Here is a 71,874-nt window from a genome sequence, read left to right as displayed (position 1 = left end):
TGACATCATTCGTGGAGAAAATCCAAAAGGACTCCAGCTGGAAAATGTACAAGGTCTTGGCTGGTAGGTCTACTCAGGTAACCAGAAGCAATTGGAGCCGGGAGTAGGGCCCACACCAGCAGAGTCTAGAAAACAGATTGCCTGGGAAGGGTCAAAAAGGGGTTTTCTTGTTAAAGAAAGAAATAGTTCTCCAAGCAAGGTGCCCACCAGTTGATTCAAAGCCTTGAAGCATTTGTTTAATTTGTTGAAGATCTAAGAAGTATTTGATTGTTTATTGAAGACTTAAGCAATAATAAAGGACTTTGTTAAACCTTTCAAGCTTCTAAAGACTCTGTATAGGAAAATCCTTAGGGCCTCTCAGTCGAGGCACCCCGGCTTTCCGCTGGGCACAAAGAGCACGTCCTGTTCAAAAGCCAACTGCTATAGGCCCAGCGCGTGACAGCACAGTGTCTATGCCAGAGTTTTTAAGGTTGGCTTTGAGCCTGTCTTTAAATTTCTTTTCCTGCCCGCCATCATTTTGTTTTCCGTTCTTGAGTTCGGAGTAGAGCAACTGTTTTGGGAGACGGAGGTTGGGCATCCGGACAACATGCCACCTTCTTCCATCACTGCCACCTTCTTCTGGCAGGGCTAACATGGTTATAGCAGTTGCCAGGAAAGCAAAAATTCAGCAGATGCTGCTCCTTTCAGTATCGAGAACCTATATTTATGAAAATATTTGCCTGATGTATATCTGCTACTCTAGCAGGTACTAATGTAAGTATCTCCCTTTGATAATATTGGAGAAATGGAGTAACGATGGAGTATCTCTGTTAAGCTGGTTACAAACTCATTCTCTTCCCGTCCTACTTTGCGGTATTAACCTTCTGATTTGCATGTTTCAGTTTGTGGTCACTGACTCAATCAAAATCAGCGTCGGTTGTCTCAATCTTATCTAGTCAATCTATTCTTAACGTCAGGCCAAGTGAACCACAGATTCATTGCGGGAACAATCGGTGCAAACATTCCCTGGGGAATCCTGCACACTTTAACACGAGAGCGTGAAGCTTTGCAGGAGACAGGTCAGAGTGCCAGATTTCCATTGTCTCTGGTGTGATGTAGTGAAGTACTGACCCTTGGTCCAGCGCAACATTTGATCACGTCTTAATGTGTGTCTTTGCCCTCAAATTGCCTGTTGACTTATGGTAACCTCATTAAGTTAATAAGGTTTCCTTAGACAAAGAATCCTCAGAAGAGTTGCCCGGTCCTTCCTCTAAAATATAGCCTACAGCAACTGGCATTCATTAGTGGTCTCCCATCCAAATGCAAACCACAACTGACTCTGCTTAGTTTCCAAGACCAGACAATATATAAGTCGTTTATGCCCAATTCCCTGATATAAAACCCAAATAGGCAACCTTGTCACCATCTCTCGGCTAAACCTCTCCCCACGGAGGCTATAAAATGAAAGGAAAGTAAAAATAAAATTCACTGTCCTTGGAGAAAGGGGTAAGAAAAAATCATTTAAAGGAAAAAGGATAATTAGTACAAAGACTGAATGCACTGTGTGACCTAATGATTTGTGGTAGCAGCTGTGAATGCAGAAGTAGCAAATGCTAAACCCAGCTTGAGAGAGTTTGATCCATAGCACTCTCAGGAAAACGTCGCACATAAACTTGAGCTTAATGAAGGGGATGGGAGGAGGGGAATGGGCAACTTTGCAGCCATGTGGAATCCATTTATTTCATAGTGCCTAAATTGTAGCTTATGCTGCCAAAAAAGAGATGGGCAAATAGAATTATATGGGAACCATTCCCATCCGAATATATAACTAGAATTTCAGAAGCTATAAAAATGTTGAGTAGTGTTGATGTTTGTACTGGAAATAACAAATTCACTGTTGTTTGCAAGGCTGTATATTATTCATTGCTTTGATTCAGCATTTGGGCATAGAAACCCACAGGGTGACATTGGGCAGTCACAGACTTTCAGTCCCAGAACCTTTGTGATAGATTCACCTTAGTGTCACCAAAGGTCAGAACAACGATTTTGCTGGGACACCTCAGCAAGCAAGAGTCCAAAAGTGGCAGGCTAAAAATCCAGAACCTTAATCAATGGCTGATAAGGTAAAGGTAAAGGTAGTCCCCTGACATTAAGTCCAGTCATGTCTGACTCTGGGGTGTGGTGCTCATCTCCATTTCTAAGCCGAAGAGCCAGCGTTGTCCGTAGACACCTCCAAGGTCATGTGGCCGGCATGACTGCATGGAGCGCCGTTACCTTCCCGCCGAAGCGGTACCTATTGATCTACCCACATTTGCATGTTTTTGAACTGCTAGGTTGGCAGAAGCTAGGGCTGACAGCGGAAGCTCACGCCGCTCCCCGGAATTGAACCTGCGACCTTTTGATCAACAATCTCAGCAGTTCAGTGCTTTAACCCACTGCGCCACCAGGGGCTCCTCAATAGCTGATACCAAATGAAAAATTCTGTTCTAGGCACACAGAAAACTGGGTGACTTGGAAGGCGCTGAACAGACTGCGCTCTGGCACCACGAGATGCAGAGCCAACCTTCAGAAATGGGGCTACAAAGTGGAATCCATGACATGCGAGTGTGGAGAAGAGCAAACTACAGACCATCTGCTGTGATGCAACCTGAGCCCTGCTACATGCACAATGGAGGACCTTCTTGCGGCAACACCAGAGGCACTCCAAGTGGCCAGCTCCTGGTCAAAGGACATTTAATAGAATACCAAGTTTGCAAACTTTGTGTTTTGTTTGCTTGCTTGTTTTTTTTTTTTTTAATGCAATACTAAGGCAGAAAGGTACAGCTATAGAAAAGGTAAAAAGCACAGCTGTAGTTTTACTAAAGCTGTCGGGGTTTGCATGTAGAAAGAGAACGGATGGACTTGACCATATATGGGAGACAAAGACAGACTAAAGATGAGTTTTTTTTTTGTGAAAGGGTGAAAAATCGGTCATGAGACTTGCCAACTTTGCAAAAAGGAAGTAGCCAAGGCTAAAGTTAGAACTTGCCAAGATCAGCAGATGTTTTCAGCTGTATTTTGCATGTCAGCATCTTGAGATGTTTCCAAGAAGGGGCTTGCTTATTGCGAAGCGAAACTTAAAAATATATGAGCTAATTGCTTAATATTAATTATAATATTGACAGCTTTCTTAACCAATGATTTAATCTTCGGGGCGGCTCTTAAAGCCGAACCCCTTTTTGATGTATAAAAGAACACTACCTTTGATGCTCGGGGGCTTTTCCAGAGACGCCATGTTGTGTCGAAAAGCCACTAGCAGCTGCTATAAATAAACTTTGATATTCTTGTTGAACCCTGTTGGCCGTCTTTCCTGACTCATCTGCGTCCGCAATTTGAACTGATACGGAGCATTTTGGCTGAGCCTTTGAGCAATTGCTCAGGGAAAGAAAAAGCCTGCTTCATTTTTGGAGGTTCCACCGAGATTTGATTCAGACGGGCCGGAGTCGGGGGAGACGGATCTTGTTGGCAAGACGATTTTTGATCAGCATCAGGGGCGCGAGAGGCGATTGCCGTTAGCCGAGACAAAGGGGGCCCCCGACTACTAATAGCCGGCTGCGACACTCCCCTCTTCTGTCGGTGCTGCTGATCAAGGTAAATCGCAACTCTTCGGGTTCTCAAGAAATCAACTGGGAGTGGAGGAGTGATAAGAAGGATCCAAAAGGAGGAAAGTCCGGGGGACGAAGGTTGTTCCAACGTCTACAGAGGCCCGGCAAGTATAAGTGGTCAAGTAAGACACTAGGTAACACACACCAGCGCTGGGGGAAGGGGGACCACTAAGTATCCCGTGGGGTAGTGGGAGGACGGGGCAAACCTTGCAGTTCCTAAAACGTGCCGTCGAGTGTCCGGGCGTCTAGGTCAAGGTTTGCTCCCCACTAGAGGCCATGGGTGGGAGGAACTCAAAGACAGTGTCTCCGCTTCAGTGTATGCTAGACAACTTTGACAAGTTTGTAGCTGCATCGAGTCAGGGAGATCCAGGAGATTTTAAGGACTACAGATTAAGGAATCTGTGCACAGGAGAATGGCCCACCTTTCCTTTTGGGTGGCCTGCAGAGGGGTCGTGGGACCTAAAGAAGATTAGGCAGGTAGAAAAATTTTGTGCTAACCATCATCCGGATCAATATATTTATATTGATGCCTGGGACAACGTGGTGACCCAAAATCCTGATTGGGTCCGGAAGTGTAAAAAGTGCAGTGTATGATGATAAGGAAGAAGGAAAGGAAAGTCAAGGTTAAGGTCCTTGCCCAGGAAGAAGAGCCGGCGGAAGAACATAGTTACCGGGGGCAGCGATATGCAATTCCCAATGCGCCCCCCGCTAACAGTGGCTATGGGCACTAAAAGAGAGAATGTACAGAGAAGGTGTCAGGAGAAGAAGGAGGCGAAGGACGAGGTCAAGACAGAGGCAGAGAAAGAGATAGAGGATGTGGAAGAGGCAGTGGAGGCTATACTCCACACCAGAAGAGGGAAGCAGTAGTGGCTGCAATAGCAGAAGAAGAATGGGAGGATGCGGAGGAAGAGGAATGAACCGACCAGGCTCTCGTTTTGCTGGACCCCGGGGAGCCGATGGTCACTATAGAAGTAGGGGACCAGCAAGTTGACTTTTTAGTGGACACTGGGGCAGAACGATCAGTGGTGAACAAACTTATTAGTCCTACCAGCGCAGAAGTCACCAAAGTGGTGGGGCTGTCAGGAAAAATTCAGAAATGCCCTTTTCTACAGGAACGGACATGTAATCTGGCAGGCCATAATGTGAGTCATAAATTATTATATCACCCTGATTGCCCAGTGTCATTATTAGGAAGAGACATTTTGTCAAAATTAAGAACACAAATCCAATTTTTAGACAATGGCCAAATAGAATTGACAATACCCATGGAAGAGGAATGGAGGCTCGGGCTCCCAGACTTGGAAAAACCGTTCGACTTGTTCGTGTCTGAAAAAGAAGGAGTGGCTATAGGGGTGCTTACCCAGACATTAGGATCATGGCAGAGACCAGTGGCTTATCTGTCAAAACAGTTAGACACGGTAGCACAGGGAATGCCGCCCTGTCTTCGTGCAGTGGCAGCAGCAGTAGATTTGATAAAAGAAGCAAGTAAATTGACCATAGGACAGCCACTGGCCGTCAAAGTACCACACCATGTAAAGGCGCTGTTAGACACCAAGGGACCGCGCTGGCTCACAAATGAGAGACTGACAAAATATGAGGGGGTGTTGTGTGATAACCCGATGGTGACCCTAGAAACTTGTGCCACCTTAAATCCGGCCACCTTGTTGCCTGCCCCAGGAGAGGAAACAGTCCACCAGTGCATTCAGGTGATGGAACAGGTATATTCCAGCCGACCTGACTTAAAGGACGTACCAATGTCCAAGGCAGACATGACCCTGTTCACGGATGGCAGTAGCTTCATGGAGAACGGTGAGAGGCGTGCAGGATATGCGGTGGTACAGGGGGGGGGAGAGATTCTGGAAGCAGAGTCGCTCCCCCCGGGAACCTCCGCTCAACGGGCTGAATTGATAGCCCTCACCAGAGCACTGCAGTTGGCAAAGGGAAAACGGGTCAATGTCTACACGGATTCAAAGTACGCCTTTACTACGCTCCATGCCCATGGAGCTTTGTACAAGGAGCGGGGACTCCTTACGTCGGCTGGAAAGGGCGTTAAAAATGCAGCTGAGATTGTGGCCCTCCTGGAGGCGGTATGGGACCCGGACAAAGTGGCTGTAATGCATTGCAAAGGACACCAAAGGGGAGAAGACCCAGTGATACAGGGTAATAGACTAGCTGATTTGGCCGCAAGAGAGGCAGCTAAGCACCCCCACAATAAGCAGCACCTGTTGGCTGTGACGGTAATAAGAGATCCCCCGTTAGAAAAGTTTACATACACAAAAGAAGAGGAGAATTGGGCTTTGGGGGAAAAAGGAGAATGGAAGGGAGAGGTCATTGTGATGCCAGATAACCGCGTTTATGTCCCTAAGGATATGGCGTGGCACATAGTCCGACATATGCACTCCAACACACACCTGGGTAAGACAGCCTTAGCTAAGCTGCTAGAACGGCAAATGTACATTGATGGACTCCATAGCCTGACAGCAGCAGCAGCACACAGATGCTGGACATGCGCCAAAAATAATCCTCGAGAAGGACCCTTAAAGCCACCAGGAATTCAACACATAGACAACGTCCCATTCGAGGCAATTTTGACTGATTTTACTGAGATGCCCCCGCAAAAGGGCTACAAATATTTGCTTGTTTTTGTGGACACCTACACCGGGTGGGTAGAGGCATACCCAACCCGAACTGAAAAGGCAGTAGAAGTTTCAAGAGCACTTTTGAAGGACATAATCCCCAGATTTGGAATACCATTAGAAATAGGGTCTGACAACGGTCCAGCTTATGTACACAAGGTGATTCAAGGACTGTGTCAAATATTGGGCACAAAATGGAAATTGCATTGCGCTTATAGGCCCCAGTCCTCAGCTAAAGTTGAGAGAATGAATCGGACTCTAAAGACTGCTATGTCAAAAATCTGTCAAGAGACAGGGCTGGGTTGGACTGTAATACTGCCCATGGTACTATTGAGAGTAAGGTGTATCCCTCACAAAAGAACAGGTCTGACCCCCTATGAGAGACTATATGGCAGACCACCATTAAATTTGAGGTCGATACTAGACAAAGGGGGAGACCAACATGTGATTGGAGATAAACAAACCATTCAACAAGTGCAAGCCCTGGCTGGACAGATAAAACAAATTGCACAATATACTTCAGAGTTAAATCCACCCTATCCTACCACACCTTTGCATTGTTTCTCGCCAGGTGACGAGGTGCTTGTGAAAGAGTGGAAGATTGACCCACTAGGACCTAAGTGGAGAGGGCCCTATACTGTGCTGATATCAACCCCTACTGCCATTAAAGTGAAGGAAGTTAAACCTTGGATACATTACACCCGTGCCAAGCTGGCACCCCCCATGTGGGAGATAAAAAAGGCAGATCAGAGTGACCTGAGACTCAAGATCGTCCGGCAACTCCCTGAGGGGTCAACAAGGCCATGAAGCTGACCTCTTCGGGAACAACAGATCGTCGCAGGTCAAGTATGACGCAGTGTGGCCCAACGAAAGCCCTATCTTGGAAGTGGTGGATAGAGATTATAATGGGGAGGAGGGAAAGATGCCCTAGAAAACCAATAGGAGTTCAAACGGTTTTTGGATATATGATGCTTATAAACATGATCACTATGATACAGGGAAATTGGCTAAAAGAGCATGCTAGATTCATGTTTGATCAGCATGGAAAAGATGTGGCACTCCTATATGAACATCCAGAGAAAATAGGTGACTTCTCTTTCCTCCCTACCCTAATAGCTGACCCCCAGGTGGTGCTCGGGGGGTTACAAGGAACTATTCAAAATCCCACCATATTTTCTCAGGTCCCCGATGGATTAAAACACATTAAATTTAGACGAATAAGATATACTGCCACCACGAGAGGAATGTGTTTTTGTTGTGCAAACAAGGGTACATGGAATCAAAAATGGAAAGGCTGGGAGCACAGAAAAGCCTTCCTAACAAGGTTGACAAATTACACTCACTGTCAGGACAAGTTTTATTTGTATGGAACCTATAACTCTACATATGTTAACAAACAAAATCTGGCCGACACGGACTGGAAGGAACTGTACCCTGAGTACCCACTGTTTGAGTCAAATTACACATCCCTGAGAAATGGAGGCAGTATTTGTTCAGGATGGCATATTAGAGATCCCAATATGTGGTTTTTCTTTGATAAATGGGCAACCAATTTTCATCCAGGAAGAAACCAGTGTGTTGGGGTAGGATACCTGACATTCCCTGTACGAGTCCTTAAACACCCTAGGAGGCTTCAGAGATCTTTGAAAGCCATAGCACCCCTAGGACCTGAGTGCTCAGACGAAGTGATTATAGACTCACAACTGTCCGAAACTGGAGGCTCAAGGATAGGAGGAGGATTAATAACAGGGCTCCTAACCCTCGGGTCCTATCCTGGAATAATGGCCCAAGAAAACAGAAAGAGTATCATGGGACTCACATGTAGATTAGAGAAAAGCATAAATGCCACAGGAAAAATAGTTAGACAATTACAATCAGAAATTGAAGAACTAAGCCAAATGGCAATGCAACACAAGCTAGCCCTAGATTATTTGTTGGCAACAAAAGGAGGATTTTGTTCTATAATAAAGGGCCAGTGCGTGGTCCAATTTCATAATCTGAACCAAACAATTGAAGATGATTTGGAAAAATTGCAAGAGTTAATAAATCATAACGTAAAGGAAGATGGATGGCAACCTTTCTCGTGGTTAACATCTCTGCTTCCTTCAGCATCATGGCTTAGAGAAATAATACTTGTGATTATGCTATGCGGTTTTGTCTTTTTGTTGCTAATGTGCTGTTTTCCAATTTTGCTTCAAGTTTGCCAGAGATATATGCATCAGACAGCTTCGGTAGAAAAGATAGCTCTCATTAAAAGGCATAATTGGAGAGATCCGTAATATCTAACCCTTGCTGATTTGCTCTCGCTTTTGTAAACCGCTTCGCAAAACAAAAACATGAGGGAATAAGGCAGAAAGGTACAGCTATAGAAAAGGTAAAAAGCACAGCTGTAGTTTTACTAAAGCTGTCGGGGTTTGCATGTAGAAAGAGAACGGATGGACTTGACCATATATGGGAGACAAAGACAGACTAAAGATGAGTTTTTTTTTTGTGAAAGGGTGAAAAATCGGTCATGAGACTTGCCAACTTTGCAAAAAGGAAGTAGCCAAGGCTAAAGTTAGAACTTGCCAAGATCAGCAGATGTTTTCAGCTGTATTTTGCATGTCAGCATCTTGAGATGTTTCCAAGAAGGGGCTTGCTTATTGCGAAGCGAAACTTAAAAATATATGAGCTAATTGCTTAATATTAATTATAATATTGACAGCTTTCTTAACCAATGATTTAATCTTCGGGGCGGCTCTTAAAGCCGAACCCCTTTTTGATGTATAAAAGAACACTACCTTTGATGCTCGGGGGCTTTTCCAGAGACGCCATGTTGTGTCGAAAAGCCACTAGCAGCTGCTATAAATAAACTTTGATATTCTTGTTGAACCCTGTTGGCCGTCTTTCCTGACTCATCTGCGTCCGCAATTTGAACTGATACGGAGCATTTTGGCTGAGCCTTTGAGCAATTGCTCAGGGAAAGAAAAAGCCTGCTTCAATACAACTGTTTGGTTCACTCCTGACACGATAAATAAAAATATCTTATCAAGCATCATTGTCTTTTCTAACATCACCCATTTCTGGGTTCCTGTGAGTTTTTTTGGGATGTATGGCCATGTTCCAGAAACGTTTTGCCTGCATCTGAAAGCCTTCGACAACGCATCTCCCATTTCTTAACGATGTGTCCAAAGTCTCAGCTGAGTCATCTTGTCTAGGGAGAATTCAGATTGATTCTTGGATCTTAATCCATTGGTCATTTTGAGATTTCCGGAGAACTTATCCGATGCCACATTTCTTGAGTGGAATGTCATATTTCTCCTGCTGCTGCTTTGAGTCAACAAAGGTTTAAAGATTTGTAGTTTTCCAAATTCATTTAAATAAGGAAAGGGAAAGCGGAAGAACTAAAATAGCTGGATTCTGAACTCGGAGCTGAACTCTATTCCTCTCAGCATAGATATGACTTGAACCTTCTTCAGCTTGTGTCAAAACAGGAGTTCCTTTGGACATGTGCAGATGGCCTTTTCCTCCCAATAACTTTTTTTTGTTGTGTCAGGAGCGACCTGAGAAACTGCAAGTCGCTCCTGTTGTGAGATAATTGGCCATCTGCAAGGACGTTGCCCAGGGGACGCCCGGATGATTTGATGTTTTATCATCCTTGTGGGAGGCTTCTCTCATGTCCCCGCACGAGGAGCTGGAGCTGATAGAGGGAGCTCATCCGCCTCTCCCCGGATTTGAACCTGAGACCTGTCGGTCTTCAGTCCTCCCGGCACAGGGGTTTAACCCACTGCGCCACGGGGGCTCCACATCTGAATCCTCCCAACAACTGGGGTGAGAGGATTCAGATATGTGGTTTTGTGGCAGATAACCTGGAGTCCTTTTTTCCCCATCTTGTGCTCTTGAGTCTAGAAAAACAAAGGTGCCTACTTGTAAGGAATTCTTATTTATTACACAGCACCATATTAGTATTATGTATTACTATATTGCACTATACCACTATACTGTAATATTATTAGTAATATTACATGTAATATCAAAATATAATTCTTATATTTTATTATTATTATTACTATTTTGTATATTGTAACGGCGCTCCATGCAGGCATGCCGGCCACATGACCTTGGAGGTGTCTATGAACAACGCCGGCTCTTCGGCTTAGAAATGGAGATGAGCCCCACACCCAAGTCGGACACGACTAGACTTCAAGTCAGGGGGAAACCTTTACCTATATTGTATTACATTATATTATCAATATTATATGTTTATATTAATATATTACTGATGTGCTGTGGTAATGATATGTTGTTCATTTGTGAGGTCACAAAGAGTCGGAAATGACTGAATATTATATTACCACCACAGCACATCAGTAATATATTAATACTATAATATGCTATATTAATATAATGAACCTTAAAGTAGCATTTGTAGCATTTGCTTCTAGGCCTTTCGTCTAAGATCAACTGCAGTGTGTAGATATAATCTACCATCACAGTCCCCTTCCGCAGCTGAATAGAACCCCACATTGAACTGGATTATATGGCAGTGTGGACTCAGCTAACCCAGTTCGAAGCAAATATTGTGGACTAGCCGTCCCCTGCCACGCGTTGCTGTGGCCCACATGGGGATTCTGTGTGGGAGGTTTGGCCCAATTCTATGGTTGGTGGGGTTCAGAATGCTCTGTGATTGTAGGTGAACTATAAATCCCAGCAACTACAACTCCCAAATGTCAAGATTCTATTTTCCCCAAACTCCAGTATTCACATTTGGGCATATCGAGTATTCTTGTAAAGTTTGGTCCAGATGCATAATTGTTTGAGTCTACAGTGATCTCTGGATGTAGGTGAACTACAACTCCAAAACCAAAGGATGCTGCCCATTAAACCCTTCCAGCATTTTCTGTTGGTCATGGGAGAACTGTGTGCCAAGTTTGGTTGAATTCCATCATTGGTGGGGTTCAGAATGCTCTTTGATTGTAGGTGAACTATAAATCCCAGCAACTACAACTCCCAAATGACAAAATAATTTTTTTTTGAGCGAAGGACATACATTGGGTTGTTAGGTGTGTGCTGTCCAAATTTGGTGCCAATTCCCCCAGTGGTTTTTGAGTTCTGTTAATCCCACAAACGAACATTACATTTTTATTTATATAGATTATCTGCCTTGAAATTCTGCATTATATGTCTGTGTGGAAGAGTTAGAACTGATAGATACAAGATGAGCCCAAAGCTAGCCTGATTGCGCATGCGCGATCCATTCCCATTTTATTGCTCTTTGTCAGGTTTGCTACTGTTGCGCCAAATAAGTCCCTGGCAGCCATATTTCGGGCCACTACTCTTATTAAAAACCGTTCTGTGTTGCGCATGCGTACGACGAAGCCGGTTGGCCCCTCCCTCCGAATGTTGCTTTGCGCGACAAAAGTCGCGAGCGGCCATTTTAGGACTCTTCAGCGAAGGCCACGTTTCTTTCTTCGCGAGCCGCCCTCTCACGTCACGTGAGGGCGGCACGCGCTCCGGAGCAGGAGCGGCGCGGATTGGCTGCCGTGGCTTCCTTTCCCGACGCCCTTTGCGCGCGGGGCGGTCCAAGTGGTTGAACAGCGGCAGCTTGCCTTTTCCGCCTCTCTCTTTCAGTTTCCCGCTGCGTGGCTATGGCGGCGTTGGGGCCTCTGTGGTTGGTGCCGGCCCTGCTCCTGCTATCCGCGGTGCGAGGTATGCAGACCCTGCGCCGTCTCCGTAGCTTTGCTGGCGGAGTCTCGGGAAGCCTTTGAAGGCCGCTTCCTCAACCCAGCTCCCAGTTTTTGGAGGCTTCGGGAGCTCGGGCCTGGTTTGTATTTGAGGCGGAAAGGCCTGGCCTCGAGTTTAGACTCACCAGTGCTTGCTCATTTGGCGAAATGAGACCTGTTATGCCAGCTCACCTTCTTTCTAAGCCTTGTGGTGAGTTGGCCTTTCCTTGGCCAGTATCTGCCTGACATTCAGTCTCATTCAAGGGTAGTCGGCCGTGGGTATCCATTAGTTCCAGGACCCCTAGAACAGTGGTTCTCAGCCTGTGGGTCCCCAAGTGTTTTGGCCTACAACTCCCAGAAATCCCAGCCAGCTTACCCGCTGTTAGGATTTCTGGGAATTGAAGGCACATATTTATTTGATTAATTTATATCCTGCCCTTTTCCCGATATGAACCCCAAAGGTAAAGGTAGGTAGTCCCCTGACATTAAGTCCAGGCATGGCTGACTCTGGGGTGTGGTGCTCATCTCCATTTCTAAGCCGAAGAGCCAGCGTTGTCCGTAGACACCTCCAAGGTCATGTGGCCAGCATGGCTGCGTGGAGCGCCGTTGCCTTCCTGCCGGAGCGGTACCTATTGATCTACTCACATTTGCATGTTTTCGAACTGCTAGGTTGGCAGAAGCTAGGGCTGACAGCGGAAGCTCACGCCGCTCCCCGGAATCGAACCTGCGACCTTTCGAACAACAAGCTCAGCAGCTCAGTGCTTTAACCCACTGCGCCACCGGAGCCCCCAAACCAGTATACAATATCGAGCCCTCAATTCATGAAGTTGGGAAACCTTCTGATGGACTTTTCAACTGGCATGTCCCTATTTTCCCTCCGCTGTAACTACCCTTGCTTCCTCTACTACCAGTTCTGCTTCTGCTGGGGCCCAATCATTGCTTATGGTTGTTCTAATTCAGTCTTGCTTTAATCCATTGTGATGCTATCTGGTCAATTTTTGGAGTTTGTATAGAAAGCTAGCAGTAGGGTCTGACATAGTTCCCAGCCTCCTGTACCAACTAGTGGGGTTTTGAACCCTTGTGCTGTCTCCTTGCTCATCCCAGCACAACAGCAGTAGAGACTCAGTAAGCCTTCTCTCATTCTTCCACGTTGACCAGTTAGACCAGTTGCTCTCAACCTATGGGTCCCCGGGTGTTTTGGCCTACAACTCCCAGAAATTCCAGCCAGGTTACCAGCTCTTGGGATTTCTGCGAGTTGAGGGCCAAAACATCTGGGGACCCACAGGTTGAGAACCACTGTGTTAGACCAAAGACAAATGGAGGAAAGCACTGAGATATAAAAGTGAGGGAAATTAAAGTATCTGGGAAGTAGTACAAAGGGGTGGGATGAGATTTGGGCCTTCTATCACATGGAAATGCTTAGACAGTGGTTCTCAACCTGGGGTCCCCAGATGTTTTTGGCCTTCAACTCCCAGAAATCCTAACAGCTGGTAAACTGGCTGGGATTTCTGGGAGTTGTAGGCCAGAAACATCTGGGGACCCCAGGTTGGGAACTACTGGCTTAGAAGATAGATCCTTAATCCATTCTCAGGAAGGACCCAGTCAAGAATCGAATCAAAATTGCCAAATGCTGCTACACAGAATTTCAGGTGTATTTATTTATTGTGTCAGGAACGAACCAAAAACAGACAAACAAACCAAATGAGAGACTCCCTCCTGGGCACACAGAAAACTGGGCAACTTAGAAGGCGCTGAACAGACTGCAGACAAACAAACAAAACACAAAATTTGCAGGCATGGTATTCTATTAAATGTCCTTTGACCAGTAGCTGGCCACTTGCAGTGCCCCTGGTGTTACTATAAGAAGGTCCTCCATTGTGCAAGTGGCAGGGCTCAGGTTGCACTGCAGCAGGTGGTCTGTGATTTGCTCTTCTCTACACTCGCATGTTGTGGATTCCACTTTGTGGCCCCATTTCTTGAGGTTGGCTCTGCATCTCGTGGTACCAGAGCACAGTCTGTTCAGCGCCTTTCAAGTCGCCCAGTGAAAGTGAACAATAGTGAAAGGATTTCAGATATTATGGTTGCACCTTTGAAAGTGTCTTTGGAAGCCATTATGGTTATATGGGGGTGGGAAATTGTTACTTATTGAATTTTAGACCCACCTTTCTCCTAAATGGGAGGCAGGATTTCTCACAACAATATGGAGCCAATTGTAATTAAGATGAACTCCATATTGAATTTTAGATACACTTATCCATGTGGGAATGCATAGATGCAGATGTTTTTATTTGTGAAAAATTTCATTGTATTTTCAGTAGGATTGAATGAGCTGAAGGCACATATTTATTTGATTAATTTATATCCTGCCCTTTTCCCAATATGAGCCCCAAACTGGTATACAATATTTATTTTTTATTTATCGTGTCAGGGCAACCAGTCGATTATATTACATTTCTAATATAACAAGGCAAACAAACAGACAAAACACAAAATTTGCAGACTTGGCATTCTATTAAATGTCCTTTGACCAGTAGCTGGCCACTTGGAGTGCCTCTGGTGTTACTATAAGAAGGTCCTCCATTGTGCATGTGGCAGAGCTCAGGTTGCATTGCAGTAGGTGGTCTGTGGTTTGCTCCTCTCCACACTCGCATGTCATGGATTCCACTTTGTAGCCCCATTTCTTAAGGTTGGCTCTGCACCTCGTGGTGCCAGAGCGCAGTCTGTTCAGCGCCTTCCAAGTTGCCCAGTTTTCTGTGTGCCCAGGAGGGAGTCTCTCATTTGGTATCAGCCATTGATTGGGTTTGAGCCTGCCACTTTTGGACTCTCGCTTGCTGAGGTGTTCCAGTGAGTGTCTTTGTAGATCTTAAAAAACTATTTTTTGATTTAAGTCATTGCCATGCAGGCTGATACCCAGACAAAGGATGGGCCGGAAATGTCACTGCCTTGGTCCTTTCCATGCCCAGTGTGGAACACATCTCACTATGTTAAAACAGTGGGTGTGGCTCTTAATGAGACATGCCGCATTATCACGGGGTATCTGCGCCCTACACCACTGGAGAAATTACACTGTTTAGCCTGTATTGCACCACTTGACATCCGCCGGGAAGTAGCAACCAATGGTGAAAGGATTTCGGGTGTTATGGTTGCACCTTTGAAAGTGTCTTTGGAAGCCATTATGGCTATATGGGGGTGGGAAATAGTCGCTGGCGTGTATTGAATTTTAGACTCGCCTTTCTCTCCTAAATGGGAGGCACGGTTTCTCACAATAATATGGAGCCAATTGTAATTAAGAGGAACTCCATATTGAATTTTAGATACATTCATCCATGAGGGAATGCATAGATGCAGATGTTTTTATTTGTGAAACATTTTAATGGATTTTCATTAGGACTGAATGAAGGTCCATTGGAGGGCTTTACATTTTAAGGGGCTACATCTAGACTGCAGTAGCCCATTTTATTCCATGCCCCAGTCGGCTGATCTCTGAATCTTTAATCATTTGGAACCCACAAGTTGAGAACCACTGCCTTAGAAGATCTCAACCTTAGAGGAAGTTCCACTCCCAATATATACAGTGACATTGTAAAGTGGTGTCCCTTATATAAAATGGCAAAATTATGACTTTTTAGAATTAAAAAAATCAAGCCATGAATTGTTAAATCCATAATGCAGAAACAGTGGATATGGAGACCAGGTTTCTTGGCATCCTGAAAAAAAGGTGTTTTCTTATAATTGGTCTAAACCAGGGCTCCTCAAACTTTTTAAACAGAGGGCCAGGTTAAACTGTTGGAGGGCCGGATTATAATTTGAAAAAAAAAAAGAATGAATTCCTATGCACACTGCAAATATTGTATTTGTAATGCAAAAAAAAAACTTGAAAACAATACAATAATTAAAATGAAGAACAATTTTAACAAATATAAACTTATTAGTATTTCAATGGGAAGTGTGGGCTGCCTTTAGGTGATGAGATAAGGTGGTTGTTGTGTGCTTTCAAGTCGTTTCAAACTTAGGTTCACCCTGAGCGAGGGCCAGGTAAATGATCTTGGAGGGCCGTATCTGGCCCTTGGGCCTTAGTTTGAGGACCCCTGGGCCAAGTGTATCTTTGAATGGCTACAAATACTAGCCTGACATTTTTTATTCATAAGACGGTTTTCCTTTTATTTCAGCTGAAACATGCACAGAACCAGTCATCTCACCATCCTACTACACTACCTCAGATGCTGTTATCTCCTCTGAGTCTGTCTTTGTTGTTGAGATTTCTCTTACCTGTAAGAACGGAGCACAAGTAAGTGCCTCAATGGTGGGCTTATTTCATTTTCTTCTAAGGGCTGTCTAGGACACAACATTTTAAACTAGGTCCTGATCCCAAATGGGGTCCCCTTAGCTCAATGCTGGGGTACGAAAAATCTGGCAACAAAAGGTTTCTGAATGCTATCCATTTATTCGAATCTGTTAACAACTTGCAGTGTTTACAGTGATCCATGCAGGAAGTGTTTCAGCTGGACTTTATAAAAAAAGGAAAATCAGACTGTTTAGCACACATTGCTTATGAATGCTTGATTTTTATGCCTATATACCTGGTGTCACTCAAAAAATTCTTAGGCAAAAAAGGGTAGTAAGTGTTAAAGTTGCACGAAGCTCTGGTCTAGGAGCCTTGATACAACTCTGAATACCAGGAGACAGAACTCTAGTTGTATAGTTTCTACACATCTACATACGCATGGATTTGGATTTATGGTAGGTCCTACCCCATGGACTTCTCATAGTGGACTCCATGCCATAATAACTTGTCTCCCCGAACCATTGGCTGACCTGGCTTGTCATCTCAGCCACTGAAGTGGGTGCTACAAGCATATTTTGGGAAACTTTAAACCCATCTGAGTTCTCCTTTTAAGCCAGGGAAGGCTTACTCTCTGTCCGTATGAGACTGGTTGTTGAGATAGGTTAACACAGATCAAAGCAAAATAGCAATCTGACCATGTTCTGTGGCTTTCTGGGGTTATATTTGTCATAATTTGTCTCCGTAGAATGTGGCACTCTATGCAGATGTCAACGGCAAGCAGTTCCCTGTCACTAGGGGCCAGGATGTTGGCCGCTATCAGGTGAGAAAAAGCGGTGACTCCTGGTAGAACTAGTGGAATGCTAATGAAAGAATGGACTGGAAGATAATGAAGGAACATTGAAGTCATAGCTCAGTCATGTGGCATCTGGGTGGCCTCGGACAAGGTGTGTTCTTGCATCTTCAGTGATAGTGATACTTGGAATATTGTGATTTGCATTAAGTCTTAGAAATGCATAGAGATGTGACAGTTGAAAAAATGGGGAAAATACATCCAAAATGAGAAAATGTATTATGTAAATGTCTGTTGGCTACATGGTTTTAAACAATAATGTAGGGTCAATTAAATGTAATCACAGTATCTTAAATATTTTACAACAATGAATAAAATAACTAAGACAAGTTTTCTTGCATTTACCTCACCCTATATTATTTCCAAAAACGATGTAATCTATGGGCATCCCTGCCCATAGATGACATCGTTTTTGTGCTTGGTGCTGTGGTGAATTACAGGAACCAAATTAGTTTTCTTCAGTTTATGAATGTTGATAGCTTCTTTGGTTTTCTTTCAGCAAGTAGATGCCCCTCATAAACTGGCAAAACCAGAAAAGCTCCTTATAGTTAAGACATTCCACACAGTTCAGATCTTGTAGCTTCCATTTGTAACAAAAAAAATTAAATGTCAATTCAATTTATTGTTATTTTCAGAATAGTTGTAATTTTCACTTGTCAAGCATAGTAAATTTATGCCAATCCAAGCTAGTATTGCTTTTTGTGTAATAATAAAGTAACTTTAAATCTGTAAAAGTGCTAATACTGCATTTTTTCAGTTTTTCTGTAAACATTGAGAAGGACGGTCCAGAGAACAATGAGTATTTCTTTTCTCCATTATGTAAAAATCTCTAAAAATGTTGTCCTTTCTGCAATAAAGCCCCCTTCTACACTGTCCTATATCCCAGGATCTGATCCCTGGATTATATGAGTCTCCACTGCCAGATAATCTGGGATAAGAAGATTATTAGGGATCAGATCCTAGGATATAGGGCCAGTGTGGAAGGGGCCTTAATGTTCTGTTAAAAACAAATCCTGTCTGCCTCTGATTATTTTCAAAACCATACATTTTACTTTAGGAGTAAAGCCATTTTAAATAAGCCAAATTCATTGGACTTCCACAGCATTTTGGAATTGGTCCCTCGTATCTTATTCACATTACTGTTGTTTGCATTATTGTTACTGGAGCATACTCATACTAAAGCAGAAATATTTTACAGTGAGATGTATCTGCTGAGTATAGTATATCAGTAATGTTTTTTTTATTACTGGAGTATGCAGCCTAGATTGGAAAAATGGTTTACGGAGAATATTTGATGTTGCATTTGCTGGGGAAATTGTTGGTCTTTGTGCTGCCTGAATTGGGAGGGGAGGCTAATGCATGGTTTGGATTTATGTTGGGTCTGACTCTATAGATTCATCATAGTGTATTCCATGCTAAATCAATCTGCTGCCCCGAACCATTGGCTAGTTCGGCTTGCTGTAGCCCTGGCTACTGAAGTGGACAGCACATCTATGCTTGTGTTCCAATGTGTGTGTTAGTGTGTCTTTCCCCAGCGGCTTGGGTGGGGGAATGTTCTAGAACTGCTCTCCCAATACTCATTTTTCTGCCAGGTCTCTTGGAGCATGGAGCACAAGCTGGCCCGCTCTGGCACTTATGAAGTGAAGTTCTTTGATGAGGAATCTTACAGCATCCTGCGAAAGGTGAGTGTACCCCCTGGCAGAGGGAAAGAAACAGGTTCCTAAACAAATAATGGGATAGGCAAGACTGCATTGTGTTGTCAGTATGTGGAATTGAGAGTGGTTTTAAAATTGGTGAATTCTCTGTATTGTTTACCCTTAGTCATACATTTTTATTCCTTGTGCTCTAACCAGTTAGCATGGATTCTTGTTATTATCTGTCTATAGAAAGGAGTGACAGATTTTTTATACACACACACACACACACACACACACATATACAGTGTTTATTCCTTCACCAGTGAGTAGTTACTGTTGTCACTGTATTTATTTATATGCTTCTTTTCTTTTTAAAAGACACAAAGCGGCGAACATGACTACAAAAATAAAACACATAATTAATCTAAAGATTAAGCACCAATAAAACAGAATAAAATATAGAGCTATCTAAAAATGTATAGTTCAAACCATTAAAACATATTTAAATAACTAAATGTTAGACAAGACACCTTGGCTCAGTCATAAAATCATTCTTTTTTAAAGGTGTGCTTCAATAAAATGTTTTTTGCCTACCACTGAAAGGACAGCAGGGAGGAGGCCATTCTGGCTCCCCTCGGAAGTCGAGGGCAGCCAATGAGTAGCCCCTCTCTCGTGTCCCGCTAATAGAGTTTGAAATGGAGGTGGAACTGAGAGGAGGGCCTCTCCTAAGGATCCCAGGGCCTGGGCAGGTTCATACAGAAAGGTGTGATTTGCCAAATTACCTGGACCTGAGCCATATAGGGCTTTCAAGGTCTTCACCACCACTTTGACTTGTGCATAGAAACACACTGGCAGCCAGTGGAGTTGTGCACTTCCTGTATCCAGCCCTTGTTAATGTTCTTGCCATAACAGTTTGGACCTGGTGAAGTTTCCAAACACTTCAAAGACAGCCCACATAGAATGCATTTTAGTTGTAGCCAGTCTATATTGACTTTGGGACTAGAGTCAAGTGGTTCAAGTACATCTTGTCAAATAATGCTAGTCTGCTACTCCTAGCAGCCTTGATTACAACATAATCAAGGCTGCACATTTTCCTGTCTGTGAGCCAAAGAGTGAAACTTCCTTCCTTGGCAAATTAGAAGGATCCTTTGGAGACCAGAGCTTCTGCGATTATATATTGTTCCTAACTCTCTTGATACTATTCTGAGACTATACTCCCAAATTTTTAGTAGACTAATACAATTAGCCTACTATATCTTTAAGGGATTTGTTCCAGCCTCTCCATGGATAACAAAATCCACAGATTCTTAAGTCCTTTATGTAAAAGGGCTCTATTTGTGTGGACACTGGGAATGTGTAGATGAGTTTCCTTTCTAAGTTAACAGTTGTTGGAAAGATTCAGACCATGGCTTCTCGCTTGTCTATTTCTCAATAGACAATAGATCATGGCTTCTTGCTTGTCTATATGCCACTGTGTGCACAGCTATTTGCACACAGTGGCAGGGCTCTAAAATGAAAAAGGAGCTCAAGTGCCGCCTGATTGCTTCTGCCTCACCTCCCCCTGAATGTATCCCAAAAGCAACTCCTGCACAAGTGTGTGAATCCCAGCCTTTCTACCACATTGTGACACTCGGTTCTCTCTCTTTGTCCCACTTACTCTCACCTGACACACCTCTGTGGCTTTTTCACCCTCAGTCGGAGAGTGCCACAGAAGAGCTTCCCCCAGGGTCCATTAACAAGGCCACTGGATAGAGTGGAGGGCAATGAGATGCTCTGTAGAACTTTTAAAAAAATGATCTACACGTGTTGGTTCTGCAGATACAGAACTCACAAATAGGAAAGTCTGACTGTCATTAAGTTATAATGTTTAAACCTGGTGCCATTCTGTAATATCAGACTGTACCTTCTTTCAATATTAGACTGACCTTCATAATTAATTATTTAGTTCATTGTAAAGGAATAGTCATGGTGCCACATCTGTTGGGGAAATATTTTACAGTGGGGAGCCTGATAAAATGAATTGATGTGTGTGTGAACCAAAGTGCCAAAATCTTTTCCTTATCCTAGGCTCAACGTAACAATGAGGACGTCTCTGATATCAAACCCCTTTTTACAGTCAGTGTGGATCATCGGGTGAGTAAAGAGATAGGAGGGAGGTCTGCTTCTTGGTACCAAAAAATATTCAGTGTTCTAAATGGCACGGGATGGAACCTCTTACCCTGACAGGGAGGAGTTTAACAATTTGATCAAGATTGATTAACCAGATGTTTATTGCGGTTTCTGACTGATGTTAAATGCCGCGTGATGGGTGCCTTTAATGTTAGAGGGTGTTCTACGGACACAAACTGTCACTAGCCGTCACTAGTCTATAAGGAAAATATTCTGTATTCTGTTCTGCTTGTTGGATGGCTGTATGTTTATGAGTTCTGGTTGAGGAGAGAGTACATCAGGCACAAAAGGACAGCCCAGAAAGGGAAGATCACATTTTTTGAATTCTTCATACATTTTAAGGTTAGCAGCAGCTTACACTTGAGGCTATATATAAACTAGTCTTCTGTCTTTCGTCTTCTGCAATAAAATAAGTTTTGTAAATTTGGAAATGGAATGCATAAAAGATGACAGAGGAAGCTAGCAAGAGTGAAGTAACATTGGCTGCAGTATTTGGGAAATAATAAAGAGATGGGGGAATAATCATCTGCAGTGAGCATTGAAACCTCAACCACTGGGAATCACTGGCTACTAAGGTTTTGCAGTACTTTTCCATTTCCTTTCCACATGTGTGAGCTAGATGATTGCTTTAAGCGAAAATGAGGTGACAGAAGCCAAGAAGGCACTGAATTCTACCTCTCTGCAGGTATACCTGCTCAGTGTCAGTCCCTTCATAGGGAATGCAATTGGAAGATAATTCGGAGTTGACCTTTGCTGATTTCCCGGGCCTGGATGAATTGTTACCCTCATGAGGCATTTCTATCTAACACTTCTATAAGACAAGGCAGTTCATGGGATGGAACCTTATGGATTGCAAGCATCACCCCAGTGATCAGTCTTATCCCTGATTTACAGCTTGAATGTTGTAAATGATTCCCACACCTAAGCTGAATGCACATTCCTGTGTTCTTTTGTCACTATCTGCTCACATTGCTAATTATCTTACGTTTCTGATACTTCTCATCCATGCAACAACTGCAGTGTGTCCTTCCTCTAGAGTCCAGAGAAGGGTCAGAAGTGGAGATACCTAGGCAGTTTGGCTATATTATAATCTGTGCCCCTCTAGGCAAGCCGCATTCTATGACCAACATGTTTCTGTTTTTTCTTTCTTCTCCCCCCATTGCAGGGTGCCTGGAACGGACCATGGGTTTCCACTGAGGTGCTGGCAGCCTTAATTGGTCTCTTGGTATATTATATGGCCTTCAGTGCAAAGAGCAATATCCAAGCCTAAGTCACATCAGTAAACGTTTCTTCATGCCAACCTTGCTCTTTACTCTGTCTGTTCTTTCATTGGTAGGGTAAAAGTGTCTTTTGTACACTGGGACTGTCCTTTACACATCAATATTCAGCACTGTAGCTAGCAGGCCATTTTCGAAGGTCCAGTGTGCACTGTTCTGGTGCAGAGGTGGCGAGAGGAGCATTGTATACAAAGCCCAGTGTCACTTTTCAGAAAAGCCAATTAGGATTCAGATAGGAAGCCCTCAGTGCTTTCAAGTTGCCTGTTGGCTTGGATGATGCCGTTTCATAGGCTTTTCTTGGGCAAAGAATCCTCATTGCCTTGCCCTAAATTTAGCTTAAAGACCTGGCATTCTTTGGTGCTGTCCCTTCCAATTAGTCATCAAACTTGACCCTGCAAATGAAATCTGTTCCCTTTCGGATATATAAGTAGATCCTGGCTTGCTTTTAAAAGGAGCTTCAGTGAAGGTGGAGGAATTTAAGGAGTGGAGTAAAACTAAAAAAAATTCTTAACATTCTAGATACCTATCATAGAATCACAATGGGTTCTGGACTGAATATAAGTGCTCTGTTCCTGTTTTTCTTCTGAGGAAATTAGCAGTGGGGATCAGGCTATGATGGAAGCAGCTTTCCCACCTCTGAGCTTTAGGACTGTTTTTCTTTGCCTTAATCCTGTTAAGCAGCCTGTCTCTGGGTGCAGCAATATCCATGCCGCAGCTCCTTATCCGCCTAATGACCAAGGCTCCCGGTGTGAGCCAAAGCAGTGGGGGTGAGATTACACCACCGCTCGAAAGTCACAATAATGCAGGATTAAGCGGGATGGGGAGGCCACCCACAATGGGCTACAGAGAGAGCATCTCTTGACTTGAATACCATACTCACACTGTGATCCTGAAGGGACATTGCACCAGATAGGCGTGGATCCTTGTTTATGCTTTACCAAAGTTGTTTCTACCTTATTTAGTTGACACTGCTGCTGCACTTGATGAAAGCTTGACCTTGCCTGTTCCATAGATATTTTTGCTGTTTTGTTATACCAGGAAGAAATAAGTAGAGTCCTATTTTTATTACAACTTGGTAGTATTTCTGGGCCCCTACAGTTCCTACAAGGGAATCTTAAGTATTGAAGTCTGGTTTATACCTTCTGCACAGCTGTGATAATAAAAAATATGGAGGAAAATAACCACCATGAGCTTAGAGGAAAGATGAGCTAAGGCATAAGAAAAGCAAGGTAGTGTTGAGTGTGTATGACAGGTAGAAGGAAACACATTTTCTTTTCCCCCCAGTGATGGGCCTTTTAAAAAGTGAGGTGCCAAAGCAGCCAGCAAATACAGTCTGGTTGCAATTACTGAATTGTCATCAGCCATATGTATCTACATGGTGTTGGATTTGACATAGATGATTTGACAGAAGAGTTGAAGGGACATTTATTCCCACTTACATGCCACCAGGCCTTGGAAGCAGAATACAAATTCATACTCTACACTCTTTCTTTGCCTAGGGTACCATTGCTGGCAGAACTTTTTTCTTTTCATCGAGACTGTAGTATGGATTCCTTTCAACAAAAGTCTGTATATTCTTAGAGAACCGTGAATGCAAGAAGCTCTTCCACCACCCCCATGCTTTTAGAGTTCATGGAAAGTGTGACAATAATTTAAATGATCCCTAAGACTGCAGAGATAAGAATAAATGATGCCTATACATACATTGTCTCCAAAACAGGAATAGGACCATGTTTTATGTCTTAATGGATTTTTATGCTAAATAATACTGTGTTATTGCTGGTATTTGCTATGAGAGTCATGGTCTTCATATAATGAATGTAATATGTGTTTTTATTGTGATATACACTTGCCATGATACCTGAATGCTAGTTTGAGCTGCCTTAAAGCACTGAGGTGTAAGCCTTTATTTCACCCAAGTTGTGATTCGGGACTGTTCAGATTATAACTGCAGAATTTTGAGAAATTAATTCTAGCATTGATTGAAAATATCAGACTGAATTCCTGACTCTGCATATAAAACAAAGAGATTGCCTTGTAGGCTACAATCCCATTTTGATATTCACCCTCACTCCACCATTTGCATATTTGAGAAAATGTCTCTTGCATCCCTTAAAGGCCAATGAGGACAGTTTTATCATAATTTCTCCCTGATCTGTTTTGCGCCTGGGAATCAATTTGTTGTTTCCAAGTGATGACATTATGGAATTGAGTATGGCGCAGTCTGCTAAGATTTAAGGGAAGTTCAGTGGAGCCCCCAATCTTTGGAAGTTTTCTGCGCCTGTTGTCAAGCATACCCTGTTAGATTTCGTTATGGGCTTCCCCATTATGTGGAAGTTGAGGAAACAGAACAAAAACACTTGCTTAGTAAGTAGTACTTCTGAAATCCTGGACCATATTCTTAGGCCTCATGGAGGTGATTTGGAGGTATTGCATTTTGAAGTGCAATAAAGATGTTCTGTTCAACATCTTTATTAATGACTTAGATGAAGGGTCAGAAGGCATGATCATCAAGTTTGCAGACGAAACCAAATTGGGAGGGATAGCTAATACTCCAGAAGAATTCAAAACGATCTTAACAAATTAGAGATGGGCCAAAACTAACAAAATTAAGTTCAACAGAGACAAATGCAAGATACTCCACAGTCTCCACTTCATCACACTAGAGGAAAAAAATCCCGTTTTTGCCTCCTGCAGAATTCTGGGGTTTGTGGTTTAGTGAGGCTGTTAAAAGCTCCTCCCTGAACTACAAATCCCAGAATTCTGCAGAAGGCAGAAACCAGATTTAAAGTGGATTTTTTCTCTAGTGTGAAAACTGCAGAAAAAAAATGAAATGTGAAGATACAGAATGGGGATGCCTGGCTCAGTAGCAGTAAATGTGAAAAAGATCTTGAGAGTTGTCATGGACAACAAGTTAAATATGAGCCAACAATGTCATGTGGCAGCTAAAAAGGACAATGGGATTTTGGCCTGCCTAAATAGTATAGTGTCTAGATCACTGGTTCTGAACCTGGGGTCCCCAGATGTTTTTGGCCTTCAACTCCCAGAAATCCTAACAGCTGGTAAACTGGCTGGGATTCCTGGGAGTTGTAAGCCAAAAACATCTGAGGACCCCAGGTTGAGAACCACTGGTCTAGATCCAGGGAAGTCATGCTACCTCTCTGTTCTGCCTGGACACTGTAATTGAAGGGAGATGTTGACAAGCTGGAATGTATCCAGAGGAAGGAGACTCAAGGGTCTGGAGAACAAGCCCTATGAGGAGTGGCTAAAAGAGCTGGGCAAGAGAAGGCTGAGAGGAGACATGATGGCCATATATAAATACTTGAGGGGAAGTCATAGAGAGGAGGGAGCAAGCTTGTTTTCTGGTGCCCTGGAGACTGGGAAACGAACAATGGCTTCAAACTACAGGAAGGGAGATTCTACCTGAACATTAGGAAGAACTTCCTAACAGTGGAACTCTCTGCCGAACGGTGTGGCGGAGGCTCCTTTGGAGGTTTTTAAACAGGCTGGATGGCCATCTGTTGGAGATGCTTTGAATGCAGTTTTCCTGCTTCTTGGCAGGAGGTTGGACTGAATGGCCCAAGAGGTCTCTTCCAGTTCTATGATTCAATTATCTTATTTCTTCAGCTGTCATTGTTATGCATTGCTCTATCTTCCTAATGAAGTGCTATTTGCTTAATATGTCATTAGCATGTTGGGTATGTGTAGGGCAGTGTTGTGCCAATGCAGTGTTATTCTCAGATGCTTTCCACAGTTCCATTGAGAAACAAAGCCCCATGAATTTTTTATGGGGGTGTTTTGCAATGAGTAAAAAGAACAATCTTTTTTTATTTTAACAATGCAAGTTCAGCCTTGGGTACAGGGTTTAACACAAGCTATCTGCTCCTTAGTCTAAGCTAATGTCCCTCCCCCTGGAATGGGGATAGAAGCAATCAGATGGTGCAAAATGGAGGAAGGGAACAGTCACTTGTGGGATGAGCCTCCAGGGCCCAGACTTCCAGCTTCAAATAGAGTAATGAAAAGAAATTGAGAGCCACAATCACAAAAGAGAAAGGAGGAGAAAAAGAGAGAGAAAGAAAAAGAGGAAAGAAAGATGTCACAACATCTCAACTTGGGGTGGGGATGGGGAAGATCTTCACTGGCCTTGTTGACCTATATGGGATAGGACTCCACTTGCTTTCTTTGTGCTCTGCACACTGTATGTAGACCACAGCTGGTTCCTTGTGCTTCAGGATGTGATTGGCAGGGGTGAATCCAGCAAAAGCTTTTCCAGAAGTGATGGGTGAGCTGAGTTGCCCCACACAATCACCGCTGATACAGATTATGTGCCCATCAGGAGGAGTCAATCTTGCCCCACAGCAAGCTCCTGAGGGTTGGAGACTTGGGGGAGGGAGAAGGGCCCTCTCTCCACTCCCCTTTTCGGGTTCTTAAGGCAGGAATGGATGCTGGGCTTTCTGTTCCACTCTACATTTTGGTTCAGAGAGGTGGGCCTTCTGAGCCCTATGGAGCTCAGGTGGTAGTAATATGCTTCTCTGGTGTGTTCTCAAAAAACAGTCATCCTGGTCATGGAGGAATTGTTTGGCCTGTCTTGGTTTTCATTCGCCAGCACACCATGAATAAAGGAAAAGAAAACACCACTGTGGCTCCCTCTGTTTCTTCCTATGCACTCAAACAGTGGTGACAGACAATAATGGGTTGTAAACCCTGCGTCCATCAGCCGAACGGGTGCCATGGGCCAGCATCTCTTGAATGGTAATCCAGTTGTCCAGGATGCGGCGACTCCGTTTCTTCATCGTTTTCCGGTGACTCAAGGCTAAGATGTTAACTTCGCTAGACACCCCTCGGGCTTCGCTACCTTCTCGTTCCCTCAAACAGTCCAACCGACTTTGCATCATGAACTCCCGCCGCTTTCGTTGCTCCCGGGCCCGGATCAAGTGCTGCTTCCGTTCCTCCTTGCTCCAGTAGCGTCCCATTTTCATCTCACTAACTGCGTCATCATCTGTGGTCATGCCGCTGCGTTCTTCCCGGATCTTCATGGCCCTGGCTTTGAGGAGCCGGTCCCTGACTGGTCTTTTGGCCACGTAGCGTGTGCCGTCACTTCTCACTTTCACTTTCCACTCCATGCGGGGTTCCGCTTTGCCCCCGAGAGAGTCCTTGCATATGCTGGCTAGGCTCATAGGGCTGATAGGGGCTGGCGGCTCTTCTCGCTGCCTCCGGCTCAGGTAGGGGCTGCCTTCCCCAGCAGCTTTGGGACTGCGACGTACCCGCTCTTCTCGCCGGAATTTGGGCTGTGGTGGGGAAGGAGGGGCTGTTCTGTTGAGGTTGGGGGGCTCAGCCAGGCGGCGCAAGGGGCTCTCCAGCAAAGGGGTGCTTCGGCAACTCTCCCCAGTGTTGTAGGCACTGGTACTGTCCTTGTCAGAGCGTTCAGGCAACTCTGTGATGTCTGACAGTTCATGTTTCTTAGGTTCCCCTTCCAAGGTATATAGTCCTTCCTCCTCAAGCAGCCAGGCCTTCATGCAGCGCTCCCGGAGCTGCTGCATCTTCTGGGCCCGCAGGATGTTCCGGCACTTGAACTCCAGGTGGCGAAGCTCTTCTTCCAGCAGAGCCACCTCATTGCGGTTGACATCCAGTGGTGCGCTCACCAGGCCTGGGTCATTGCCATTCTCCAGGTGGCACTTCAACTCCAGCAGCTCCCGGTAGCGCTCATATTCTTCGTCAGTAAGCCCTGGCATCAAGTCAGTCGCCATGGCACTTGGGGGCTCCCCTGCCAATAATGAGTCCATGCTGTAATGGAAGTCACGGGGCTGTAGGTTAGGCCCAAACTTGCGCAGTGTCCCTGGGGTGTTGGCAGCACTGGGTGCTTCATCTCCCAGGAGATCATGCTCTGAGCTCTCCTCATTGCGAGTGCTTTCATCAGTACGGCCAACACCACTATCCAGCTCCTGGCTGTTGGTCAATGGGGTGGCCGGATCCCCAGCAGGCTTGTCTTGTAGAGGCTCATTCTAGGGGGAGGAGTAAGAAGAAGGCACTATTCAGAGAAAATATATCACCTGCCTAGACTTTTGGTCCAGAATTTCCTCTCAATACTTTTGTCCCAATATAAGTCTTCTGCTTGGCAACTGAACTTTTACAGGAACAGATTTGGAACTGGGCAGTCAGAGTGACCAGCAACTACTGCCTACAGTCAGCAACTGATTCCTGTTTGAGGCAAAATGTGTTAATTCTCACTTCCAAAATGTGAATGCTACAGTGCCTTTTTGTTGTGTGCCTTCTGATTTCAAATTTATGGTGACTATAAGGTTCTTTTGGAGTTCTCTGAGACTGCGAGTGTGTTACTAACCCAAGGCTAACGCTCAAACCACTACACCACACTGGCTCTCTACAGCAATTTAGAGAAAAGCTTTTCTCTGATCAGGCGTTTCACTTTTTGCCTCCAAAAATCCCTTTAGCATAATGTGTGGGTGGCTTGGAGACTGTACAGAAATACATGTATATCTGATTTATGGTAGGTTCCAAGGTGTCCACTGCACCAACATACACAAATTCTCTCCGATAGTGGAAAGTTATTGTATGTACTGTATTGTATGTACACACATATATGCACACACAATATATAACTTGGCATGGATTATTTAGAAAATATTTGCCACTGTATTCCTCCGAGGTTAAGAATAAGTGACTTGCCCATGGTCACCGAGTGGGTTTCATGGCCAAGCAGGCCTCCAGAATCTCATATTCCAGCATTCAAACCATTAATCCTTGTTGGCTCTGTCTGGCCAGATAATCTACCAACCCTAGTATTGGGGTGGATGGGAATTCTTCATGCTGATAGATCTCTGAGGTTTAGAAATCTTTGTCAATCTACTAATGATCTGTTAATCTTCCAGCAAATTCCAGCATAACTCCTGCCTATCCCTATTCTAACATGTAAACTAAGCCATGTAAGTGAGCAGCTTAGGTTAAATGCATAACAAGATGAGAGACTTGTCAGCCTCACTTGCTCACAGAAGATTATTACCAAATTCGGAGTGAAATGACCAGCAGCTTGCTTTCACCTCAAGTGCAGGCCAAGGATCAGCATCTCATTGTAAACTTTGGAAATGTGAGTCAGAAGCAAATTTTAGTACTGCCAAGAGCATAGTAATCCACATTAAGATGCTAGGATTGTTGGCTCTGTAGACACGGCTATAGCTCAGGGCAAAGTATACACTTTACATGGAAAATGTCATTGCTCTATTCCTTGGAATAACCAAGTTGGGCTGTGAAAAATGGCAGAAAGCTGAAACGACAAAGTTGCTGCTACTTAGCCCCCGGTGGCGCAGTGGGTTAAACCCCTGTGCCAGCAGGACTGAAGACCGACAGGTCGCAGGTTCGAATCCGGGGAGAGGCGGATGAGCTCCCTCTATCAGCTCCAGCTCCTCTTGCGGGGACATGAGAGAAGCCTCCCACAAGGATGATAAAAAAACATCAAATTATCCAGGTGTCCCTTGGGCAACGTCCTTGCAGACAGCCAATTCTTTCACACGAGAAGCTACTTGCTCCTGACATGACAAGTAGAAGCATCAACTGTTTGGGTCACATTTGGATCCTGTGAATCCCATGATAAATTCTGAATAAATAGGATTGCCTTAGAGTCACCATAAGTCAAAAACCACTTGATAGCACACAACAACAACCACTGTCACAAAATGGACGCTGAAGTGGTGTCTCAAAATGGTGGGCAGAGTGTTAGACAAACAAATTTTGTAGAAAAGCAAACCAGTCACCATAGAGAAGTGGTTCTCAGCCTGTGGGTCTCCGATGTTTTCGCCTTCAAGTCCCAGAAATCCTAACAGCTGGTAAACTGGCTGGGATTTCTGGGAGTTGGAGTCCAAAACACCTGGGGACCCACAGGTTGAGAACCGCTACCGTAGCCATGTTGTGCTTCTACCTTTCACTCCGCTGCAACTGCATTTGTATAGATAATAATGAGCACAATGAGAGAGCTTCCCCTGTTCTTTCCATTTGATGTGTGGGATTACAACTCCCAAAATACCTGTCATACTTATAGGAACTGCAGTGTCGTGAGTTTGCATAGAGTTACATAGAAATTTAAGTGGAGGGCCAACTAGTAAAATTCCTAATTTTTGCTGACACTGCATTTAATGTTACACAATGTCTTTATAGGCAGCAAAGGTGAGGATCAAGGGAAGCCCTCACACTGCAGTGAACATTGTGGAAGAATTCACATTTGATGGGTTAAATGTAAAGACACAATCCCACATTTGGTCACAATGTGGATTTGTCTGTGGTTAATCCTTGCTGTCAATGATGCTAGCGTAACTGAGTGGGAAGCACTACTCTTGTAAATAATAGTGGGATAAAGGGTTGAAACACCACATTTGGTGAATACCATCTTGGAAGAAAGGTGGGATATAAATAAATAAGTAGCAGTTGGGGTACAAACTGAAATCTCACATTTGGTGGCAGCTTCTTGAGAGATCATCGCAAACCATTCAGGTTTTTTGTGCACTTGATAAAGTAGGCTCTTGGGATGCTGTGCTGGTAGAAAGCTTCACAATAAATCAATCCTGTCCTGTATTAATAACACCATTGACTCCCCACTTCCCTCTCCTAAGCCACATACCTGCTGACTTGGTGGCGAAAGAAGCCGCCGAGGTTTTGTTCCAGCTTCGTGATCTGAACCAAAGTCATCTAGGAAATCCTCACGGTCACTGTCCTTCCAGCGCTTTGACAACTGCAAGAGTGATGATAGTTGGCAAGGGCCAGAAGTGTTACTGCTTAAATGCAAAGGTTACTTCCTACTTGTTTCCAAATAATCTCACTATAGTCCTGACATGTCTGATTTATGGCAACCCTGAGGTGAACCTATCACAGCGTTATCATAGGAGATTTGGTTCAGAACAGGTTTTGTTCAGAAGAGAAAATTGAATATTTTTTAATGGATTTCAACTGTGATTTTTAGAATACTGATTATATTTCATTCTGTCTTAATGTTTGCATATCCCCACCTTGTACGAAGGTTTGTTTATTTCTCTGTCTATGAGTTCTCCCTTACAAACAATTCTGCCCCTTTATGTCACCCTGAGTTTTTAAATCATTTTATGTACATGCGGCCCGCTCTGTCATTACGTTTTGGTTTCTATGTTTTGTGTATATTGTTTATATGCTTTGATGTTTTATACTTTATTGTTATGTTGTTTATTTTACTGCAATTTGCATTTTTGTATTGTAATTTGTTGTTTGGGCTTGGCCCCATGTAAGCTGCTTTGAGTCCCCATTGGGGGAGATGGTGGCGGGGTATAAATAAAGATTATTATTATTATTATTATTATTATTTTTATATTTTAAATTGCATGCTTATGCTTTTATGTTAAGCTTCTTTGAATCTCCTTTGGAAAAGATAAAGCAGGGTATAAATAAATATAATAATGATAATGATGATGATAATAGCTTTTGTCTGCGAGAGAGTGACTCACCCAAGTCACCAGAAAGGTACTTATGCTACACTGGCTTTATAGGCAAATGAATAGTGGATTTTTTTACATATAGTTGTTATTCAGGAAGAAGTATCTGTATTTTATTGTACTGCTGCAAACAGATTTTTTTAAAAAAAAAATCAGAACATGGAAAAAAAGCTTCACTGGAATTTCTGAATTGTTTAAAACAACAGACAAATGTAGCAAGATGTGTGTGAGAGAGACAGAGACTCTGAAAAGCTACACAATGCATTCTAAAAACTCTCCAGGTTGAGGTGCTGTGTGGTTTCCAGGCTGTATGGCCGTGTTCTAGCAGCATTTTCTCCTGACGTTTCACCTGCATCTGTGGCTGGCATTTTCAGGATGCCAGCCACAGATGCAGGTGAAACATCAGGAGAAAATTCTGGTAAAACACAACCATATGGCTCGAAAACCACACATCACCCTAGTGATTCCAGCTGTGAAAGCCATCGACATTACTCTCCAGGTTGTTCATCACCAAGATTAAGGGGGGGGGGGGTTACGATGGAGAGAAAGCACTTGTAAATCTGAGAAAGAAAGTCTAGCACTACCTGCTCCAAGGCATTAGGGAAGATGAAGTGGCTGAGTCTTCTGCTACATCTTGCCCTAATAATTCTTTATCCCTCTCTCTCCCTCTCTCATACCACCCTCTCAGAATTGTAAGAGGCACTTTTTCCTTTTAATTTTTCTCCTTTCATCTTTTATGAACTATTTTAAGACCAAAAAAGGCTTTTTTAAAAAGGAAGTAAACTGAACTTGTTTTGAATGACAAGTCCTTTTGAATGACAAGTTGTGAGCAACTGCAGTTGGCACCTAAAGCATAATGCTTAATAACATCATGGAGGGTGGAGGGACATCCCTAGATCGCAGGTTTTCGACCGAAAACCTCAGAGCCTGATCTGTTTGTATGCCTTCATGTTGCCAGTGTCCAACAGCAGTTCTCTGTGATTTTAGGGAGGAATCTTTTCCAGACATATCTGGGGAGACCAAGGGTTGAACTATGTAACTACTGCACTTCAGTCCTCTCACCTCAGTCTCCGGTCTAGCCAACAATAGTGATATGTTTGTCCTCTCCTCCTGAGTGAGAATTGCTACAGCTTCCTCTCGATTTTGTACCTCCATGCCATTGATCTAGGAATGGAAGAAATGTAAAAAAAAATGTCACACTCACAGAAAATAACACATCACCCCCTGACAGCCTACCCAGTAACCACAGCCACCCATTTTACCTGGACAATGCGATCTCCTTCCCTGATCCGACCATCCTTGGCAGCAATACTGTTAGGGTTAACCTGGGATTTTAGAAAAGTAATATTATCATCAGAAGAGCAGTTTAAGAATCAATATTTGGAGTCTCTCTTAACATCTGAATGATGGGCAAAGATGTCAACACATATTACTAGGTGCCCATGTGCCCTATCTATGGAGGGCACAGTCTTCTTTCACTGACTGTTTACTTTCAAGAATAAAAACCTGTAGGCAGTGGTTCTCAACCTGTGGGTCCCCAGAAGTTTTGGCCTTCAACTCCCAGAAATCCTAACAGCTGATAAACTAGCTGGGATTTCTGGGAGTTGTGGGCCAAAATATCTGGGGACCCACAGGTTGAGAACCACTGCAGTGTAGAGTATGAGAGCAGGAACTTTGAAGGTTCCCATCAACAATATTGAATGTATCTACACGACAGTTTTGATGTCAGTTTGAAACCATTATAATTGTGGATGCATCAAATTGAATCCTGGGATTTGGTTTTTTGTGATCTACACAATAGTTGTACCTTAGTTTAAAAAATGTGAAGCTCGTTTTTACAGTCTTTTATTTTTACCACCTAGCCTCCTTTACTCCTCATCCTCTATATACCTGAAAGTATTTTTGCAGCATCATTAAGGAAAGGACGATGATGGAGATCCAGAGACACAGAGACTTTTGGTGTTTTGTACAGCCTATGTCTATAGTAAACAATGCAATAAAGCTTGATCTGGAAAAGAATGGATTACTACTGTTGCTCAGTGATTCTTGGGCTGTCTGCTATGTGGGAAGAGCAATTATTTTTCCCTGCCATGGCAAGCACTGACACTATATTTGTGCCTGCTGGCTACCGCAATTTTTTCCTGCTGGTTCGGAGAATGGCTCCAGGGAGTATCTTTGGATTAGATTGCTGTGGCAGATCCTACTGTGGTTTTGTGAGCCTGTATATAAGTTTCCTCCAAAATCCTTAGCAGAGTGTGCACGAATAGCAAAACACACAGAGAAAGATGAGAGTAAATTATCCTACCTTAACAGATAACCCCAGCATATTAAAAATAATAACAACAAAAATAATCATAAATGTTTAGTCATAAAAATGGAGGTCATAAGAAAGGTTAAGGCTGGTGAAAGAAAAATGCACACATAGATGTATTTTGGAAGAACCCCTTGAGTATCTCCAGAAGATTCAAGATGCTTTGGATTATTATTCAAGATTTAACTAATCTGGTTGCAGCATTTCACTGATGTATATGTTAGTGTTTAATAAAAATTTGACCGAAACATGTTGAACTGCTCTCATTTGTGTGTGGTGTAGGGACCTATCCCTATTCTTTCCATGTTTTTTCTGCCTCTGTAATTTTTTCTTAAATAATGCTGTGGAGTACATCTATTTTGTTAACTGAGCCATACCTGTACTTAGAACCCTTTCCCTTAAAGCAGTAGTCTACCATCTTCCTGAACTAAACAGCATTTGAGCGCCTGGGCAGAGAGTTCAAGTGCTTCACCAAAGTACAACGCTAGAATTGCACAGCATAGAGCCAATCTGGTTAATCTGGTTAATCATAGAGTTAATCTGGTATCAAAATGTGTAACTGTGTAGTTTAGATGCTAACTAGTATGATTGCCCTAATAATAGCATGTACCAGACCTAATATTATTTCTCTGCCTCAGCTCAAGGCAAGCTGGTCTCTGTGTACTATGCTAAGGTTTAAGGGAATGATGTGACAGCCCTCTTTGTTATTTGTGGGCTACTCTGTGACTATTAGGGTCACACAGCTTGAGATCTGACACTGTGGGAGAAACCTCATTTTCCTCTTGTCCCTGTAGTTTTCTCCCTAATAGGTAGCTGGCACATATTCTGAATGTGGCTCTGTTTCATTCGGTGTCATGGTTTTTGTATCAGGCCAGGGAACCTTGTTTTGAAAATGAATTGGTACTGAATCAACAGAAAAGTAGCTCCATCAGTTACAAAAGTGCTCGTTGCCCAAATGCACTGAAATCATCTGTGGAAGCAAGATGATTGTGCAAACTGTTCTTAAATGGATGTCTTCAAGAAGGCACACAACAGGTTTCATAGCCTGACTGTTTTCTAGACTGATGACCTGAAGCTTTGTGCGTGAATTCCCTGCTTTCTACTTATCTCCTCAATAACTATAAATTTCAGACTGCTAAGAGGCCGTGCTCATAAGAGATGCCACTGTAACAAATTCAAGGGATATTTGAAGAAGGCTTTATTCTCATTTTTGAGCTCAAAACGGCTGGAATTATGGGCATAGCTCCCAGAGTTGCGTTTAAAGGAATATCTATGGAATTTTGGCATTTAAACTAGAACTGATATTGGCTTTGCGAATGCTAATAATAATGTTTTAATAATGTCATCAGCATCTCTGGAGTAGAGATAGGGCAGGATTCTGACACTTGAGGATGGGGAGAGGGAACATGTCATATACCCTCTCCTCCTTTAACTCATTTTGCTTCCACCAGAAGCTGCTATTTTCTTTGGGAGAAAAACCTTCATTTCTGTTTTGCTCTGTTCAGATGTTTTTCTCAAGTTTTACTACATCAGTTTAAAAAAAACATCCAAAAATGTTCCTTTTTTCTTATTCATCCTTTAAATTTGAGCCTGCAGCAATAACAATCTAGCCATTCTCTTTGAAAAAATGGAGAACTATTTTGTTGGACTACTGCTCCCACACCTGCTCCACCTTCAGATTGACCAGAAGATCCTTGGAGTAATGTGCAACTGACAGATTCAAACTACACTTAGATACTCGTATTAAGAAGAATGTCCTGATGATATGAGCTGTTTGGCAGTGGCATATGCTGCCTCTGGAATCTGATGGAGTCTCCTTCTCTGGAGGTTTATAAGCAGATTGGATTACTGTAATGCACTCTACGTGGGGCTACCCTTGAAAATGGCCTGGGAATTTCAACTGGTCCAGCGGGCGGCGGCCAGGTTGTTAACTGGTGCTCCTTACAGGGAGAGGTCAACCCTCCTGTTTAAGGAGCTCCATTGGCTGCCATTCATTTTCCGGTCCCAATTCAAGGTGCAGGTGCTTACCTACAAAGCCCTAAACGGTTTGGGACCCACCTACTTGCGTGACCGCATCTCTGTGTACGAACCCAAACGATCTCTTTGTTCATCTGGAGAGGCCCTACTCGCGATCCCACTTCTATCGCAAGCACAATTGGTGGGGATGAGGGACAGGGCCTTCTCAGTGGTGGCTCCTTGACTCTGGAACTCGCTCCCCAAGAACATTAGGGATGCCACAACTCTGGCAGTCTTTAAAAGGAGCCTGAAAACGTGGTTGTTCCAGTGTGCCTTCCCAGAATAAGGAAACCCTAAGCAACATGTCCCTAATTGCACTTTACTAATGATCTAGGATTGCCTGCTCGCTTCATCTCTCTCCAAATACCTATCCTAGTTATATGTCACCTGGTCATGCCCAGCATTTTTTAAATTTTTAATTATTACATTTGGCCCTGCCATAGGTTTTTAATGCGTCGTGGTGTTATTGTTACTGTTGATTGCTTTATGAGTTTATTTATTGTCTGTATTGCTGTTGTTTTTACTGATGTACTTGGGCTCGGCCTCTTGAAAGCCACACCAAGTCCTTCAGGAGATGGTAGCGGGGTATAAATAAAGTATTATTATTATTATTATTATTATTATTATTATTATTATCATAAGCAGAGGCTGAAATAGTTGGACTAGATGGCCCTGGTGGTCTTTTCCAACTCCATGACTGTATGATGTAACTAACCCAACTCCAGGAAAAAACAAACAAAGAAAAAGCAAGGAGTTCAGCTTTCCCTGTTACATAAAGCTTGTATCCCAGCATGTAGTTTTCTCCTTCAACCCCGCTCACCCACTTGCCTACCTTGGCCTCCCCAGGCCATACACATCTCACCCCGCCAAGGGCTGCCCCCTCCCCCACCTCTCCAACGTAGATGCCTACATCGTCCTCATCATCAGTTCGGTAACAAACCATCAGGCCCAGCTTGTCCCGGTGACTGGCTTTGTACAACTCCACCTCCTGCGGGAGAGAGAAAAGCATCAGACAAAGGTCACACTTATTTATCATTATGATCCATTGCTGCACTGGAAAAGTTATGCTTTTGAACTACAACTCACAGAATCTGGATTGTTTTTGTCTCAGATATAGTTTGAAGAGCTTTTAGCATGTTCTTTTAATGGCAACCCCCTCTCCCAATTGAGAAATTCGCAGTTAAACCACCCCTTTTGTGTGTTTTGATCTGTTTTGTTTTTCCAACTTTTCATAACTTTGCACACCTAACAAATGAAGGCAAATAGCTGGGATAGTCTGGAGAGGTTAGCATTTTTCACCTTGCTTTATCTGTCAAATAATGTTCAAAACCAAAACTGAGATTGTTGTTTGGAACCAATTTACACATGTAAAACTATCATGTGTTTACAGCCACATCAACTGATGATTAGAAATGATGGCCCATCATAGTTTTGTATCTTTTCCTATTCAGTATGATTCCTGTATCCACAAAGGAAATGTTCCAGGACTTTGTTTGGATATGTGTAATGATGGATGATAGCAAAAGCTACTGAAATGAAGGGTGTCCAGGCTAAGAATACCATAAAGTTGCATTGGATTACATTAAAATGCCTACTTTTTGAAGACATACTTCATGGGGCATGGGTAGATGAAACCATTGATTTGGGAGTCATTTTGTGTAATGCTTTTCACAATGGAATCCAGTAGTCACAAATTGCATACATACGTGAATCATGTCTTATATCTATTTTTGCCACTCATATTCAATGAAACTGTGAGGCATCTCAGAATTTACCTTTGTTTTTGTTTTTCTGTGGTCAATAGACACATTTGAAATATGGCATTTGGAATAATGATTACCACAGGAATGACCATTGCGTTGTGTTGAGATACCTTTTTTGATAGGGTGTGTTTATGAACACACACACACTCCACTTGAGACCTCCTTCCATTTTGAAGTGCACCCATTGATGATGTCTCTTTGAGCATGGTTTTTTTGACCAATTATGAATCCACTTGGTAATGTTCCCATCTATTCAAAATTTAATCAGTTTGCTAATCAAACTATTTTAGGGGACTTTATCAAATAATTTGCTGAAATCCAGAATTTGGCAACATTTATTCTTGATGAATTCATGCTGGCTCCTTGCGGTCACTGCATTATCATCTAGATACTTACAAACAGATTCCTGTATAATGTCTTCTAATATTTTTCCGTGTATCAAGGTTAAACTATGGTTTCGTAGATCTTTTATTTTTACCTTTTTGAAAAGTGGGATAATGTTTGCACCTTTCCATTCTTTTGGCACCTCATATTTTCTCCAAGATTTTGCAAAAATGAGAGTCAGTAGTTTATAGTTTAATATGTTGCATAAACACTATATGCTATTGAATGACTGATCCATATACTGCCCTTTTATGGCAGCCAGTGCCCTCAGTCTCCCTAACAGTAGGGCTGGGCCAAGTTACCTAGGGGCGAGAAAGGTGATAAAAAGAACTTGGTTCCACCTCTATCACATTCTCACCTCATACTCCAGCTCTTCTGCCCTCTCAGTCTCTGGAGCACCTTCCATGAATTCCACAGGGTCATAATATTCATGTCCAATTGTGGGGCTGGGAGTAATAGAAGAGGCGAGATAATTAGATCACACGTGCCTTTGCCACCAGTGGGACCACAAATGTCCCACTTGCACACAAATGCACTGAAGTTCAGGAGGATCAAAACATTTATTTTACACAACCTCATATACAACTAGTCTAGTCATATCAAGTTCAAGGAACAAAGAGTGACAAATACAGTCAGACCTCCACGTTTGCAGATTTAATTTTTCACAGATTTCTTTTTCTGTCTAGGAATTTCTAGGTATTCGTGGCAACTCTATGGTCAACCTCTGGTGGTAGGATATTAGGAAAGAACTATATGGATAGAATTAATTAAAGGACACCAAGCACAACAACAAGGAGAGAAAAAGGTCCCTAAGAATACTTACAGATCTGACAGTCCATAGGGTTCCAATGTTACAGCTGGAGGGCTTGGTGGCCGCATCCTTCCTATCCCCAGTAGGTGCTCAAAGGTGATATCTGTCTGTGTTCCACTGTCCACTAGAGTTGTGGGGTCCCCTTGGGGGGTGGGTCCTTCACCACCCCCACCCCGGCTGCGTGGACTGCGGCGTAGCACCTGGATGACCAGAGGTTCCTTAGAGCACCTCAGGGCTTCAAGGGTCTGCTCCTGTGAGAGACGGGACAGCTCCCGACCATTCACCTAAAAGTGGCCAAGGTGGAGAGAGAAGGAGATAAGAGGATTTCTGATGAATTCACATTTGTATTTCATTTTTCACCCAACCCATTGAAAGCATCCAAACCCTCCTCAGATACCATCTCACCTGAAGTGAAACAAGCTACACAACTTCCACCTTAAATCCTCAAATAATGAAGTGGCTCATACAATTTTCCAAAAAAAGAGATCAATTTCAAATTTTGTATTCTCATTGTTTAGATAATGGCATACAAGGCCTCAGAAACTTGGCATATAGTAGCTTTTGCTTGTGAAAGTTGATTAGTGAAAAAAGGAAGAAAATCAGGTCATCTAAAATGTGCTGGAGGAGAGTTATTTGGATAGAAGAATCCAAGAAGAAATCAAGTTTGAACTCTACCTAAACTGAGTCTGTGTTCCTTTGGTCATACCATGAGAAGACATGGCCAACCAGAAAAATCAATAATGCTTGGGAAAATAGAAAGCAAGAGGGAAAGAGAAACACTGCATTCCAGATGGATGGACTTAATCAAGGAAGCCACAATTCTAAGTATGCAAGATCTGAGCAGTACTGTTAAGGATAGAGTAACTTAGATATCTCTCATTTACATGGTCCTCATAAGTCAAAGATAACTTGATGCCAAGCAAGAACAACAAAGTTAGGCCCTCAATCCAGCCCTGGGTTGTTATCTGGTCTCTTGAAAGATGGATGCCCTACATCCTGTGAGCTGTTTGTAGTCCTTTGATGGTTCAATACGCACCTTGAGACCTACAACCATCGCCAAGCTCCCCACCGCCACCTCCTCAAATTTTATACTTCCATCAATCACTTTTGAAAATACACTATTTTTTGCTCCAAAACACATTAAAATGCTGCCTGCCTCCCCTTAAATACACAGGTTCACATCCCACCTCAGAGGCTCTAGATCAGGGGTCCACAAACGTTTTAAACAGAGGGCCAGGTCACAGTCCCTCAAACTGTTGAAGGGCCGAATTTGAAAAACACATGAATGAATTCCTATGCGACTGCACATGTCTTATTTGTAGTGCAAAAAACACATAAAACAATACAATAATTAAAATGAAGAACAACTTTAACAAATATAAACTTATTAGTATTTCAATGGGAAGTGTGGGCCTGCTTTTGGCTGATGAGATAGGATTATTGTTGTTGTTGTTGTGTGCTTTCAAGTCGTTTCCAACTTAGATTGACCCTGAGCGAGGGCCGGGTAAATGACCTTGGAGGGCAGTATCCGACCCCCGGGCCTTAGTTTGAGGACCCCTGCTCTAGAGCATCTATGAGTGATGTAACACCATTTCCAAGCATCTAAAATATTCCTTGCAATGTCTCTAGATGTTCTGAAGGCAGACCAAAAAAACTAGTGTGGCCCACTCTGCTCTGGAGCCCACCTATTCTTGACATTGGGAGATGGAGAAGGTATGGATATAACTATTGGAAAATATGAGAGAGAATAGTTGATCCTCTTCCACCTCCACAAGTTCTAGCAAAGAAAGAAGCCAAGCTTAAGTCTTCTTTGTAAGGCATAGTTTTCTTCATGAATATTTACATAGGTTCATCTTCTTGAAGAAAGGTAAGAAAACAAAGAGCACTACATGCTATCAAGAAAGTCTGAACATTTCACCTGAACCTCATATACACCTATTGTAAAAATATAATTTAGAGAGCTCTGGTGCTGCTCTGACTCAGCAATGGGATCATTCCCAGAGTTAAACCCAACACATATTAGGTTCTGCCCCTTCTGCGGGTCTTCTTTCCCTGCTTTTGCTCATGACATGTGCAAAACATCCTGTGATCACAGTGCAACCTCACACCCATTTTGTTTGTTCAAGTGCTGCCTTAGAGCTCAATCCAATTGGTTAGTCCCACCTAATCTACTGCTGTGGAAAGATGAGTCTGCATCAACATATTGGGGAATCCCATTGATTCGTTGGGTCTTTTCTTTAGGACTTATGTGAAAAGTCCAGACCTATGGCAGCTGGATATGTATGCCTTAAGGAAGAAGCTAATTCTTATTTGTTGTGGCTACTCTATTACCAACAAGAAAAGGTATCCGGCAGATTTTCTATCTCTTGTGCCAAAATAACTTGGTTGATAAGGGATGTTAATATGTTTCTGTGGCAGAAAAGCTACCACGTGGTGTTTTTTCTCAGGCAGAAAAACATGTTGGTCGGAAATTCATGGCAACTCTTCAAACAACTTCTAAATTAAAGCTAAAGTATTCCAGCTGTACTCCGTCACTTTCCAGCAACTCTTTGCTTCCAGCTGGTGATGAGAGGACTTCAATAATTTTATTCTGCTGGCTGTACAGCATTTCATCTATGCGGTCTCCATAATCTCTGTGAACCCAGAATGCATCTGATCTGTAATTGCCCAGGAAACCCTCCACGCTCCACTCATCGAAATGGGAAATTATGAACAGTCCAGCTATTCTCTTCTATGAGGCCAAACAGATAGCATGTCATGGTGCTTACTGTAAACGCACTGGGACAAAGAGGGAGGATAATAACAGTGTTTTAATTATTTTAATTACAAAGATAAGAAAGAGTGCCTTGTGGCTTAATTGTCATCAGTACAATGCTACTTTTCATAATGAGCATTCACTCGAGTTCCTAGACGCATCTTCTAGTCTGGGATTTTTTCCACTTTTGTTCAGATTTGTACAGAATATCAATGTTCCTTCTTGGGAAGACTATATGAAAGTGCCCTTTAGCCTATGATAATATAAAATCAACATAGATAGGTGTATCTATCCAGTCACCTATTGACCTACAGCAACCCTATAATTTTCAGAGGATTTCCTTAGGAAAAGGATACTAGCTTTGCCTATTCCTTCCTCTGAAAATAGAGCCGACAGCTCCTAGTATTTGTTGGCAATCTCCCATCCAGGTTCTAACCATGACTGGCCCTGCTTAGCATAAAATGTATAAATGATACAGATGTTGCAATGCTTTTGTAAACTAGTCAAAACTGTGTTGTAGTTGGCTTTCTGGATTCATGAATCCAACCAACCAAAGTTTGATTTTGTCATTTTATATAACTGATACCATTTTACTATACAATTGTATACAGTACTAGCCGTCCCTTTCCACATGTTCCTGTGGCCCAGTCTGGTGATCTAGAAAATAAAGTAACGAGAAAGTGCTGGTTTTTAATCTATGTTATTTCTTTATGCTTGTAGGTAAACAGTATTTCTTGTTATTTCTTTGTCAGTGTTGATGTAGAGATTGTCTGATTTGCCTACTCTGGAACATGCAACATATAATTTTCCTTCTTTAGCGGTCCCTTTCAAATCTATGATACTATATCTGTCCTATACATGTGTGTGTGTGAATCATATCTATCTATATCTATTTTTTTTTTGTCGTGTCAGGAGCGACTTGAGAAACTGTGTGAGAGAATTAGCCGTCTGCAAGTACGTTGCCCAGGGGACACCAGGATGATTTTGATGTTTTTATCATCCTTGTGGGAGGCTTCTCTCATGTCCCCGTATGAGGAGCTGGAGCTGATAGAGGGAGCTCATCCGCCTCTCCCCGGATTCAAACCTGCAACCTATCGGACTTTAGTCCTGCCGGCACAGGGGTTTAACCCACTGCGCCACCGGGGACTCCTATATCTATGGCTGGATGGCTCTTTGCCAGGAGGGCTTTGATTATGTTTTCTTGCCTTAGTGAAGGGAGTTGGATTGGATGGCCCTAAGGCAGCTTTTCTCAACTTGGGGGGGAGGGGGTGTCATAAGGGGTGTCAGAAGGGTCACCAAAGACCACCAAAAAACACAGTATTTTCTGTTGGTCATGGGGGTTCTGTGTGGGAAGTTTGGCCCAGTTCTATCATTGGTAGGGTTCAGAATGCTCTTTGATTGTAGGTGAACTACAAACCCCAGTAATGACAACTCCCAAATGTCAAGGTCTATTTCTCCCAAACTCCATCTGTGTTCATATTTGCCAAGTTTAGTCTAGATCCTTCATTGTTGGAGTCCACAGTGCTCTCTGGATGTAGGTGAACTACAACTCCAAAACTCAAGGTCAATGCCTATCAAACTCTTCTCGTGTTTTCTGTTGGTCATGGCAGTCCTGTGTGCCAACTTTGGTTCAATTCCATCATTGGTGGAGTTCAGAATGCTCTTTGATTGTAGGTGAACTATAAATCCCAGCAACTACAACTCCCAAATGACAAAATCATTTTTTTAGTGATAGTCATTCCTTGGGTTAGTAGGTGTCTTATGGACAAATTTGGCGGCAATTCGTCCAGCAGATTTTGAGTTATGATGTTACTCAAAACGAACAGAGCATTTAGATAGATAGATAGATAGATAGATAGATAGATAGATATAGATATATATATAGATAATGGGATTTAAGCACCAATTGAGTCTGGTATCCAAAGGCGGGGGGGGGGGGGTTCCTGGAACTAAACCCCAGCAGATACCAAGATATAAAACAGTATATCAATGAGATGGTCAAACTATTGCTCTATAAATGATACAAACCATGTACTCCAAATTCTACATTGTGACTGATTTAAAACATGCATGGCTGTTTTCCTTTTCTATTAGGTAGCTGAGTCTATCATCCAAGCCACTCTTTTTGATGCCAGACAATGGTCAGTTTTAAGCTTGATGGATTTCTGCCTATCATGCAGTTGTTATGGCGCAGGAAACCTGCCAGAAATTATGTCAGCCCTACTACTCATGCCTAGGGCTGCCAATCTTCCCCTGGCAAAGATCCTGTGTCTAATTTAAGATCCAATACTAGTGTTTCCATTTTAGGAATGAAACCATTCCAGTTTGCTAGACCGGAACGCAGAAATAACCTCTTTACATTTGTATGGGGTTGCCTTGCGAAACTACTGCAGTAAAAGCAACAGCATTGTATCACCTTAAAGGGTAGCAGAGTTTTATTTCATGTAAGCTTTCATGGATTGTCTGCTTAATACATAAGCTTGCTGCTTTTTAATTTTCCAACACAACTTTGGTTCTGATTATCTTAAATCATTTCCCTGTTTGCGTATTCTGGTGCTACTACAAGCCCGACTAGATCATTGGGATTGTATATGGACATTCTCTCCAATATTTCACAGATGTGTGACCAAGCATCATCAGAATGTGATTAAGGCCCCTTCCACACAGCTATATAAAATCCACATTGAACTGGATCACAGATCATATAGCAGTGTGGACTCAGATAATCCAATTCAAAGCCGATATTATGGATTATCTGCCTTGATATTCTGGGTTATATGGCTGTGTGGAAGGGCCAGCAGGAGCCACATGTACCTCCCAAAGTTGATTTTGCAGTCATCAACCTCTCCAGATCTTTTTACTGCCCAAATTTGTTTTATTCATTTTTTAAAAATTATTTCTATCCCACCTTACATCCAATATCAAAAGATATGACATTTCTCCATAGTCTAAATATCATAAAGACACCATATAATGTCTGACTATGAAAACTAAGCAGTGTCAGCCTGGTTAGTACTTAGATGGTAGACTACCAAGGAATACCATCTGTCTACTTCATCACACTAGAGAATGATTCCACTTTAAATCTGGTTTCTGCCTTCTGCAGAATTCTGGGGTTTGTAGTTTAGTGGGGCTGTTAAAGGCTCCTCCCAAAACTACAAACTATCTGGATCCATCACAGTCGGGTTTCAGACCGGGACATGGAACTGAGACAACCATGGTCGCCTTAGTGGATGATCTCCGCAGAGAGCTCGACAGGGGGAGTGTGACCCTGTTGGTTCTCCTGGACCTCTCAGAGGCCTTCGATACCGTAGACCATGGTATCCTTCTGGGGCACCTTGCAGAGATGGGTCTTGGAGGTACTGTTCTGTAGTGGCTCCAGTCCTTCCTGGAGGGTCGTACCCAGAAGGTGTTGCTGGGGGACTCCTGCTCGGCCCCACAGCCATTGTCCTGTGGGATTCCGCAGGGCTCAGTATTGTCCCCCATGTTGTTTAGCATCTACATGAAGCCACTGGGTGAGATCATGCAGAGTTTTGGAGTTCTATGCCATCTGTACGCAAATGACGTCCAACTCTATCACTCATTTCCACCAGATGCTAAAGAGGCTATCCAAGTCCTGAACCGGTGCCTGGCTGCTGTGATGGTCTGGATGAGGGCAAGCAAATTGAAGTTGAATCCAGACAAGACAGAGGTCCTCCTGGTCAGTCGCAAGGCCAAACAGGGTATAGGGTCGCAAACTGTACTGGACGGGGTCACACTCCCCTTGAAGGCAAAGGTTCACATTTTGGGAGTTCTCCTGGATTCATCACTGAGCCTGGAATCCCAGGTTGCAGCGGTGGCCAGGGGAGCATTTGCACAATTAAAACTTGTGCGCCAGCTGCGCCCGTACCTTGGGAAGTCAGACTTGGCCATGGTGGTCCACACTCTTGTTACATCTAAGATAGACTACTGCAATGCACTCTACGTGGGGTTCCTTTGAAAACTGCTCGGAAGTTTCAAATAGTCCAACGAGAGGCAGCCCGGTTAATAACTGGGGTGGCATACAGGGAGCACTCAACTCCCATGTTACGCCAGCTCCACTGGCTGCCAGTTTGGTACCAGGCACAATTCAAAGTCCTGGCTTTGGCCTATAAAGCCCTAAAAGGCCCCAGCCCAAATTACCTTTCTGAACGCATCTCCCCCTATGAACCATCATGGAGATTAAGATCCTCTGGGGAGGCCCTGCTTTCCGTCCTGCCATTGTCACAGGCACGATTTGGTGGGGACGAGAGACTGGGCCTTCTCGGTGATTGCTCCCCGGCTATGGAACTCCCTTCCTGATGCGATCAGGTTGCCCCCCTCCCTTCTGTCGTTTAGAAGGATGGTAAAAACTTGGCTGTGGGACCAAGCTTTCGGGACAGGGCAATGAAGCAGCAGTGGGGAAGATGACAGGGACAATTGGATTTGATGCAGATGACTAGGATGGTTTTAAATTGTGTATTTTAATATTTTGATAAATGTTTTTTAATGTTTATGTATTGTATGTGACTTTGTGTCTTGGCATTGAATGTTTGCCGTGTATATGCCGTGCTCCGCCCTGAGTCCCCTTTGGGGTGAGAAGGGCAGAATATAAATGTTTTAAATAAATAGATAGATGATAGATAGATAGATAGATAGATAGATAGATAGATAGATAGATACCCCAGAATTCTGCAGGAGGCAGAAACCAGATTTAAAGTAGATTTATTCTCTAGTCACAGTGTGATGAGGTCCACATTTAAAAGGAAGGAACTGGTAAAACCAACTCACAGTATTCCTTGCCTAAGAAAAGTCTGTGAATTTCATGGGGCTGCTATAAGACCAAAGGTGACCTGAAGACACACATACACAATATCACAACTCGGCACCACTTCATGGCTATTTTTGATCATATTTTTCCTTATCTGTCTCTCCCCCATAAATCTATGCCTACACAGCTTTGCCTATTAGTGGCCTGCTAAGTGGTGCACAGTTAGGATTGATGTGTATATGAGTGTGAGTTTAAAGAAATGTGAATCGCAAAATTTGGCTTAGTCATAGCCGACCACCCAACAGAAGGCTAGCTTGGCAAGTCCTACAGTGTGAGCCCCCAGAATTGGTATTCTGTGATACATAACATCTGAGAACAGGGAGCTTCTGTTTAGCCATCTGAACTAATATTTTCCAGTAGATCTCGCCTCTATGAATCAGCCTAATCCTCTTTAGTGTCATCTGAGGCCTGCCCTACACAAGCAAGGTGGGAAGAAAGTGGCGGAAACCTGAGGTGATTGATTTCGACACATGTAACCTGCAGGTGGGAAGGAACGCATTTTTGCAGACTCCCCTGTGTATTTTTGTTCTTAAAACCTTTTAAAACAGAAAACTAACACAGCCAGGAGCATATGATTACAATTTATAGTGCCAATACTATTACAGCCAGTACTTTGTATTCGCACATTCTACAACTATGAAATCAACCAACCAGGGGTTTGTCTCCACTGGCAAAAAATTACAGTGACTCACCCTAAACGGAAGGTTTGATGTCATCACAGTGTACTTTTGATGCATCTCATGGGCTATTTCTTTCTTTCAGCTGACTTTGCCTCACTTTGAGCAAAGTCAGGGCATGATCCAGGCCCTTCCACAGCCCTACATCCCAGATTATCAAGGCAGAAAATCCCACAATATCTGACTTATTGGGTTATGTGGCTGTGTGGAAGGACCCCCAGACTATAAAGGGGCTGAAGGGAGAAGGTAAGGGGGGAGAGGCAGAGGCCCCTTGCACACAGCTGAATAAAATCCCACATTATCTGCTTTGAACTGGAATATATGGCAGTGTGGACTCTGGACCCACCCACACAGCCCCATATCCCAGAATATCAATACACAAAATCCTAAAATATCTGCTTTGAACTGGGTTATCTGAGTCCACATAGCCATATACCCCAGCTCAAAGCAGATAATGTGGGGTTTTATTCAGCTGTGTGTAAGGGGCCTCAGGGCCCTTCCACACCGCCCTATATCCCGGAATATCAATGTAGAAAATCCCATAATATCTGCTTTGAACTGAGTTATCTGAGGGCCCTTTTACGCAGCCTCATATCCCATAATATCAAAGCAGAAAATCCCACAATATTTGCTTTGAACTGTTATCTGAGGGCCCTTCCACACTGCTCTATATCCCAGAATATTAAGGCAGAAAATCCCATAATATCTGCTTTGAACTGAGTTATCTAAGGGCCTTTCCACACCGCCCTATATTCCAGAATATCAAGGCAGAAAATCCCATAATATCCCCATTTGAACTGAGTTATCTGAGGACCCTTCCAAACTGCCCTTCTAGGTCCCATCTGATACATTCTTTATCTAATGTATAACCATTATTTAATACATTTGAAATCTCTCTCTCTTTCTGTTTGCATCTACACTGAAGAATAAGTGCAGTTTGATAGCACTTTAGTTGCCATGGTTCAATTATATGGAATCTAAAACTACAAGAAAGGAGATTCCATCTGAACATTAGGAAGAACTTCCTGACTGTGAGAGCCGTTCAGCAGTGGAACTCTCTGCCCCGGAGTGTGGTGGAGGCTCCTTCTTTGGAAGCTTTTAAACAGAGACGGGATGGCCATCTGTCAGGATTGCTTTGAATGCAATATTCCTGTTTCTTGGCAGGGGGTTGGACTGGATGGCCCATGAGGTCTCTTCCAACTCTATGATTCTATTGTGGGATTTTCTCTCTTGATATTCTAGGATATAGGGCTGTGTGTCTTCTTGAGAGCTGTAGTTTGGTGAGACACCAGCACTCTTTGACAGAGAAGGTTAAAACGTGTAAAACTACAATTCCCTTAATTCCAAAGCATTGCACCATGACAGTTAAAGTGGTGTCAAACTACAGTGTAGCTGCACCCCCTGATTCATCTCCTAGCTACATCACACCATCTCTCTCCTACCTACTCAAGCTCTTAAATCCGTCTCAGTAACTAAACCTGACAGGCTACACACTTGACATAGATAGTCCATGACTGGCCCAGTAAAACATACAGATAAAGCTGCATTGGAACGGTAAAGGCAGATAGAAGAGAAGGGTCATCATATGTAAACTCATAAGAACAGAGGATACAACTAGTGGCAGCTGCTATGTCAGCTGGGCATTGCATCTGTTCCAGCTTTCAAGTTATCTAAGGCATTGAACCCTTCAAATTTCAGATGGAAACACAGAGACTGAAACCTAGAAGAGAGTCACTGTCCCTATGGCATGGAGGCCAACAGTGGCTGAGTCAGATCATTTTCCATCAGGCTCTGCATAGTCTGTACAGACTACCAGTGTTTCTCAGGGGTTTCAAGTGGCAGTCTAGATGTTTTTAGATTCCGACGCCAATCATTCCAATCTCTGGCCATGCTGAGCTTATGAGAAGTGGGTATGCAAAACCATCTCAAGAACTTCAGGTTGTCCACTTTTGAAAAGATCCTCAGTCCTTTGGATTGTGCATATTGTTCTGGCCCTGCTTATCTATCCGAACGCACCTCTCCTTATGAACCTTCCAGGAAGTTGACATTGTCTGAGGAGGCCCTGCTCTCGATCCCGCCTGCTTCACAGGCACGTCTGGCGGGGACGAGAGACAGGGCCTTCTCAGTGGTGGCTCCTCAGCTGTGGAACTTCCTGCCTAGGGATATTAGATTGGCCCCCTCCCTCCTAACCTTTCGAAAAAGACTGAAAACCGGGCTCTTTGAGCAAGCATTTGGAACTTCAGCATGACCAGATAAACTCAAATTGGAATATGAACTAGGAACGGCTAAGACAGTATTTCTCAACCTGGGGGTCGGGACCCCTAGAGGAGTCATGAGGGGGTGTCAGAGGGGTTGCCAAAGACCATCAGAAAACAGTATTTTCTGTTGGTCATGGGGGTTCTGTGTGGGAAGTTTGGCCCAATTCAATCTTTGGTAGGGCCCAGAATGCTCTTTGATGGTAGGTGAACTATAAATCCCAGCAACTACAAATGTCAAGGTCTGTTTCCACCAAACTCCATCAGTGTTCTCATTTGGGCATACTGAGAATTCGTGCCAAGTTTGGTCCAGATCTATCATTGTTTGAGTCCACAGTGCTCTCTGGATGTAGGTGAACTACAACTCCAAAACTCAAGGTCAATGCCTACCAAACCCTTCCAGTATTTTCTGTTGGGTATGGGAGTTGTGTGTGCCAAGTTTGGTTCAATTCCATCATTAGTGGAGTTCATAATGCTCTTTGATTGTAGGTGAATTATAAATCCCAGCAACTACAAATCCCATGGGATATAATCAATCCCCCCACCAACCCCACCAGTATTCAAATTTGGACGCATTGGGTATTTGTACATCCTGCATAACAGATATTTACATTATGATTCACAACAGCAGCAAAATGACAGTTATGAAGTAGCAACAAAAATAATTTTATGGTTCGGGGGTCACCATAACAAGAAGAAGTGTATTAAGGGGTATTGGCATTAGGAAGGTTGAGAACCACTGGGCTAAGACAATGGAATGGTTGAGGATTTGAACAAGAAGACATAATTTTTATTGCTATTGCTTTTATGGTTTTTAAATGTATTATAATGTGATTTTTTTGCTTTTAATCGATGTATGTATTTTTATATGGCATCTAATTGTGCCGATTTGTATGCCGCCCTGAATCACCTTCGGGCTGATATGGGAGGGATAAAAGTGACACACACACACACACACACACACACACACACACATATATATATATATATATATATGAGGTTGGCCAAATCCAGCATGACTCTCCCAAAAACTGTTTTTGTGACCATACTGAATTCTCAGGATCACCATTTTTTCTGGCCTTAATAAAGGGTACTTTGCCTCTCCTGGAAATTTCCAAGAACAGCACTGCATCTTTGAATAGGTTCCACCCTCTCTCTACATTAAAAATGTTTACTTCTCAAAACTTTTAAGTATTTCTGTGTCCCAGGGTAGAAAGCGACATTACCACTACTTCCCTTCAAGTTTGAATCTCCCCATAAGCATGTAAACCTGCAGGGAGTTCCAGAGATATTGTTCCAGGCTAATTAATCATATTTCTTTTTTTGAAATCCACAACAGCAGAGGAAGTAAAATTAGATAAGGGGCTTGTTTATACAGGGAGGGCACTAGACCTTGTCAGAAGATTATTATTATCTCCCAAAGGAAGCAATCTTCATTACTAGGCAGGTCAGGGTGCTTTTGCAGATGCCTGTCCTTGCTCTCTTGGGCCATTTGTTGTTAAATTGTGTCCTTCTACACTGCCCACGTAAAGAAATTTGCCTCTTCTCTTGCCATTGTTTGGAGTATCACTAGAAAGGGGGTCCCACAGTTTTAATTGTATGTTGTCTTATTGATAGTGTTATATGTTGTCTATGTTTTATTTTAATTGCTTGTATTGTTGTGATTATTGCTTGTATTGTTGTGTTTGGGCTTGGCCTCATGTAAGCTGCACCGAGTCCCTTGGGGAGATGGTAGCGGGGTACAAATAAATAAATAATAATAATAATAATAATAATTATTATTATTATTATTATTATTATTATAGAACCCTTTGTTTTGATCCTTAATTTTAACCTCAGTGGAACTGCTGATTCACCCCGCTGAGCACATAAGCAAGTTAGAAACCATTGAGAATAAATGATTATTCATTCTGGGAAACCGATTATGCGGCCCAGGGAATATCTCTAGCACGAACTAGAAAAATCCCTGGTGTGAATATATTTGATCGCATATACTCTTGCATACTCTTATTTGTTGCTTCTTTCTTTTGTTTTCCTGCGGGTGGATTTTTATACCTTTAAATAGAACCAACACAGGAAGAAATCGGGCAGGTGCAGCAATATTAATGGAAGTCTAGGAGATATTTCTGTCTGCCACATAACCCAGGGTCACAACAAAAGACCAAGGTGGGATGGGATACAACACATGTCAGCTCTAGCCATTGCCATTCCATGTATTGTCAAAGGCTTTCATGTCCGTCATCACTGGGTTGTTGTAGGTTTTTCCGGGCTATATGGCCATGTTCTAGAGGCATTTTCTCCTGACGTTTTGCCTGCTTTTCTCAACTGGGGGGGGGGGGTGTCAGAAGGGTCACCAAAGACCACCAGAAAACACAGTATTTTCTGTATTGTCAAAGGCTTTCATGGCCCGAATCACTGGGTTGTTGTAGGTTTTTCCGGGCTATATGGCCATGTTCTAGAGGCATTTTCTCCTGATGTTTCGCCTGCATCTATGGCAAGCATCTTCAGAGGTAGTGAGGTCTGTTGGAAGTAGGAAAATGGGTTTATATATCTGTGGAATGACCAGGGTGGGACAAAGGACTTTTGTCTGCTGGAGTCAACTGATCACCTTGATTAGCATTTAATGGCTTGGAAGTGTCTGGGGGGAATCTTTTGTTGAGAGCGATTTGATGTGCCTGATTGTTTACTCTCTGTTGTTTTGCTGTTGCTAATCAAGGTGGTCAGTTGAAACATTCACACCTAGCTGCAGCAGGCAAAAGTCCTTTGTCCCACCCTGGTCAGTCCACAGATATATAAAGCCATTTTCCTACTTCCAACAGACCTCACTACCTCTGAGGATGCTTGCCACAGATGCAGGCGAAACGTCAGGAGAAAATGCCTCTAGAACATGGCCATATAGCCCGGAAAAACCTACAACAACACATTGCCATTCCCTTTGGCTTATGCCTGTCTCTCAGCATGCCCAGCTCATAAAACTACGAAATATCTCATTTCCCCTTGTTTCAAGATTGATTTTATCCTAATTTATTGTGCCCTTGTTGCAAATAGGAGCTTCTTTCAGGGCTGGGGGAGATCCAGTCATGCAGGTGTCTGAAACAGCCTCCCTTCTTATGTTTCATCATCCAATTTTCCTAAATCCTGGAGCAGGGCCCATTTTGTCTTCTGGAAAGCCCACCATGGCACACCCCTCATTATGCACACCATTTCCGTTTGGCGCAAGCATACACACACTTCCCATGCTGTGAGTATCACGTTATTGGGGGGAACTACCCCACAAACCGCTTTGTTATGTGTCATGGGTTGACGCACCTGCGGGTGCGTCATTGTGCCAAGCACCCCCATCCCCTATGCGGAGTGAGCCGGTGTCTTGCGTTGCCTTTTTGCGCAACAGCCTTGTGTGCGTCTCTCTCTCTCTGTCTCCCTCTCCTTCTCCCCCTCTCTCGTTCCCCCCATCATTGCAGCTGCAGTTACCATGGAAACTAGAGTGATTGATACAGGCATCTGCAGCTGGGCAAGAGGAAAATATGGGGAAAGGGGATCAAATGCAAGGCAGATCTCCTCCTCCCCACTTCTTCTCACGTCGAAGGTATCATTCATTTGTTCCCATTTTGAAAGGGGAACAAGTGGGATAGGAGATGGTCTGCACATTTGAACTAAGGGCAAGATCACGAGGAGGGGTAAATGCACCAGAGACAAGGTTGGGAGATGGAGGGAAAAATAAATTGAAAAAAAAAGGATTAGGGCAGGATAGGTATGTGCGCCAGGGAGTGGTATCAGAAGCGCTACAGTGTTAGAGAAGTGAATCTGGCAGGTAACCCCCCTCGACTGGTGGTTTAGGGAAGAGCTGTGGGTGGGTCTGAGGAGGCTGTTCTCTGCCTTGAGAAGGCCCTGTAGGAATTTATAACAAATGCTAATCACATTCTTGCAGGCAGGTCTGGAATGAGATCCAGCCCCAGGCCTTCAGCAGATGGTTCCCCACAGCTTTCCTTTGTGTGCTTCTTTTCTTCTTCATCTGTCCCAAAGTGCCTCCCCCAGCCAACTCCCCACGCCCCCCAATCTACATCCTGATTCAATGAACTGCCTGAAGATCTTTTCTGTGAGCTATAATTCTACGCTTTCCTCAGTGAAAGCTCTGCCTCCCCCCTATTTCTGTAAGAAGCTCCGGCCAGAAACTGGTGTTAGAATGCACAGCCCAGTCCCACTGCAGCAGGGAGACCGATGGGTGGGCAGACGGTGGGGTGTGTGGAAATCTCAGGGAAATCATAAGGTTTTTCCAAGCAAGGAATACTCAGAGATGCTTTTCCCAGTTCCTTCATTTGCAACATAGCCTACAGCACTTTGGTCGTCTCCAACCAAGTATTGACCAGAGCTGAGTCTTCTTAGTTTCCAAGATCAGGTAGGATCAGGTGCCTTGGCTACCAGTCTCCTCCCAGCAGACTCAAATCAAGGAAAGGCTTTATGAGAAATAATAATAATAATAATAATAATAGTAATAATTATACCCCGCTACCATCTCCCCAGGGGACTCGATGCGGCTTACATGAGGCCGAGCTCAGAATACAACAATACAAGCAGTAACAACAACAATACAAGCGATTAAAATCAAACAAGACAATAAAACAATAACATAAGCATTAACAATAGGACAATAGTGATGGGGCATTTGTGGAAACATGCAAGCAGACCTAAAACAATATAAAGTGCTTTGGAGAACAAAGTGCTATGGGATCATTATTCTGGGAAGGCACACTGGAACAACCACGTCTTCAAGCTCCTCCTAAAGACTGCCAGAGTTGGGGCATGCCTGATGTCCTTGGGAAGTGAGTTCCAGAGTCGAGGGGCCACCACCGAAAAGGCCCTCTCATCCCCAGCAATCGCGCTTGCGATGCAGGGCCTCTCCAGATGATCAAAGAGAACGTGTGATTTCATATACAGAAATGCGGTCACGCAGGTAGGCGGGTCCCAAACCGTTCAGGGCTTTGTAGGTGAGAACCTGCACCTTGAATTGGGTCCGGAAAATGAATGGCAGCCAGTGGAGCTCCTTAAAATGGAGGGTTGACCGCTCCCTGTAAGGAGCCCCGGTTAACAACCTGGCTGCCGCCCATTGGACCATCTGGAATTTCCGAGCCGTTTTCAAGGGCAGCCCCACGTAGAGTGCATTACAGTAATCCAGTCTAGAGGTGACTAAGGCATGGACCACCCTGGCCAGATCCACCTTCATGAGGTACGGTTGCAGTTGGCGCACGAGTCTTAATTCTGTAAAGGCCCTCCCGGCCACTGCTGACGCCTGAGCCTCAAGCGTAAGTGATGAATCCAGGAGGACACCCAAACTGCGGACCTGTGACTTCAGGAGGAGTGCAACCCCATCCAACACAGGTTGCCACCCTATACCCCGATCCGGTTTACGATCAACCAGGAGGACCTCTGTCTTGTCGGGATTAATCTTCAGCTTGTTTGTCCTCATCCAGACAGCCACAGCCACTCCTCTTGGCGTTCCCCCAGCAACAGCAAGAGTTTCCCTCTGGGCAGCTAAACCAGGAAATCCCAACTGGATGGCCTTCCCGCGAGGGTCTTCCTCCAGGGGCAAACCAAGAATGGGCAACTTGGAAGTCCCTACACAGACTCAGAAGCGGAGTGGGCAGATCAAAACACAACCTGGCAAAATGGCACTACCTAAAAGAATCCCATACCTTGGAGCAGAACAGACAACTCTGCATCTGTATGCTTGTCCACTATGCCCTGCCTCATGTACAGAGGAGGAATTGTTGGAGGCTACAGACAATGCTGTTGCTGTTGCCCGTTTTTGGTCAAAAGATATTTAGCTGCCTGCGCACCTTCTATTTTTATCAGTTTTATACTAATTTATGTAATGCTTTGGATATGAAATAAATAAAATATCAGGTGCCTTTCGGATATGTGCTCAGACATTTATTGTGCTTATGGCGAGAGCTCACTGGCTGAAACTACAAATCACTGGTGTCCACATGGAAGAGCTTTGGTATCTGAAGTGTTAAAATTGTGCAGTGTGAAAGGTGGGCAGAGATACAATCCTGGGCACAAATAAGACCTGTGAAATGTTGCTAGACATAGGAGCTGTGAGTTTGATGATAATGTTTGCACGTGTGTGGTGGTGAGAGTTTATAACATGCTGCTGTCTGGACCTACAAGGCAAAGCGTGTTCAAAAAGCATCTGAAATATTGCATCAGTGTATCTGCAAATGTTATATGATATGAACCATGCAGGAAGGGTTTCCTTAATGTCAGCAGTTAACAGACCTATCAATGCATGTGTGATATAAAAAAAGGAGTTATTCTATAATTAGTCAGTCTGTCTTTGTGTCTAGCATTGATCGAATATATGACCTTTTATACTAATATATTTTTGTAGCTACATTAGTGTCTGGCTTGGGTGTGTGTTTGTTTGTATGGGTATCCATCTGCACATATTAGAGAACCAATATGTCTCCATTATTATCTCTTTTGCAACATCTTAGAAGAGTTGTTTTGTTACATTCTCAAACATTTTAAGTACTATACTTAGGCCAAGATAGGCTAAGACACAAGTTCTCAAATGTTCTTCCATCTAGTGCTGCAAATTTTCAGTAACAGAGATTTAGAGATTTAGATTTAGCCCAAGTAAACTTTCTGAAGTTAAGACCGAGGAGATGTACTCATCCGCACCTTCATCACTGCAAAAACAAGAAACAAAATAAGCATTGGGGTGTTGTGTGGTTTCCGGGCTGTATGGCCGTATTCTAGCAGCATTTTCTCTTGCATCTATAGCTGGCATCTTCCAAGGATCTGATAGTGGTAAGTCAAGTGGAGTATACATACCTGTGGAGTGTCCAGGGTGAGAGAAAGAACCAATATCTGTTAACCAAGTGTGAAGGGTGCAATTAGCAAGTGTTTGAGTGGGATCCATCCATTACCATGTGAGTAACTGCGTAGATTGTATAGTCAATAGTGAGGGGATCTGCTTAGAAATAGCCAGGCCTTGGAGTGTTTATTGCCTAGAGGCATCCTTTGTCTGGGTGGTTTTTACTAGCCCTTGATTGGGTTGCTGTGAGTTTTTCGGGCCATGTTCCAGAAGCATTCTCTCCTGATATTTTGCCCACATCTATGGCAGATATCCTCAGAGGTTGTAAGGTCTTGATTGCTTGCTGCCTAGGGAATTGCACCCTTCATACTAGGTTAATAGACATTGGTTCTTTCTCCCACCCTGTACATTCCACAGGTATATACACTTCACTTGTTTTACCACCATCAGATCTTCTGAAGATGCCAGCCACAGATGCAGATGAAATCTCAGGAGAAAATGCTGCTAGAACATCGCCATACAGCCCAGAAACCACACTACACTCCAGTGATTCTGGCCATGAAAGCCTTCAACAATAAAATAAGGAATACTGCAAAAACAAAACAAGGAATATAAAATTGTTTTACTGGATCAAAACAAAAATTCATCAGGTCTAACATTCTGCCTCAAACAGCATCTAGATCAGTGGTTCCCAACCTTTGGTCCTTCATGTATTTTGGACTTCAGCTTCCACAATTCCTAACAGCTGGTAAGATGGCTGGGATTTCTGGAAGTTGAAATCCAAAACACCTGGAAGACTAAAGGTTGGGAACCACTGATCTAGGACTGTTACACCTTTGGGAAACCTAGGCAAGCATCAAGACAATATTCCTCACTTGTGTCTGAGCCCCATGCCTTATTATTCAGAAAGATGTGCAGATGTGTCACACGAAGCCATGATTTATGTGAACCATGCCTACAGTGGTTCTCAACCTGGGGTCCCCAGATATTTTTGGCCTTTAACTTCCAGAAATCCTAACAGCTGGTAAACTGGCTGGGATTTCTGGGAGTTGTAGGCCAAAAACATCTGGGGACCCCAGGTTGAAAACCACTGCTTGTAGCTTTATGAATTGTCCTACTAATGATCAAGTAAACCACAATTTCTGGTTTATTCTGCTCCTACTCATTTTGTCAAGTGCTTTGTCTGTTTGGGCAGCTAGGAAAACATACTGGGGATGAGGGGTAATTCTCAATTTGGACACAGGAACTAGTCATGGTTTAAACTTCAGAATTTATCAGCCCAAAACCATTAGCCTCTAATTGTCCTTTCCAGCCACCAGAAGTGGGATTCATGCGGTTCCCCAGATGTTGTTAGACTGTAACTCTCAGCATTCCCCACCATTGATTGTCTTTGCTATGGCTTATGAGTGTAGGTTCCAACAACATCTGGAAGACCACAGAGTTCCCACCCCTTGCTTATAGGGATAGGTTTGCACACAACAAACTGCAACTTGTTGTTTTATTTGTATTCAGTCACTGATCAGAGCATTTAGCTGTCACAGTTAATAGCCACTTTCCAAAGACAACAATAAAAAATAAGTTGGCTATCATCAAATCTTGTAGCGAGGAATGCTTAAGTAGAAAAAAACAAAGAACTGCATAGCACCTCCACTATTAACATAAGCTTTTGTAGACTGCATCCCATTTTACCTTTAAGGTGTCTCAAGATTGAGTTTTTTCTCTCTGTTTTCTCTTTCTCTTTTCTTTTTGCTGCAATATGGTAATAGGGACTCTTGGGAATGTAAGTGAATTAGTAAAACTTACACCGCTTCCACATCACGCACATATAGTAATTTGACAATACTTTAACTGCAGTGGCTGCATCCTACAAAAACCCAGGATTTGTAGTTTGATGACCTCCTAGAGATCTCTGGCTGAAACTACCAATCTCTGGGTTCCTTAGAGCAGAGCTCTGGCAGTTGAGATGGTATCAAATTGGGTAGTATGAAAGGTGCCTGGATCTAGGGTCCGATCCACACAGCCCTTTATCTCAGAATATCTCAGAAAATACCACATTATTTGTGGGTGGACTTAAAGCAGATCTTGAAGTCCTCATGGGCAACAAGTTAAGCATGAGCCAACAATGTGATGCAAAAATGGGATTTTGGCCTGCATCAATAAGAGTATAGTGTCTATATCCAGGGAAGTCATGCTACCCCTCTATTCTGCCTAGGTTAAACCACACCTGGAATATTGTGTCCAATTCTGGGCACCACAATTGAAGGGAGATGTTGACAAGCTGGAATGTGTCCAGAGGAGAGCGACTAAAATGATCAAGGGTCTGGAGAACAAGCCCTATGAGGAGCGGCTTAAAGAGCTGGGTATGTTTAGCCTGAAGAAGAGAAGGCTGAGAGGAGACATGATAGCCATGTATAAATACGTGAGAAGAAGTCACAGGGAGGAGGGAGCAAGCTTGTTTTCTGCTTCCCTGGAGACTAGGACGCGGAACAATGGCTTCAAACTACAAGAAAGGAGATTCCATCTGAACATGAGGAAGAACTTCCTGACTGTGAGAGCCGTTCAGCAGTGGAACTCTCTGCCCCGGAGTGTGGTGGAGGCTCCTTCTTTGGAAGCGTTTAAACAGAGGCTGGATGGCCATCTGTCAGGGGTGATTTGAATGCAATATTCCTGCTTCTTGGCAGGGGGTTGGACTGGATGGTCCATGAGGTCTCTTCCAACTATGATTCTATTGTGGGATTTTCTGCCTTGATATTCTAGGATATAGGTCTGTGTGTCTTCTTTGAATATAGTTTAAAGATTTACATCGGGCGGTCTTTGAACTAAAGAGCACCACTGCACTGCATTCAATCATCAGCCTACCCACTACACATATACAGTTGGTTATAGATGGTTTTATTAGTCATCTCAGTTGGGAAGAGGTAAAAGATCATAATGTTGTTCTGCTGGTCTCTTAAATTCATAAAAGAGGATGTGATTTAAAAAAAAGCATGTCATCAAAACAACATGGCCCTTTTTCTGTCCCTTGGTTTTCCATCATTTTTAACTCACTGCTTGATGACTTCATTGGCTAAATGTGTGAACGAACTTCATTAAAAGGCAATATGATGGCTCAGTCTCTAGCATTTGGTCTATGATTGGCCAGCGGAATCAGCCAAGTTCCACCTAGCCATCAGATGAAAAATACATCCAGGTGAGACCAAACCTTAGCAACCAGCTTTGTGCCTATTTTATACTCTGTAAATAAACAAGCTATGCATGTTTTAGGAATGATTTCCACCTCCCAGGCTCCAAAATGAGTGGCAGCCTCCCCACAAAATCTCTAAAGGCACCAGATCCTATCTGATCTTGGATGCTAAGCAGGGTCAGCCCTGATTAGTCCTTGGATGGGGGATTACTAATGAGCCCCAGGTGCTCAACTGGCCCAACTACCTCTGAGTATTCCTTGCCTAAGAAAATGCTATGAAATGAATGGGTTTGCCACACTGAAGGCACATTTTGGATATGAACCTGCAAGAACTTCAGATCCATTTTTCCCTGAGTAAGTTGTCTAACCTTTCTGTTGGTCCTTCAACAACAATAACAACAATAATATACTTTATTTATAACCCACCACCATCTCCCCAAAGGGGACTCGGGCTGGCTAACATGCGTCATTAATTGCGTCATTGTGTGTTATTAATGTTATTGCCTTGTTTTTTAAATTTATTTTGCTGTTTATTGTTGTTGCTGTTTTTACTGTTGTATTTGGGCTCGGCCTCTTGTAAGCCACACCGAATCCTTCGGGAGATGGTAGCAGGGTACAAATAAAGGATGATGATGATGATGATTATTATTATTATTATTATGAGGCCAAGCCCAAAATAATACATAATAAACACACAATAGCAGAAATACATCATAACAAAATATGAAATAACAAAATCAACAATATAAAACAGCATAGACACAGAGGGTGGGCCAAATGTACGAGGTAAAATGTTAAAAAGTTAAAACCCTGGCTGAGATAGGGATAAAAGTGCATTTGTAGGAGAGGAGCCCAACAGGGAGGAACCATGGGATTTGGCCATTTTAGGGGTGGGAAGATGCTTTATTCTGAGGGCAGCTGTAGGCTAAGACAACCAGATGGGTTGAGTGGTCATTCTCCAAAAGCACAACAGAAGAGCCAGGTTTTTAGGTCTTTCTTAAAACCAGCTAGGGTGGGGGCTTGCCTGATCTCCCTAGGCAGCGAATTCCAAAAGCGGGGGACCACAGCGGAAAAGGCCCTCTCCCTTGTTTCCATAAGACAAGTCTGTGATAGAGGAAGGGGCAAAAGAAGGGCCTCTTCAGCGAATTGAAGAGATTGTGCAGGTTTGTGGTAGGAGATGCGGTCACAAAGGTAGGCGGGTCCCAAACTGTTCAGGGCTTTGTAGGTAATAACCTGCACCTTGAATTGGGACTGGAAAATGAACAGCAGCCAATGGAGCTCCTTAAACAGGAGAGTTGACTGCTCTCTGTAATTTGCCCCGGTTAGAAGTCTGGCTGCCGAGCGTTGGACTAATTTCCAGGCCATCTTCAAGGACAGCCCCATGTAGTCCAGTCTAGAGGGAACTAAGTAGTCCAGTCTAGAGATAACTAAGGTGTGGACCACCATGGTCAAGTCAGGCTTTGCGAGGTATGGTCGCAGCTGGCACACGAGATTTAATTGTGCAAAGGCCCTCCCGGCCACCGCTGACACCTGCGCATCCAACGTCAGCGCTGAGTCCAGGAGGACCTCCAAGCTGCGGACCTGTGCCTTCAGAGGGAGTGCAACCCCGTCCAGCACAGGTTGCCACCCAATACCCCGGTCAGGTGTACGATTGACCTGGAGGACCTCTGTCTTGTTGGGATTGATCTTCAGCTTGTTTGCCCTCATCCACAGCAGCCAGGCACCATTCCAGTATCTGAGGGGCTTCCTTGGATTCCGGTGGAAAAGAGTAGTGGAGTTGGGCGTCATCCACGTAGAGATGGCACCCAACTCCAAAACTCCAGATGACCTCTCCCAGTAGTTTCATATAGATGCTAAAAAGCATGGGGGACAGAATGGAACCCTGCGGGACCCCACAGGTCAATGGCCAGGGGTCCGAGCAGGTGTCTCCCAGCTTTACCATCTGGGAATGACCCTCCAGAAAGGACCGAATCCACAGTAAAACCGTGCCCCCAAGTCCCATTCCAGAGAGCCGATCCAGAAGGATACCAACAAACACAATGCTCACAAAGTATAGATAATGAATCTCAAACATTTGTTGCATTTTTAGAAGATTTTCAAAAGACAACGCAATGATATACTATCATCTAGGACAGTACACACTGCAGGGAGTGGGTAATGAGAACCGATGTGTGCCACCTCAAATTACAAACTCCTCATAACACCAATGTTTCACAGCTGAGTTCTTGAGGATATCCTCCAACATGTTAATTGGTGATTGCTCAGTGTTTCTTAATGTGTGCATGATAAATAATGTGTCTGTGAGAAACTGTGCCATCTAGTATGACATCTGCTACTACAGGCAAAGTGGCACCGTTGAAATAATAATGAGGGAAGCAGCCCTTAAGATCACGCTATTATTAATTCACAATTTAATATCAATATTGTATTTCAGAATGTGCTACTTGGGTTTTAATTAAAAGTGTTACTTGTTGTCTCTGGACATTTGTCACAGCCAGGAGAGAAAACAAAGATGTCTCCTTCAACTTTCTGTGATGTGCCTGTTTAATGAATTAGAAATGGATCCAGTCAGCATATTTGTACTTTTGTCTCTTGGTTTCCTGTGCTTTCAAAGGCATAAGCAAACAAACTCTCAGAGAGGGACTCGGAGAGGTTTACTTATTGATAGACACATGTGAGTTTGTTGTACTGATAACATTTCTGATTTTGATCTAAGCATTGGATATTGAGTAAGACTGGTATAATGCAGCCATGGGAGCTTTCTACAACTGTATGTGATTTTAGTTGGTTTTTAAAAAAATATCGGAGACCCAGTTCCAACAAAATTAAGTTTAGCCATTATGTGCTTAATCCAATTATTGAGTCCACTTTGCTAAATACCATAGTAGTCGGCATTTGTGTGAATCCTATTGAATCAGTCAGTCTTCCTTTGTTAGGAACTAGCAACTGGATTTAAAGCTATTGTTAGCCTTGAAGGATTGTCTTTCCTCATCCATTTAAACCAGTGGTTCCCAACCTTTGGGCCTCCAGACATTTTGGACTTCAGCTCCCAGAAATCCCAGCCTGCTTACCAGCTATTAGAATTTATTTTATTTATTTATTTCAAATATTTGTACCCCGCCCTTCTCAACCCACTTGGGGGGAATTAGGGCGGCTTCCAATCGGCAGCAATTCGATGCCTCAATATATACATAATAAAACAGTCAATAATTATGAATAGTTAAAACATTTTTTGTTGTGTCAGGAGCGACTTGAGAAACTGCAAGTCGCTTCTGGCGTGAGAAAATTGGTCGGCTGCAAGGATGTTACCCAGGGGATTCCCGGATGTTTTGATGTTTTACCATCCTTGTGGGAGGCTTTTCTCATGTCCCCGCATGAAGAGCTGGAGCTGACAGATGGAGCTCATCCACGCTCTCCCCGGATTCAAACCTGTGACCTGTTGGTCTTCAGTCCTGCTAGCACAGGGGTTTAACCCACTGCGCCACCGGGGGCTCAGTTAAAAACATTAAAACAATATAATTAAAATCTACTAAAAATTACTACTCTGGTGGTCATTATTAGCCGAAAACTGTGGTTGGATGCTCCATCAAACTCATCCATAATCCATTTCCAAGCCATTGTCAACATTGTTATTGCCATTGTCCGCTTAATTACCCGAAGGCCTGGTCCCACATCCACGTTTTAAACTTTTTTCTAAAGGTGAGGGGGGCTGAAGATGACCTAATTTCCCTGGGGAGTGAGTTCCAAAGGCGGGTGGCCACCACCGAGGAGGCCCTGTCCCTCGTCCCTGCCAAGCGTGTTTGAGACAGAGGTGGGGCCGAGAGCAGGGTTTCCCCAGAAGTTCTTAAACTCCAAGGTGGGATGTAGAAGGAGATATGTTCCGACAGATACGCTGGACCAGAGCCATATAGGGTTTTTTTATAAGTCAAAACCACATTGAATTGTGGGTTGTTGTAGGTTTTTTTCGGGCTATATGGCCATGTTCTAGAGGCATTTTCTCCTGACGTTTTGCCTGCATCTATGGCAAACATCCTCAGAGGTAGTGAGGTCTGTTGGAACTAGGAAAAGGAGGTTTATATATCTGTGGAATGACCAGGGTGGGACAAAGAACTCTTGTCTGTTGGAGCTAGGTGTGAATGCTTCAACTGACTACCTTGATTAGCATTTGATTGCCTGGCAGTGCCTTGCACAATCTTTTGTTGAAAGGTGATTAGATGTCCTTGTTTGTTTCCTCTCTGTTGTTGTGCTGTTCTAATTTTAGAGTTTTTTTTAATACTGGTAGCCAGATTTTGTTCATTTTCATTGTTTCCTCCTTTCTATTGAAATTGTCCTCATGCTTGTGGATTTCAATGGCTACTCTGTGTAGTCTGACATGGTGGTTGTAGGAGTGGTCCAACGTTTCTGTGTTCTCAAATAATATGTTGTATCCAGGCTGGTTCATCAGGTGCTCTGCTATGTCTGACTTCTCTTTCATGAAATTTATTTATTTATTTATTTGTAGCATTTCTATTCCGCCCTTCTCACCCTGCAGGGGACTCAGGGCGGATTACAGTGTACACATATATGGCAAACATTCAATGCCAATTTTTGACATACAAACATATACAGACATACACAGGGGCTATTTAACTTTTTCTGGCCACCAGGGGAGCTGTCGCTTTCAACGTCCATCTGCGACACTGATGAAGTACCTCCACATTCCTCGCATGCTTCCCCGCTGGAGTGCTTCTTTATGGCCTCATAAATTAGTTAATTTAGCCTTCCCACACTTTAAGGTGGTACCTAATTTTCCTACTTGACAGATGCAACCGTCTTTCAAGTTGTAAAGGTCGACAACAGGCTACACAATTGGTTGGAAACCCACTCCAACCTGGGCTGGCTTCAAACTCATGACATTTTGGTCAGAGTGATCTTAATGCAGCTGACACTCAGCCAGCTGCACCACAATCCCGGTGTGCACTGCAGGCTACTTCAATCAGAGAAGTCAGCCAAAGATGCAGGCAAAATGTCAGGAGAAAATGCCTCTAGAACATGGCCATATAGCCCAAAAAAACCTACAGCAACCCAGTGATTCTGGCCATGAAAGCCTTCGACAATACACGTTGAATTGTGCTCCTAATTGGATTGGCAACCAAAACACTTGGAGGCCCAAAGATTGGGAACCACTGATTTAAACAATATATAGTGGTTCGGTGTTGGGTTAGGACTGAGAAACCAGGGTTCAACTCCCTATTTGAGTATGAAAACTCACTGGTAATCTTGGGCAAGTCACACTTTCTCAGCTTCAAAGGAAAGCAATGGCAAAAACCACCTTCAAAGAAATCTCATGAGAATCACATGATGCATAACCCTTGCAGCCACCAGAGTTGGAAGAGACACGAAGGCATGCACCAACATAAACCAATGTTATACACATTTATTGTCATTTGTCTTTCTCTACTCTAACCAAGAGATAGGATGGGGAAAAGCAAAGCAAAGACAGGTATGGTATTTCATGCCTTCTCACCCTACACAGGATGTGCTGCACCTTGATAAGTAGAACCTCTGGATAGGGAGAAATAATGAGTTCATGACCAAATCCCCTTTGCTTATCTCAAGAGCGACCCACAGGTTTTCCTTTTTTCCTCCCACAATGAGAGGGACTTTGGTTATAAGAAACAAAGGTAGAAAGGACCCAGAGGAATCAGAATCTCATATTACATACAGCTACGCGCTTCATTCATAACACCCACTTACTAGACGCTACTCTTGGTCCCTCTCTGTAAAATAATCCATTTATAAGGAGACAATTGGCCGAGACATCCTGCTTTATTAGCGGGAAATCGGGTTTCCACTATTAGCAATTGGAATGAGCTTACAAAAAGACCCCCTCAAGGCAGCTTCGTGTAAATACCCAGGCGAAATACAAAAGATTGGCAGAGGAGGAAGGAGGCAGTGCTTTGACACAAAAGGAGGAGAAACTTGGAAGGCCAACCAAGAGAGGCCACTTCCAAATTCATGGCCAGTGCAACAAAACCCCAGGTCACAGAGTTCAAGCAAAGGAGGTGTATATGAGCTTGGTATGCAAATATGAATTTAGGGTTTAGCGAGGAAGGGTACATTGATGTGCGGAGATGTTACGAGCATCTCTTGAACATATGGATAGAGGAATGTCCCCAGAAATGTTCATTTTATATGGTGGGCTTATTTCCCATCTGTTATGGTTTTATTTATTGATTATGTATTTATTTACGACATTTATATGCCACCCTTCTCACCCCGAAAGGGACTCAGAGCGACTTACAATATATACATACAATATATTATATTATTAGCATAGTACAATATCAGTATTAATTATTACTATATTGTATTATACCATTATATTGTAATATTATTAGTAATATTACATGTAATATAAATATATAATTATAATATAATATTATTATTAGTAGTATTATATTACATCACATTATAATATTATAAATATTATATTTATATACAATATATTACATTAGGTATAGGTTTTCCCCTGACATTAAGTCCATTCGTGTCCGACTCTGCGGGTTGGTGCTCATCTCCATTTCTAAGACGAAGAGCTTATTGATTATTTATTTATTTACGACATTTATATGCCGCCCTTCTCACCCTGAAGGGGACTCAGAGTGGCTTACAATATATACATACAATATATTATATTATTAGCATAGGACAATATCAGTATTGATTATTACTATATTGTATTATACCATTATATTGTAATATTATTAGTAATATTACATGTAATATAAATATATAATTGTATCATATTATTATTAGTAGTGTTATATTGCATTACATTATAATATTATAAATATTATATGTATATACAATATATTACATTAGGTAAAGGTTTTCCCCTGACATTAAGTCCAGTCGTGTCCGACTCTGAGGGTTGGTACTCATCTCCATTTCTAAGCCAAAGAGCCGGCGTTGTCCATAGACACCCCCAAGGTCATGTGGCTGGCATGACTGCATGGAACGCCATTATATTACATTACATTATATTACTAGCCGTCCCCTGCTACGTGTTGCTGTGGCCCACATGGGGGTTCTGTGTGGGAGGTTTGGCCCAATTCCATCATTGGTGGGGTTCAGAATGCTCTGTGATTGTAGGTAACTATAAATCCCAGCAACTACAACTCCCAAATATCAAGATTATATTTCCCCCAACCTCCACCAGTGTTCACATTTGGGCATATTGAGTATTCGTGTAGAGTTTGGTCCAGATCCATCATTGTTTGAGTTCACAGTGATCTCTGGATGTAGGTGAACTACAACTCCAAGACCAAAGGACACTGCCCACCAAACCCTTCCAGTATTTTCTGTTGGTCATGGGAGAACTGTGTGCCAAGTTTGGTTCAATTCCATCGTTGGTGGGGTTCAGAATAGTCTTTGTAGGTGAACTATAAATCCCAGCAACTACAACTCCCAAATGACAAAATCAGTTTTTTTGAGTGAAGGACATACATTGGGTTGTTAGGTGTCTTGTGTCCAAATTTCAGTTCGTCCAGTGGTTGTTGAGTTCTTTTAATCCCACAAACAAACATTACATTTTTATTTATATAGATTATATTATATTATATTATTAACATAGCACATATTATCTGTTTTTAATTGTATTGTAATTGTATTTTTATGGTCCTTGTACCGACTGTAAACTGACCCGAGTTGCCTGCAGGTTGAGAGGGATGGTATATAAATATAGTAAATAAACTAATACTCTACCTATATATGAATTAGAGCTGTGGTGAGACTGCAAAACAAAAGAAAAGGGACACCCCCTTTATTGCAGCCACAAGATCATGTAAGACTACACAAACATGTATCTGAGCAACCCGTGCAATGTATATTTGGACAATTTATTGTCGAAGGCTTTCATGGCCGGAATCACTGGGTTGTAGTAGGTTTTTTCGGGCTATATGGCCATGTTGTAGAGGCATTCTCTCCTGACGTTTCGCCTGCATCTATGGCAAGCATCCTCAGAGGTAGTGAGGCAAGAATGCTTGCCGTAGATAAAGGCGAAATGTCAGGAGAGAATGCCTCTAGAATATGGCCATATAGCCCAAAACATGGCCATATAGCCCATATAGCCAGAGGTAGTGAGGCAAGGATGCTTGCCATAGATGCAGGCGAAATGCCAGGAGAGAATGCCTCTAGAACATGCCCATATTCCGAAACATGGCCATATAGCCCATATAGCCAGAGGTAGTGAGGCAAGGATGCTTGCCATAGATGCAGGTGAAATGTCAGGAGAGAATGCCTCTAGAACATGGCCATATAGCCCGAAACATGGCCATATAGCCCATATAGCCAGAGGTAGTGAGGCAAGGATGCTTGCCATAGATGCAGGCGAAATGCCAGGAGAGAATGCCTCTAGAACATGGCCATATAGCCCATATAGCCAGAGGTAGTGAGGCAAGGATGCTTGCCATAGATGCAGGCGAAATGCCAGGAGAGAATGCCTCTAGAACATGGCCATATAGCCCGAAACATGGCCATATAGCCCATATAGCCAGAGGTAGTGAGGCAAGGATGCTTGCCATAGATGCAGGCGAAATGTCAGGAGAGAATGCCTCTAGAACATGGCCATATAGCCCAAAAAAACCTACTACAACCCAGTATATTTGGACAAATACTCCCAATGCTTCTGCATATATACAGTCGTGCAGGCTTGGATGGCTCGCAGAAATATATACCGTATTTCTTCGATTCTAAGACGCCATTGATTGTAAGGCGCATGCTAATTTTAGCACGACCAACAGAAAACGGGCATTTATTTTTGATGTAAGAAAAACACATGTGATTTGAAGATGCATACCATTATTTAGAGAGAATTGGAAAAATAGGGTAATATTGCACAGCTGGCCACACACACATCTGTGAGAGAATATTCCAAACACAGGATTCAAAGACAATTGTTGTACCTGCTGACAATAACCTTTCCTCTGCCCATCATTATTTATTGCAAACCCTTTGGCTCTTTTAACATTTGTTTTTGTGTCTGTCAGCTTTTGCCTGGTGGGAATCTCTATTTGAGGGAAAGGTGCCTTTGTACCTGTAACGTGAGATGGGAAAATAGGGGTGGAAAGACCTCAGAATGGGGTGGGAAACAGAACTGGAGGAGAAAGAGAGAATGGCTGAATAATAGACTGGTGGGAGATGGAGACAAAAAGATTTGGGTGGGAGGGAGCTGTGTTAAAGAGATAGGCACCTGAATAGGAAGGAAAGGAAGCAATGAATGAGGAGGGTGGAAAAAGAGCACAGGAGGAGTGAGGAGATGAATGGAGAAGGGGACTGAGGTTGAATGGATGAGTGGAAAGGGAAGAAGACATGTCTAATGTGCCAGACTCTTTTGCCCCCATTGGAGTTGCTCAGCCCCAAACTACACCCCTATGAGCACTATATTGAATTGGGGGGGGGGGGGTAGGAGAGACCAGTTGCTAAGCAACCTCTCCTCACTCACTCAACCCCCATCGCAGCATCGACCCCCCCCCCAAGGGCCACCCCACCCCCTCCCCACATCTCACACCCCCTCCCCACATCTCACACCCCCTCCTCTCTAGGAAAACAAAAAGCAAGCAGTGTCTTCCCCAGTTATAAAGTGCCCCCCATCTAATAATTCCCCATCGCACCCTCTTTTTTTTCAACCCCCCCCCCCACCTTGTTATCCCCTTTTCTTCTTTGTGGCGCCCCCAAATATCCTTTTCCAGAGACCCACTTCATTCCTGCTAACTCCCAGTTACCTCTTCCTTGTCCCCAAGCGACCCCATGGCAGCTCACCCTCATTTCGGAACCCCACCTGCCCCCCACCTCGATTTCACCCCCATCCCTATGAACCACCTCCAGCCTCTCCCCCTTCCATTCAAACCCATCCTGCTTGCTTCCTTGGCCCCATTTCCCTCTTTCTCTGCCCATTGGGTGGAAGGGGGGCGTTCTCCCTTTCTGTCCCCCCTCCCACCTGCCTGCCCCCCCTTTTTTTGCCCCCTTCCTTACCTGCAGCATGACCCGATATTGTTCTTCGGGTTTCTCCACCACACACATGTTACATCCCATGGCGGCCGACCGGGGGAGGGGGCGGCGGGACCCACGGGGAGAAGCAGGCTCAGCTCATGGGGGTCCGGCAGGCAGGTGGGGGGGCCCAACGGCTCCCCCTCCCTGGCATCGCCCCGGGCAGCGAGGCGGGAGTTGCCAGGCCTGGCCCGCCCCCCATTCAACCCCCGGGGGGCATGGCAGAGCAGGCAGGCGGGTGAATGCCTCCCCTTGCTTTGGGGGTGGGGGTCAACGTGGATCCCCCTCCCCGAAAGGGAATGGGGAGCTGTCTCTGCTGCCGAGCAATGCGCCCGCGTCTTGCCGTCTGGTCTGGCTTTGCTTTGCTCGCCAGAGGCAGAAGGGGAGGAGGGAGGGATGGAGAGGGGAGGGGTACACCGCGCTTGATAAATATGGATGACTTCAGAGAGGGAGGGGATCATGCCCACCCCCTCCCTCCCTCCCTCCCCACCACCGGCTTGGCGTTAGAATATATGGCAATCACGGCCAGATCCCAGCCATCCACCCTTGGCCACTTCTGTCTCCTTCCCTTTCTGGTCACCTTTAGAGGTCTGGCTCTGCTCAGACACCCCCCCCCCCTTTCCACCTGTGTCTCTCTGGACCCTTCCACACAGCACATATGGTAGGATCATCTGACTTGATATCCCAGGATATAGGGCTGTGTGGAGGGGCCCAGAATCCAACCTCAGGGCCCTTCCACACAGCCCTATATCCCAGAATATCTAAACATAAAATCCCACAATATCTGCTTTGAACTGGTGTTATCTGAGTCCACATAGCCACATACCCCAGTTCAATGCAGATAATGTGGAGTTTTATTCAGCTGCGTGGAAGTGGCCTCAGATAATGTGGGATTTTCTGCCTTGATATTCTGGGATATAGGGCGGTATTTATTTGTCGTGTCAGGACAACCAGTCATATTATATTACATTTCTAACAGAACAAAGCAAACAAACAGACGGAATACAGAATTTGTGAGTTTGGTAGTTCATTAAATGTCCTTTGACCAGTATCTGGCCACTTGGATTGCCTCTGGTGTTGCTGCAAGAAGGTCCTCCATTGTGCATGTGGCAGGGCTCAGGTTGCATTGCAGCAGGTTGTCAGTGGTTTGCTCTTCTCCGCACTCGCATGTCGAGGATTCCACTTTGTAGCCCCATTTCTCAAGGTTGGCTCTGCAGCTCGTGGTGCCAGAGCGCAGTCTGTTCAGCGCCTTCCAAGTCTCCCAGTCCTCTATGTGCCCGGAGGGGGAGGGGGGTCTCTCATCTGGTATCAGCCATTGGTTGAGGTTCTGGGTTTGAGCCTGCCACTTTTGGACTATCGCTTGCTGAGGTGTTCCAGCGAGTGTCTCTGTAGATCTTAGAAAACTATTTCTAGATTTAAGTCGATGTGCTGGCTGATACCCAAACAAGGGATGAGATGGAGATGTCTCTGCCTTAGTCCTTTCACTATTGGCTGCTACTTCCCGGCGGATGTCAGGTGGTGCAATACCGGCTAAGCAGTGTAATTTCTCCAGTGGTGTAGGGTGCAGACACCCCGTGATAATGCGGCTTGTTTCATTAAGAGCCACATCTACTGTTTTAGTGTGGTGAGATGTGTTCCACACTGGCCATGCATACTCAGCAGCAGAGTATCACAGTGCAAGGGCAGATGTCTTCACTGTATCTGGTTGAGATCCCCAAGTTCTGCCAGTCAGCTTTCATATGATATTGTTTCTGGCACCCACTTTTTGCTTGATGTTCAGGCAGTGCTTCTTGTAGGTAAGAGCACGGTCCAGAGTGACTCCCAGGTATTTGGGTGTGCTGCAATGCTCCAGTGGGATTCCTTCCCAGGTAATCCTCAGAGCTCAGGATGCTTGTCTGTTCTTGAGATGAAAGGCACATGTCTGTGTTTTGGATGGGTTGGGGATCAGCTAGTTTTCCCTGTAATAGTCAGTAAGAGCACCTAGAGCTTCCAAAAGCTTCTGTTCTACCATCTCAAAGCTCCCTGCTTGAGCAGTAATGGCACGATCATCAGCATAGATGAAACTCTCTGTCCCTTCTGGCAGTGGCTGGTCATTTGTGTAGATGTTGAACATGGATTGAGCAAGCACGCTCCCCTGAGGCAAGCCGTTCTTCTGTTTCTGCCATCTGCTTCTCTGGAACTCAACAAAGAAGCTCCTGTTTTGTAGCAGGTTTCCTATGAGGTGGGTGAGGTGGTAGTCCTTTGTGATATTATACATTTTTCTCAGGAGGAGGCAGTGGCTCACAGTATCATAGGCTGCTGACAGGTCTATGAAGACAGCTCCTGTGATCTGCTGCCTTTCAAAGCCATCTCCTATGTGCTGAGTCAGGTTCAACACTTGCGATGTGCAACTTCTGCC

At 43.7% G+C, this 71,874-nt stretch overlaps 2 protein-coding genes and 1 non-coding gene across 4 annotated transcripts; 2 read left to right on the top strand and 1 right to left on the bottom strand.

Annotated features, from left to right (window-relative positions):
* Positions 1–11,805: 11,805 nt before the first annotated feature.
* Positions 11,806–22,206, top strand: SSR4 (signal sequence receptor subunit 4). The gene is made up of 6 exons (XM_060763214.2): positions 11,806–11,947; positions 16,131–16,249; positions 16,992–17,066; positions 18,689–18,778; positions 20,801–20,866; positions 22,068–22,206. The coding sequence occupies exons 1-6, from the start codon at positions 11,887–11,889 to the stop codon at positions 22,170–22,172; spliced, it is 516 nt and encodes a 171-aa protein (XP_060619197.2). The 5' UTR covers positions 11,806–11,886; the 3' UTR covers positions 22,173–22,206.
* LOC132769562 (small nucleolar RNA SNORA42/SNORA80 family) lies at positions 16,683–16,816 on the top strand. Its single transcript, XR_009630887.2, has one exon. It is a non-coding gene; the product is annotated as a small nucleolar RNA SNORA42/SNORA80 family (small nucleolar RNA).
* Positions 22,207–25,975: 3,769 nt separating the features above from the next.
* PDZD4 (PDZ domain containing 4) lies at positions 25,976–69,880 on the bottom strand. 2 transcript variants are annotated; one of them, XM_060763212.2, is made up of 8 exons: positions 69,462–69,880; positions 38,944–39,215; positions 38,479–38,566; positions 36,884–36,961; positions 32,909–32,971; positions 32,709–32,810; positions 30,806–30,916; positions 25,976–28,181 (listed from the first exon to the last, which is right to left on the bottom strand). In XM_060763212.2, exons 1-8 carry the CDS (start codon positions 69,519–69,521, stop codon positions 26,847–26,849), a joined length of 2,109 nt encoding a protein of 702 aa, XP_060619195.2. In that variant the 5' UTR covers positions 69,522–69,880; the 3' UTR covers positions 25,976–26,846. The 2 variants fall into 2 exon arrangements, with proteins under 2 accessions (XP_060619195.2, XP_060619194.2); XM_060763211.2 differs by having other exon boundaries at positions 36,863–36,961; positions 69,462–69,878.
* Between the last annotated feature and the right edge of the window lie 1,994 nt (positions 69,881–71,874).

Source organism: Anolis sagrei, chromosome 2 (genome assembly GCF_037176765.1).
Source record: "Anolis sagrei isolate rAnoSag1 chromosome 2, rAnoSag1.mat, whole genome shotgun sequence".
Classification (NCBI taxonomy): Eukaryota; Metazoa; Chordata; class Lepidosauria; order Squamata; family Dactyloidae; genus Anolis; species Anolis sagrei.
Note: the sequence above shows the minus strand (reverse complement) of the source record. Positions and strands in the feature narration are given on the sequence as shown.

Bases quoted from the DNA above. Each gene is read 5' to 3' on its own strand.
- SSR4 (XM_060763214.2), top strand. From the start codon at position 11,887: ATGGCGGCGTTGGGGCCTCTGTGGTTGGTGCCGGCCCTGCTCCTGCTA. The intron at 18,779-20,800 runs GTGAGTGTACCC...TCCTTATCCTAG, and splicing joins CTTACAGCATCCTGCGAAAG to GCTCAACGTAACAATGAGGA. The intron at 20,867-22,067 runs GTGAGTAAAGAG...CCCCCATTGCAG, and splicing joins CAGTCAGTGTGGATCATCGG to GGTGCCTGGAACGGACCATG.
- PDZD4 (XM_060763211.2), bottom strand. From the start codon at position 69,521: ATGGGATGTAACATGTGTGTGGTGGAGAAACCCGAAGAACAATATCGG. The intron at 38,567-38,943 runs GTAAGTATTCTT...TATTACTCCCAG, and splicing joins CCCTATGGACTGTCAGATCT to CCCCACAATTGGACATGAAT. The intron at 28,182-30,805 runs GTATGTGGCTTA...TCCTCCCCCTAG, and splicing joins TTTCGCCACCAAGTCAGCAG to AATGAGCCTCTACAAGACAA.